The 72089-nt window shown below is 45.9% G+C and overlaps 2 protein-coding genes across 2 annotated transcripts; one reads left to right on the forward strand and one right to left on the reverse strand.

The window, feature by feature from the left end:
• Window positions 1-6467: 6467 nt before the first annotated feature.
• On the reverse strand, window positions 6468-22561 carry pctp (phosphatidylcholine transfer protein). The gene is made up of 6 exons (XM_068003790.1): window positions 22411-22561; window positions 21588-21705; window positions 16499-16578; window positions 12428-12593; window positions 10008-10075; window positions 6468-8684 (listed from the first exon to the last, which is right to left on the reverse strand). Exons 1-6 carry the CDS (start codon window positions 22525-22527, stop codon window positions 8604-8606), a joined length of 630 nt encoding a protein of 209 aa, XP_067859891.1. The 5' UTR covers window positions 22528-22561; the 3' UTR covers window positions 6468-8603.
• A 10641-nt stretch (window positions 22562-33202) lies between these two features.
• Window positions 33203-38711, forward strand: tmem100a (transmembrane protein 100a). Its single transcript, XM_068003791.1, has 2 exons — window positions 33203-33502; window positions 35150-38711. Exon 2 carries the CDS (start codon window positions 35261-35263, stop codon window positions 35654-35656), a length of 396 nt encoding a protein of 131 aa, XP_067859892.1. The 5' UTR covers window positions 33203-33502; window positions 35150-35260; the 3' UTR covers window positions 35657-38711.
• Window positions 38712-72089: the final 33378 nt, after the last annotated feature.

A 72089-nucleotide genomic window follows, 5' to 3' on the forward strand; every position in this document is an offset into this window, starting at 1 on the left:
GACATGCCCAAACATTCACAGCATGGTTTTAAACTTCGACATTGATAAGCAGCTGAAGTGATGTTTCAGGGTGAGCACAGACAGTTCCATCTATTTTATTTGTGGTTAGCTCTGTCACTTGAATCTTGCTGGATTCCACTCTCTGTGCCTGTCTTTTGATAGTGTTTGATACAAGAAACCATACCATTGCTTCCCCTCCATTATCCAGCTCTATAGGACAGCCATTGTATGGTTTAAATCCTACCTGTCCAAACACAGCCAGAACATAAGAACAACATAAGAAATAGGAGCAGGAGTAGGCAATCCAGCCCCTCGAGCCTGCTCCATAAGAACATAAGAACCAGGAGCACAGCAGTAATGGCATCTCTTCCCACCTTGTCTATCCTTGGCACCCTGCTCTTCATGATCTGCACAGCGCTTCTCAGAGCCATTATCCAAAGGCATGGAATCAACATCCTAATGCATGCTGTACACACTGTAGGGGATGGTGGTGTGTGTCAGCTTCACCTCTGATTTCTGAGCGGTTCGAATCGCTCCCACTCCCTGGGTTCTAGACCTTGGACTTATTTGGGGGTTGTGACAAAAGTGCAGCAGACAACTGGTTTTGGTGCAAGAAACTTTGATCTTTATTCAAGAGAGGAAATACAAAACAACAATCTTAATACTCTAATAAAATGGGGAACACTTTGGTACACACGAGGGAAATTACAGTAGAAAGATACCTCACCCCTCCCAATCCCACTTTGCTAGCTAAGTTGGGCTCTAAAGGACCAGAGAAAATGCTCACCAAACGAATCCTTGACAATTGAGCTGGTTCGCGATTTTGGGGTTCGCTGTATGTGTTGGTTGGTGACTGCCATACCCTGGACGCGGGAGAGGACTTCAACTGCATAGCTGGTCAGTCTTCACGAGTCCGCTGATGCGGTAGGGTGCGTCTTGGATCTATCAGGTGAATACCCACTTTTCTTCGTAAAGTGATAGGATTTAGAGTCTTTTGAGTTGAAAACTCACCCAGGGGTAAGTCAGGAATCGATCGTAGAGTGGAAACTTTGCGGATCTTCGGTTTTCTCCCGAGTTGGTTTTCTTTGGTCGCGGTGGCCCAAGATTGCTCGGTTGGTTGCTTCGTAAGGCCCTGGTGCCGCGAGGTATCCGATGGTCACTGCGGCTGTTGCTTTGGTTTCTTCTTGTGTGTCGGCCTGCTTCTAGAGCTGCTGACCTTCTCTGTTGAACTTCTTTCTGTTGCCCCCTCGCCTTGTTGAACTGTTGTCTCCCAAGCTGTCGAACTCCTGGCTGAACTGAACTTCGAGAAAATGGGCCTTCAATTATACTAATTGAAGCCTCCTTATCTGCATGCCAAATCTGACCCGGTTTATTGTAAGATTTTGGCTGGCTCGTTAAGAGTAACTTGTTTATGAAATGTGTGAAGTGGTTTCAGGATGGTTTCATGAGTTGTTGAGCTCTTGCTTGATTGTAGTCATTGTGCTCAGGTTTCGAGTTTCCTGACTGGGCCTGAGATTTCTATGGAGTGGGCTGATTGGATTTGTTTTATGCATGTTTTGGATGGGTCCTGTAATTTGGGTGGGGACTGCTCTTCAGTGGGTCTATTGTCTGAATGTAAATGTTTAGTAGGGGCTGAGTGAGGTCACACAGTTCCCCAGACAGTTTGATTAACTCCAATACTCAAACCGTCTATTACAGAGGTTGATCCCAACTCCTGTTGCAGCCTTTTTTTCCCTCACAAGCCCAAATATGCCTTTTTAAAATACCAAATCTTGGTTTTTGACCTTGAATCACCCTCTGTTAGGCCCAATATTTCATCACCCTGAAATGGTTAGAAAAGAGTCCAAAGTCCTTTTCTTTAGGGTGTTTCTCCGAGTTTTGGGGATCTGTGAATTTTGAGAATCTTACAACACCCAGTTCTACCCTTGACCACCTCTATGATCAAACCGCCTGCGAAAAGAGCAAAGTTTTCATTTTTGCCCCTACCATAAAATCAGCTCCCTCTTCACTGACTCCATTCTGTCTCCCAAGCTGAGCCAGACTGTGCAAAACCTTGGTATCCTGTTCAACCTGAAGCTGAGATTCAGGTCACACATCCTACCCATCACTAAGACTACTTCCTTCCGCCTCCACCCCTAAGTCATTGAAACCCTAAGTCTCATTTTTGTCCACTCTAGACTTGATTTCTCCAATGTCCTCCTTTCTCATCTTCATTCCTCCATCATCCATAAACTCCAACTTGTCCAAAACTCAGTCACCCATATCCTTTGCCTCCCTCCCTAAGTCCTGCTTGCCCATTTCCCCCATCTTTGTTGACCTTTATTGGCCCTCAGTCCTCCAACACATTGAAGTTTTGAAATCAATAGATTTTTGCTCGCCAAGGGTATTAGGGGATATAGTGCCAAGGCGGGTGGATGGAGTTAGGATACAGATCAGCCATAATCTCATTGAATGGCGGAACAGAATTGAAGTGCTGAATGGCCTACTCCTGTTCCTATGTACATTGAATTTAAAATGTGTCTTCAAATCCTTCCACAGTCTCAGCCCACCCATCTCCACAACCTCTTCCAACCTTATCTCACCTCTCATACCCTTCAGTGCTCTGACTCCAGCTATCAGCCATGGCTTGGTGGGTTGCACTCTCGCCTCCAAATCAGAAGGTTGTGGGTTCAGGTCCCACTCCAGAGACTTGAGCACAAAATCTAAGCTAACACTCCAGTGCAGTACTAGGGGAATGCTGTCTTTTGGATGAGATGTTAAACCAAGGCCCTATCTTCTCAGGTGGGCATAAAAGATCCCACGGCCATTATTCAAAGAAAAGCAAGGGAGCTCTCCCCAGGGTCCTGACCAATACTTACCCTTCAACCAACATCATTAAAGACAGATTATTTGGTCATTATCATTGCTGTTTGTGGGATCTTGCTGTGCGCAAATTGGCTGCCACATTTCCCTGCATTACAACAGTGACTACATTTCAAAAGTACTTAATTGGCTGTAAAGTGCTTTGGGTCGTCCTGAGGCTGTGAAAAGTGCGATAGAAATGCAAGTTCTTTCTTTCTTGGACTCTGGCCTTTACTGCATCCTATGCCCCTTGGCCCAATCATCGGTTACAGCAGTTTGGTCCTACTCTCTGGCATTCCCTACCTAAACTCCTTCCCTTCTCCACCTTTAAACCCTTGTCAATGCCCAACTTTTCAGCCAAACTTTCAGTCGCCTCTCCCAGCTCTCCCGCCATGGCCCAGACATCTGTTCCTTCTATTTTTTTTCTTCTTCTCCTCCTTTCCCCTAAAATACACCTACAGATATTCCCAACAGTTGAGGTGCTACACAAATGTAAGTTGTTTGCATAGAATTCCATAGAGTTTACAATATGGAAAAAGGCCATTTGGCCCAACCAGTCCGTGTCGGTGTTTACCCTACATGTGAGCAAATAATTCTAATCATGTTTACCTGCCCTGTTCCCATATCCCTTCATCCATCTATCCAATCTAATCATGAATGTTGACATAGTTTCTGCCTCAACCACTAACCCTGGAAGTGAATTCCACAGCCTCTCTGTGTGAAGACATTTCTCCTGATCGCCATTCTAAATTTCTTGCATTTAATCCTGTACCTCTGACCCCCCAACTACTGGAAACCGTCTGATTCTGTCTACTCTGTCCCATCCTTTCAGAATTCTAAACACTTCTATCATTATCGCCCTGTAATCTGTGCTGTTCTAATGAAAACTGCCCCAATTTTTCCAAGTCTTTTACATATTTGTATTTCCTCGCACCAGGCAGCATCCTGGTGAATCTGCACTGCACTCTCTGTAAAGCCTCAACATCCTTCCTATAGTGTGGAGCCCAATACAGCACACTGTGCTCTAACTGCGGTATCAATTTCCTCTTGGCTTTTATATTCTATACCTCGTGATAAGACCTAGAATCCCATTAGCTTTTTTTTTTAAAAAAAGAAAAACTTGATTAACCTGAGGTATTGCCTTAATCTCCTGTGAACCTGTCCCCCTAAATCCCTCTGCGCCCCCACAGCACCACACCTACGACCATTCACAGTATCATTACTGCTGCTTTTTTTAAAAACCAAAATGCATCACCTCACACTTACTGACATTGAAATCCTCTGCCACTTTTTAGCTCTTTTCTCATCTCATCAATATCCCTTTATAGCTTCCTGTCTTATAATCAAATTTCGACATGACATAGACCCAACGTATTGGGACGATCAATGTGTGAACGTTGGGACCCAGAAAAATTGAGAACATCTCAGGCTCCTGAGACATATCTCATTGGGCCCTGGCACTTTTGTCTTCCTTTAGCCTAAGTAACCTACCTAAATTTTTCCTTTTATCCATCAGAATATCGCTCATCGCACACTCAACCACCCCAGGATTCACCTCCTCTCTCATATCCTTCTCTATAGTAAAGACTGACATGAAAGCATTAAATACCTGTTATTTGTTGATCTACAAATTGACAATCCTCTCCTCTCAGGGGTCCCACCTAAAATACTTTCCTGCTCCTTTTGATGGGTTTTGACATCTTTTCCCCCACATACTCCTTATTTTCTCATATTCTCCTTTAGTTTTTTGATTATTCTTCATCTTTACAGGCCCTCCTCTTTAATTTTAATTGGTTCCTAACCTGTTTATCTATGGCATCCTAAAACTACTAGCAGATTCCTTCTTTTTTTGAATTAAATATACTTATTCTATACCTTTGATTTTTAAAAAAAATCTTCCCACTGTTGCTCCAGTCCTGTGTGCTAATTCCTCCTTGCACCTCATCTTTCTACCCCTTCCTCCTCCTCTGATAAAACCAAGAATTTACTCGTAGCTCCGCCTGGTCACTCCCTTTATTTGCGTGGATCCTCCCTCCTTCTTTTCCTTAGTTAATGTAATATATTTCATCTTTGTAGCTTTCAAAGAGGAGGCTAATTTACCCCAGGGCTGTCTGTTGCTCAGTTTTTCTTTCAGTTCTATTTTTAAGGCTTTCTGGTTTGTCTGTTTGAAGCGAGTGGTCCGGGTTTCTTGGAGTATCTGTTCTCAGTGCTTTTGCCTCATTAGTGGATTTAGAATTTCACCAAAACTGAAACAGGTGAATTGGACATAGAAAGGATGCAGATGGCAGGCAGGTGACTTACTGGGACTTGAGCCTCGTCTCAGTGGTAGCACTCTCGCCTGAATCAGGAGATTATGGGTTCAAGAGACTTGGGCACAAAATCTAGGCTGACACTTCAGTACAGCATTGAGGGAGTGCTGATGTCGGAGGAGCTGTTTTTCAGATGAGACATTAAACCGAGGCCCTGTCTGCCCTCTCAGCTGGGCGGAAAAGATCCCATGGCACCGTTCAAAGAAGAGCAAGGAAGTTCTCCCGGTGTCCTGGCCAACATTTATCACTCAACCAACACCACCAAAAACAGATTATCTGATCATTATGACATTGCTGTTTGTGGGATCTTGCTGTGTGCAAATTAGCTGCCACGTTTCCTACATTACAACAGTGATTACACTTCAAAAGTAATTAATTGGCTGTGAAGTGCTTTGGGACGTCCTGAGGTCATGAAAGACGCTATATAATTGTAGGTCTTTCTCAAAAGGCTCGCGGGCAATAGCTTGGTCACCTCAAGTCTCAAATCCTGGAAAAAAAGCAGCTTTGGTCAAATGACGGGAAGGGACAGCGGGGGAAAAACCTCATAGGAAAACTGTATCTGTTCAAGGCAGCGATGCACTGGTATCACATTACTGACGGCTGAAGCAGTTCTGCTTACCGAGGGCGCGCGAGAAAAGGATGCTCAACTCCTCCAGTCTGCCACGTCATTCAGGTTGATGCACAATACCCACTTGTGCCCAGGCCCCATCTCCCTTCTGCCCAGGCCCCTGCACACTTAGTTGAAACACTAACCTACATTGGGGCTCCCGGTCCGCGATTTAAAAATTCTCATCCTTGTGTTCAAATCCCTCCATGGCCTCATCCCTCCCTATCTCTGTAACCTCCTCCAGCTCCACAACCCTCAGAGATCTCTGCGCTCCTCCAATTCTGGCCTCTTGTACATCCCCGATTTTAATTGCTCCACCACTGGTGGCCGTGTCTTCAGCCATCTAGGCCCTAAGCTCTAGAATTCTCTCCCTAAACCCCTCTCTCCTCCTTTAAGTCGCTCCTTAAAACCTACCTTTTTGACCAAGCTCTCGGTCACCTGTCCTAATATCTCATGTGGCTTGGTGTCAAATTTTGTCTGTTAAAGCTCCTTTGAAGCACCTTGGAACATATTTATTATGTTAAAGTCGCTATATAAATGCAAGTTGTTGAAACAGAAATTCTGATTTTGTTTAAACACTCCAACTAAGTCAAAGGTCACAGTGTCGGACACCAGCTTCCTAGATCGAGGTGGTCCACCTCCTGGTGAAACTAGGGAGACATTCCTCATTCAAAACTCCCCTCAGACACACAGCAAAGGGACAGGTAGAATTTTTATTCAACTATTTATTTTCAAGTTTCAGGAAGACAAATACAATGCATGATTGGGAACAAAGGGACAGATCCAGCACAAAGCACTAATGTCTCAAATAAAAGCTAGGAAGTTAGAAATTAATGGAACAAAGTGCTAAAGGCAAGGAAAGGAACTACACATACATCTTGGTTGGGTGGTGGGGGTTTAAAAGGGAGAAAAAATGAGGCCCAGGGAAAGCAACAAGGTCAAGACCTTGGTGTGAGCAACCTAGAAACAATTTGAACAGCCATGGCTCAGGACAGCACTCACTGCTGAAGGAAAGAGCAGGAGAGGGCTTTACACAAGGTGTAATCATGGGGTGGACAAAAGGATAATAAAAACGTGAAAGGGAATGGATGGGATTGTTAAGGCTTGAGGATGTAGAAGGGGCTAGGATTAAAGCAGGCAGAAAGATCCCATGAGATGTAGAAAGATCAGCAAACATTCTGCCTACCTTGTAAACTGCTCCCAAAGTGGGCAGTGATCTGGGTACAGAGGGAAACATCTCAGGCCCACCAAGGGACAGCCAAAGATGAGCACATTTGTTCCATTCCTAGCCAGGTACGGGTCAGTCAAGAGTACTCGCAGCCAAGGGTCCAATTGCTAAGGCAAGACAGTAATGGGGGAGTGCACAGTCTTGGTGCACGGCCCTGGATAGTCCAGAGGATGGAGATAACACTTTCTGACCATTGAGGTGAGAAAGTGGAAGTACCCCACTGTTAGCAGCTGCCATAAAAGCTAGTGCTCAGGAAGGGCCATTCGGGGAATGTGAAAAAGTGCTGGTGTGGGAGTGTCAAACATGTGCCATGCACGATGTTAAAAGGACATCCAGAGACATGCCCCATCTGATAGGGAGGTAGATATTTAGTGATTACATCATTCACATGGATGGCTAGAATCATGCCAAAAATGTGATATTCATAATTTCACAAAAAAAGTGGGCGCAATAGTCCATTAGGGCCTGACCTTGTTTATATATGAAAGGCACTGCAGCATTGTCCCAGTACTCATTAATGGAACTAGATACTGTACATAGGCAGTGAGGAGTTAAGGCCCCTCCCTGAACCACGTGAGTGGATTAAAGGAAGTCAAGGAAATAATGGTTGCTGCAGGAACATGTAATTTGACGCAGGTTATTACAACTTGTAGAAAAGTAAAGGTTCTCAGTAGTATATTGCTGTGATTTACGCAGTTATAAGCTATCATTCCACATTAAATTGGACAGCAGCCTGTCCTGCTCTGACTCAAGACCAGCGAATATCAGGATAAAGTTGCTTTCCAGAGACAGAATGTAAACATTACCCGTGGAGCTGTGCATTAATGTTTTATTACCGACCCTCATCGCTGCTAAGGGCAATTAAGATTTCTCCGACCAGAGTGCCACACTTGTCCTCAGTTATCCACACGTGGGGTTCTCATGCACACTCAGCCAATCCCTGAGTGATATAGTCAGGGAAAATGGGGGGGGGGGGGGGGGGGGGAAGGGAGGGGGGGTGCAGGAAGGGATGAGAGAAAGGAGAACAGACAAAGTATGCAGACTAAGATCCAGGAGAGAGTCAGCAATATTTATAAATATTTCATCCCCTTTCCCTTCATTTAAGGTCTCCCTACATTGCACAGCCCACCCAAGAGGACAGCTAGTGAGCTGCCTCCCAGGTTTGGGCTAATGGTAAACTTATGTTCAGGTACTAGGAGACAGGAAAGGGAAGTCCGAGTGAGAATAAAGTTATCATGCCAATTTTCTCCCCTCTCCGATCAAGGAAACCTTTGATCCACGCCTGGCATTTATTCTCATCCCACCCCAATGAGAGCATCATGTGGGTAACATGGAGGGTGGAGAATTCTAGCCTCCTTAGGAAAGTGCAGTTTCTCCCTGCGTTATGCTTGATTAACAGGTTGGCCATTTGATAACGTTAGCTGTCACTCATTCAGTGATGGTGGCACCAAGAACTGGTTAGTTAGGGATGCAAGCAGCACGGTGCGGTATACAGCGCAGGCAAGAGTGTGACAGTTATTGATGAGGTATTGATTTCTCAAAAAAAAGTACGGCTCCAGCCACAATTTTCAAATATCAAAGTAAAAAGAAGCAAAGTAGTATCAGTAGTACGGAGACTCTATTTCGCAGCTTTCTTGCGGTACTCAGGGTAGTTTGCACAAGCTTTCTGCATGTCTTTCAGAAAGGAAGGCACTCCGGTCTGTGTAAAGACACAATTGCGTTAATGACCTGAAACCAATTTTCAGAAGTTTAAATATTCAAAAAATTATTACAGCTCTGAATAGCAGCCATTCCACGTGAACAGTGGAGCAGAACGTCACACCAGCCATAGTGCAGTCCCTCGGTCTACATACGGTCCGCGCGGCGGCTGACGGAACGCGAACGGTCCGCGCGGCGGCTGACGGAACGCGAACGGTCCGCGCGGCGGCTGACGGAACGCGAACGGTCCGCGCGGCGGCTGACGGAACGCGAACGGTCCGCGCGGCGGCTGACGGAACGCGAACGGTCCGCGCGGCGGCTGACGGAACGCGAACGGTCCGCGCGGCGGCTGACGGAACGCGAACGGTCCGCGCGGCGGCTGACGGAACGCGAACGGTCCGCGCGGCGGCTGACGGAACGCGAACGGTCCGCGCGGCGGCTGACGGAACGCGAACGGTCCGCGCGGCGGCTGACGGAACGCGAACGGTCCGCGCGGCGGCTGACGGAACGCGAACGGTCCGCGCGGCGGCTGACGGAACGCGAACGGTCCGCGCGGCGGCTGACGGAACGCGAACGGTCCGCGCGGCGGCTGACGGAACGCGAACGGTCCGCGCGGCGGCTGACGGCAAGCAGATCCTCCCCCTCCTCCGCAAGTACATGCTAAACACGGAGAATATTAAAGATAAAAAGAGGCAGAGAGACGGTTTGTGTGAGACCTATAAACAAGCCTGTCTGGATGCCACCTGCCTCAAGGACTAGGAGGGGTTGAAGAGGATCTCCCACAGCCGGTCAGAGTGCTTGCTGCACACCTTCCTTAACAAAACGAACGTGGCTCCACAGGTGATCCCTTTATTTTACCTCCTCTTTTTTCTCCTGGAGGTACTGAATCCTCCTTGGTAATGGCTGTCACTCGCTCTCATCTTGCTGAAGTGGCCATCCTTCATGTCTGAGCCTAGACAGTGATTCCACCATTATGGACACCACAGTCAGGTCCGGTCCAGGTCAGCAGCGGTCACTGGACAGCAATCAGGAGGGGTATCACAAGGCTGATTTATACTCTCCCTGATCCACTGCCACTCTGACTGAGTGGAACTATTCCAGCTGAGGGAACTGAACCTCCATTCTCTCCCCCATTTGCCATAAACAGAAGGAGCTGGCTGATGACTCCGACACATGCTTAATATTCTAGCACAAAAGGTGCAGCAGATTTTTCAGCTCCCTCTGCTTTACCTTGTACACTGACATGAGCTGGAAACATTAAATCCTTGCATTGTGACACACTGATAGCCGCCTATAAAATAACTCAAAGCAAACACTGGCTCACCTTTGCTGCCCAGTTAATGAGGAAGGTTGGGATTTTACCCCCTGGGTTATCGAAGTAATGCAGAAACACTGAAAGAATAAAACAGCTGCTGTAAACAGGACTGCAGGCCATTTCTTTTACAAACTATCTTTATCAAGTAATTTAGAATGATAAAATTACCGCCAAATATACAGAGAGGGCGAGGCTAGCCGAGATCAAACTTTACCCTGGGTCCTGTTCTTACCCAGCATCAACCCCTGGTTCATTTCCCTCTCCCCAGTTCAGAGCTTCTCAGGCCAACTGTAGTGCAACTACTCCCAGCCCGACAGATCAGCGAACTCAGCGTAGACCGAGGGTCAAAGCAAAGACCTACTGGTCTGGTCGGCTCAGCCCCTCACTGCCTTTTACCAACTAAGCTATCAAGGGCACCGTATGATGCCCCTAAGGCATCACCTCTAATTCCTTCCACCAATGCCACAAGTGACAGACCTGTACCCACCAGTACTGTGCCCCAGTATTATAGTGACAGATCTGTACCCACCAGTACGGTACCACAGTATTATACAGTGACAGACCTGTATCCAGCAGTGCTATCCACATGATATCAAGAAACGGCTGAGTGCACTGGATACAGCAAAGGCTATGAGCCGCAACAACATCCCGGCTGTTGTGCTGAAGACTTGTGCTCCACAGCCAGCCGCACCTCGAGCCAAGCTGTTCCAGTACAGCCACAACACCGGCATCTACTCAATAATGTGGAAAATTGCCCAGGTATGTCCTGTCCACAAAAAGCAGGACAAATCCAATCCGGCCAATTACCGCCCGATTAGTCTACTCGCAATCATCAGCAAAGTGATGGAAGGTGTCGTCGACAGTGCTATCAAGCGGCACTTACTCACCAATAACCTGCTCACCGATGCTCAGTTTGGGTTCTGCCAGGACCACTCGGCTCCAGACCTCATTACAGCCTTGGTCCAAACATGGACAAAAGAGCTGAATTCCAGAGGTGAGGTGAGAGTGACTGCCCTTGACATCAAGGCAGCATTTGACCGAGTGTGGCACCAAGGAGCCCTAGTAAAATTGAAGTCAATGGGAATCAGGGGGAAAACTCTCCAGTGGCTGGATTCATACCTAGCACAAAGGAAGATGGTAGTGGTTGCTGGAGGCCAATCATCTCAGCCCCAGGACATTGCTGCAGGAGCTCCTCAGGGCAGTGTCCTTGGCCCAACCATCTTCAGCTGCTTCATCAATGACCTTCCCTCCATCATAAGGTCAGAAATGGGGATGTTTGCTGATGATTGCACAGTGTTCAGTTCCATTCGCAACCCCTCAGATAATGAAGCAGTCCATGCCCGCATGCAGCAAGACCTGGACAACATCCAGGCTTGGGCTGATAAGTGGCAAGTAACATTCATGCCAGACCAGTGCCAGGCAATGTCCATCTCCAACAAGAGAGAATCTAACCACCTCCCCTTGACATTCAATGGCATTACCATCGCCGAATCCTCCACCATCAACATCCTGGGGATCACCATTGACCAGAAACTTAACTGGACCAGCCATATAAATACTGTGGCTACAAGAGCAGGTCAGAGGCTGGTTATTCTGCGGCGAGTGACTCACCTCCTGACTCCCCAAAGCCTTTCCACCATCTACAAGGTACAAGTCAGGAGTGTGATGGAATACTGTCCACTTGCCTGGATGAGTGCAGCTCCAACAACACAAGAAGCTCGACACCATGCAGGACAAAGCAGCCCGCTTGATTGGCACCCCATCCACCACCCTAAACATTCACTCCCATCACCACCGCGCACCACGGCTGCAGTGTGTACCATCCACAGGATGCACTGCAGCAACTCGCCAAGGCTTCTTCGACAACATCTCCCAAACCCACTACCTCTACCACCTAGAAGGACAACAGCAGCAGGCACATGGGAACACCACCTGCATGTTCCCCTCCAAGTCACAACCATCCCGACTTGGAAATATATCGCCGTTCCTTCATCGTCGCTGGGTCAAAATCCTAGAATTCCCTACCTAACAGCTCTGTGGGAGAACCTTCACCACACGGACTGCAGCGGTTCAAGGCGGCGGCTCATCACCACCTTCTCAAGGGCAACTAGGGATGGGCAATACATGTTGGCCTTGCCAGCGATGCCCACATCCCATGAACAAATAATAAAAAAAGTACTACACCCCAGTCTTACACTGCCAGACCAGTACCCACCAGTACTGTACCCATGTTATACATTGACAGACCTGTATCCACCAGTACTTCACCATAGTGTTACACAGCCCCAAAGGCTCTGTCCATCCACAAACTAACCTGGAAGGCCAGATCTATCTTTGTATTTCACAGTTCAGATGGACATAATATGAGAATTTCACACGTCCCATTACGGGTTTTTGAACGCTGTAAGATGAATATCTGGGATAGATACCTTTGGTGCCTTGTTTACCATCACCCTCGAGAACCAGGGTTTGATGATAGTCCTCCACTCTGATGATGCCAGATTTTGCTGGTAAACCAGTCACACATTTTGCCACAATCACCCAAATCTTTCGTCCATCGACATCCAAGTCGTGACACTCGCGAGCGTAAACGTACTGAGGATGAAGTTAGGGAAAAACCACTCATCCTCACCAATCTACCTGTTGCAGATGCATCTGTCCATGCTAGTATTGGTAGGAGTGACCACTGCACGGTCCTTGCGGAGACTAAGTCCCGTCTTCACACTGAGGACACCATCCAACGGGTTGTGTGGCACGACCACCGTGCTAAATGGGATAGATTCAGAACAATCTAGCAGCTCAAAACTGGGCATCCATGAGGTGCTGTGGGCCATAAACAGCAGCAGAATTGTATTCCAGCACAATCTGTAACCTCATGGCCTGGCATATTCCTCACTACCATTACCAACAAGCCAGGGGACCAGCCCTGGTTCAATGAGGAGTGCAGAAGAGCATGCCTGGAGCAGCACCAGGCGTACCTAAAAATGAGATGCCAACCTGGTGAAGCTGACAATATGCATGCTAAACAGAGGAAGCAACATGCTATAGACGGAGCTAAGCGATTCCATGACGAATCCTGCCACATCCAATCGTGAATGGTGGTCGACAATTAAACAACTAACAGGAGGAGAAGGCTCTGCAAACATCCCCATCCTCAATGATGGCGGAGTCCAGCACGTGAGTGCAAAAGACAAGGCTGAAGCGTTTGCAACCATCTTCAGCCAGAAGTGCCAAGTGGATGATCCATCTCGGCCTCCTCCCGATATCCCCACCATCACAGAAACCAGTCTTCAGCCAATTCGATTCACTCCACGTGATATCAAGAAACAGCTGAGTGCACTGGATACAGCAAAGGCTATGGGCCCCGATAACATCCCGGCTGTAGTGCTGAAGACTTGTGCTCCAGAACTAGCCGCGCCTCTAGCCAAACTGTTCCAGCACAGCCACAACATTGGCATCTACCTGACAATGTGGAAAATTGCCCAGGTATATCCTGTCCACAAGGAGCAAAACAAATCCAATCCAGCCAATTACCGCCCCATCAGTCCACTCTCAATCATCAGAAAAGTGATGGAAGGTGTCGTTGACAGTGTTATCAAGCGGCACTTACTCACCAATACTGTGTTTGGGTTCCGCCAGGACCACTCGGCTCCAGACCTCATTACAGTCTTGGTCCAAACATGGACAAAAGAGATGAATTCCATAGGTGAGGTGAGAGTGACTGCCCTTGACATCAAGGCAGCATTTGACCGAGTGTGGCACCAAGGAGCCCTAGTAAAATTGAAGTCAATGGGAATCAGGGGGAAAACTCTCCAGTGGCTGGAGTCATACCTAGCACAAAGGAAGATGGTAGTGGTTGTTGGAGGCAAATCATCTCAGCCCCAGGACATTGCTGCAGGAGTTCCTCAGGGCAGAGTCCTAGACCCAACCATCTTCAGCTGCTTCATCAATGACCTTCCTTCCATAAGGTCAAAAATGGGGATGTTCGCTGATGATTGCACAGTGTTCAGTTCCATTCGCAACCCCTTCCTAACAGCACTGTGGGAGAACCTTCACCACACGGGCTGCAGCGGTTCAAGGCGGCGGCTCACCACCACCTTCTCAAGGGCAATTAGGGATGGGCAATAAATGCTGGTCTTGCCAGTGATACCCACATCCCATGAACAAATAAAAAAAGCATGTTTTGTTGATTCACAGAGTGTGGGCGTCACTGGCAAGACCGCATTACTTAGTTAACAACTCCATTATCGTTGTATCACGGGACTGCCAGGATGTTAGAAGGACCTTGGTCTTTTTTTGTCCATTCCTGACGGTTTGATAAAACTGAGTGGTCTGCTAGGCCACTTCAGAGGGCAGTGAAGAGCCAACCATGGGACGGGAGTCACATATAGGCCCAGACCGGGTAAGGACGGCAGGTTTCCTTCCCTAAAGGGACATTAGTGAACCAATTGGGCTTTTACGATAATCCGACAGCTTCACGGTCATTGTCATTCCCAGATATTAACTGATTTTTATTCTCAAACTGCCATGGTGGGATTTGAGCTCACGTTCTCTGGATTATTAGTCCAGGCCTCTGGATTACTAGCCCAGAAACAATCACTACACTTCCATACCCCTCTGGATTACCAGGCTGGTTGCTGGGAACTGAGTGAGAACAGGCCAAAGGTAGCTCCTTCTTCCCTCTGTGGGCGCACCTGGCCTCCACTCAGTGACGTGGCTGGCACGGCACAGGGAAACTGCAGACAGGCAACTTTGTGGCAACACCTGCCCCACCCCTCACTCCTACCTCAGGTTAGACCTGTGGCGTGCTGAGGAGAGCACGGGACCTGCCACTCCCCAAACCAGGAGTCCTGCGAGGGGCCTCTGAGTCACTGAGTGAAGCCGGCAGACCAAGGCTACATGTTCAACCCCCAGGGAGGCTGTCAGAAATCAGACCATGTCCTTGGGCATTTTTCCTGTGGAAGGCTATGGAGTGTACCTGACAGGAGGCTGGCGAGCACCAGGGGACATGTCTAACATGGAGACATTGGTTTTAAGAGCTTCACCTGTTTCAATGTCAACACACTGTCAGCAGCAAAGCAACCGCATTGAAGTGTCACTAAAATCGGCTAAGCATAGAATCTTACAGCACAGGAGACCATTCGGCCCATCGTGCCTGTGCCGGCTCTTTGAAAGAGCCATTCAATTAGTCCCACTCCCCCCCCCGCTCTTTCCCCGTAGCCCTACAAATTTTCCCTTTAAGTATTTATCCAATTCCCTTTTGAAAGTTACTATTGAATCTGCTTCCACCGCCCTTTAAGGCAGCACATTCCAGGTAGGAAGAACGAGGAGAGGCAATATAAACTCTCGTATGACTCTAAAAGGGGTACAGGAACAAAGAGATCTGGGGGTATATGTGCACAAATCGTTGAAGGTGGCAGGGCAGGTTGACAAAGTGGTTAAAAAAGCATACGGGATCCAGGCTTTATAAATAGAGGCATAGAGTACAAAAGTATGGAAATCATGATGAACCATCATAAAACACTGGTTAGGCCACAACTGGAGTATTGTGTCCAGTTCTGGGCACCGCACTTCAGGAAAGATGCGAAGAGATTTACTAGAATGATTCCTAGGATGAGGGAATTTAGTTACGTGGATAGACTGGAGAAGCTGGGGTTGTTTTCCTTGGAACAGAGACGATTGCAAGGAGATTTGATAGAGGTATTCAAAATCATGAAGGGTCTAGACAAAGTAGGTAGAGAGAAACTGTTACCATTGGCGGAAGGATAAAGGACCAGAGGACACAGATTTAAGGCGATTGGCAAAAGAACCAATGGTGACATGAGGAAAAACTTTTTTTACACAGCAAGTGGTTGGGATCTGGAATGCACTGCCCGAGGGGGTGGTGGAGGCAGATTCAATCATGGCCTTCAAAAGGGAACTGGATAAGTACTTGAAAGGAAAAGATTTGCAGGGCTACAGGGAAAGGGCGGGGAAGTGGGACTAGCTGGATTGCTCTTGCATAGAGCCGGCGCGGACTCGATGGGCCAAATGGCCTCCTTCTGTGCTGTAACCTCTCTATGATTCTATGATCATCGTAACTCGCTGCTTAAAAAAATGATTTTGCTTTTTCTGCCAAGTACTTTAGCTAATGGCTGAGGGATATCACAATTACTTGGCATCGCTTCCAAGACTGATACACAACAACAAAGCCAGCTGAGCAACAAACCACATCATGAATTAGTGAGATGTACTGGGATATAATGGATCCCAATATCTTCACTGCATTCAAGCATTTATCACAGGACTTCAGAAGGTGACTGAGGTCACAGTCAAACAGTGCTGAATAAAACTTCAACATTTCACTGGCAGAAACCGCTTTCTCAAAACAACTGAGAAAACAATAACCTTTTAAATCCAAGGAAATCTGAATTCCCCCACGCACTACCCCTCCACCCCCTGGGCTCCTTTGCACTTCAGTTAGAAAAACAAACAGGACACTCAAACACTGGGAAGGATACATCTCGGTTGGACAAAAGGAATGGGTATTTGACTTCCCAGTAAATCACTTTCTGCCCATCGCACTCTTGCTCGTACAGCTCTGTGGAGTAAAAGAAAGAAAAGATTTAATGAGTGAACCAATTCATCAGCTTCCCCGAGCAGCAGCATGTGGCTACAATGTTCATCCGTGCTTCTGACTATTTAACTCCCACCCCTCCACTCCCAACACTCCGGAAGGGTCTCACATTCCAGGGTGTGGGTGCGCAGCAGCAGCTGTCCTCCCAGTAATCTCCCAAACGGCCATTATACACAGCAGGCCATTTAACTGACAGGAGAATCACAGTTCAGTCCCATTCTGTTCCTAACCAACATCTACACAGAACAACAAGCCCGGCTGATTTTTCCCGCTTAATTTGACCCAGGACATAAAGCAATCCCAGTACCCCCACCATACCCCTGAAATCAGCCAGCACACAGAGCAGGGTGGAACCTGAGAACTCCCTGGCCTGTGAGGGAGAAGGCCACAACTTAAAAATAACTAAATCCCTTTATAACATACATCATAACATTACATACAAAGACCAATTCTACAATCTGCTCCCCACTTAAGTGCAGTTTGGAACAAACAAGGAATTACTTTAGGGAAGGGCTGCATTATTTAGAAAACAGAAAATCAGAAAACACTGAGAATGGATTCTCCTACTAAAATACAAAGACATTTAATTAAAGTACACTAATCCCCCTTGAGTGGAAGGCCTCACATGGTCAGTGAAGGGCAACCACATTCAGAGCATAATTACCACAACAATGCCCCAAACAATCCCGGGGCAGGTACAGCACGGGTTAGATACAGAGTAAAGCTCCCTCTACACTGTCCCATCAAACAATCCCGGGGCAGGTACAGCACGGGTTAGATACAGAGTAAAGCTCCCTCTACACTGTCCCATCAAACAATCCCGGGGCAGGTACAGCACAGGTTAGATACAGAGTAAAGCTCCCTCTACACCGTCCCATAAACACTCCCAGGGCAGGTGCAGTAAGGGTTAGATACAGAGTAAAGCTCCCTCTACACTGTCCCATCAAACACTCCCGGGACAGGTGCAGTAAGGGTTAGATAGAGAGGTAATATTCTTTACTCTGCTCTAATCATGTACTTTAATCCCAAAATCAGTAGAGTACTCCCATTGCACTTGTTTGATATTCTATGTGTAGCATCCTTTGACTGCCAATTTAGTGGGACATTACGAGCAGCTTTGATCTATGGGAATTCACCCTTTGGGAAGTGATCAGAGTGATCCATTGGCTGAGGCTGGATTCAAACCCATGTCTCTAAGATGAACAGGTGCTGTGATAAAAATTAGTTTGCTAAAGTTGAGTTATGTCTAAGTTTATGAAAGGGTTTTATAGGGTAGAAGATGTTTCCACTTGTGGGAAAGTCCAAAACTAGAGGTCATAAATATAAGATAGTCACTAATAAATAGGGAATTCAAGAGGAACTTCTTTACCCAGAGAGTGGTTGAAAAATGGAACTTGCTACCACAAGAAGTAGTTGAGGCAAATAGCATTTAATGAGAAACTAGATAAGTAACTGAGGGAGTAAGGAATAGAAGGTTATGCTGATAGGGTTAGATGAAGAGGGGTGGAAGGAGGCTCGTGTGGAGCATAAACACCAGCACAAACCAATTGGGCTGAATGGTCTGTTTCTGTGCTGTACATTGTATATAAAAGTATTGTTTAGGAAGTTCACACATTACACATGACCCAATCTACTGTACTCAAACTAACACAAAACATCTCAGCTACTCTAGTGACAACCAGACAAGAGGTTAGGCAGAAATTAACAATACCTGAAGGTGGTGTCCGGGGAGAGCCCACACTGCAAACAGCCCAGACAAATAAATTAAACACAGAAAACAAACACAGAGGAATCAAGAGAAGGTGTACAGTAAACAGTAAGGAGGTTTTCTAGTCCAATAAATACTTTTTCAATCACTAATATAGTTCATTTTTATCAAACTTCAGTTCCTAAAATTTGATCATGGGAAGGGGAGCAATGCTGGGAGGAGATCGTCACACACTAGATCGGGATCTGGAAGGGTCTCAAAAAATCCTTTGTATCTAATTAAATATCACATCAAAGGATAGACAAGTTAACTTGTCTAAACTTGACTTTGTATTGCATCTGATCAATTCTCAGTGACACCTCAAAGCACTTTTTATTAAAAATTGATCTCGGGATGTGGACAATGCTGGCAATCCCTAGCTGCGCTGGGAAGCTTGAACCATTGCAGTCTTGGGGCATTCCCGTGATGGTTTTAGGTAGGGAATTCCAGGATATTGATCCAACAAGGATGAAGCAGCAGCAATCCAAGTCAGGATGATGTGTGATGTCCCCACGATATCGCTGCTCTTGTCCTTCTATGAAATAGAGGTCACAGGGAAGGGAGGTGTAGTCAAAGTAACCTTGGTGAGTTACTAAAGTGCATCCTGTAGACCGTACACACTATAGTCATGGAGTGCCAGTGATGGAGGAGTGAATACAGAGCCTGGTGGTTGGGACACTAATCAAACAAACTGCTCTATCCTGGATGGTACTGAGCTTCTCGAGTGTTGTTGTGATTGCTGAGTAAAGCTTCTTCTACAGCTCCTTATTTACTCTTGTCAATTCCCTTCATTATTTCAAAACACTTCAATCAGATCCTTAACTTCATCTCCGGGGAAACAGATCCCAAGTTTACCCATTCTCTGATTATAACTCAGCCCTTTCACTCCAGGTACTGTCTGGTGAATTGCTGCCGGATACCCTCCAATGCCAGTAGATTCATCCCAAGGTGGTTTGTCCAAAACTGAACTCAATATTCCATACGAGATCTATATAACTGCAATAGTACATCTGGGTGCATGCGTGAGTGTACCTGCAAGGGAGCTTTTAATTAGACCTAGACCCCTAAATCCTTTTGTTCTTCTATTCGACCTCCCAATGCTTCCCCACTTAGATTGCATTCCTATCTGCCATACCGGTAATTTGATCAGTTGGGGAGGGGAAGAAAGTAACTGATTCACAGATACATTGGGCCAGCGGAGAGGGCCACCAGCTGAAGTTAGAATGGGGGACATGGCTGCAGCAGGTCAAAGTCAGCAATTATAAAGGCGTGTGGGCAGCTAAGATGAAGGCTGCTAATGTGAACACAAAGCACTACACCTTGTACAGCCCCTCAAACATCTCTCCAGGTTACCAGAGACCAGAACATTCAAAAACAGTTAACAGGCAGAAAATCGCAGCGCTGTCTGACACAGATCACACAGGGTGGAACTTCCCAGCAACTTCCTGGGCTGGTTGTTTTAAAACACAAATAGTCCATCATGTAAAAAAAGACATGTTAACCACACACACACGCAGAGTCTTTAACATCACACAGAGCAAGTGGAAAGAAAACAATCGTGTAAAGACTGCCTGACCTGTACTTCAGCAAAGCTCACAGATGTAGGGCAGCTGTTTAAACAAAGAACTGCATCAAAACATTTCAGCCAGGAATTTCCTTAGAGAAGCTCCCGCTCCGTCGCACTACCGACAAAGTTACGATGAAGAAACAGGACCAGCTCCGAGGAACCCGGCCTTTGAAAGTACCAAGCAATACTTAATAACTTACATACTTTATCAACGAAAATCAGTGACTTCACACAGATAACAATGTAGGCACACACCTCACGCGCACACACCAATCACTCCTGTACCCCTCTACACTAATTCACGCACACACACCAATCACTCCTGTACCCCTCTACACTAATTCACCAACACACACACTCCTGTACCCCTCTACACTAATTCACGCACACACACCAATCACACCTGTACCCCTCTACACTAATTCACCAACACACACACTCCTGTACCCCTCTACACTAATTCACGCACACACACCAATCACACCTGTACCCCTCTACACTAATTCACGCACACACACCAATCACACCTGTACCCCTCTACACTAATTCACGCACACACCAATCACACCTGTACCCCTCCACACTAATTCACGCACACACACGCACCTGTACCCCTCCACACTAATTCACCAACACACACGCACCTGTACCCCTCGACACTAATTCACCAACACACACACACCTGTACCCCTCTACACTAATTCACCAACACACACACACCTGTACCCCTCTACACTAATTCACCAACACACACACACACACCTGTACCCCTCTACACTAATTCACCAACACACACACACACCTGTACCCCTCTACACTAATTCACCAACACACACACACACACCTGTACCCCTCTACACTAATTCACCAACACACACACACACCTGTACCCCTCTACACTAATTCACCAACACACACACACCTGTACCCCTCTACACTAATTCACCAACACACACACACCTGTACCCCTCTACACTAATTCACCAACACACACACACCTGTACCCCTCTACACTAATTCACCAACACACACACACCTGTACCCCTCTACACTAATTCACCAACACACACACACCTGTACCCCTCTACACTAATTCACCAACACACACACACACATACACCTGTACCCCTCTACACTAATTCTAAAGCTTCATTTGTTTCTTTCCCTTCCTCATTTTTCTCCTCTCCTGAAGGTGCTGACTCCTTGCTTGGGTACAGTTTTGCAGTCACTGGCAGCTCTGGTACCTTGTTCACACGTGAGCCTAGACTGTGATTGTTTCTGTGCTATTCAAGCATAGAGGCATCACAGCCTAACCCAATTCTGTGTTCACCCTATTTCTATATATTCCAGCAGGGATTAATCAATAGCAATCAGGAGCAGAAACACTGATATTTTTTCCCCTTTCCTAGTCCAGGAACACCAAGGCCAATTGCAATTCCCTTTTCATTGCCCCAACTGAGATCAGATAACTCAGCACAAACAAAGGAACAAATGTAGAGGATCCCAGGTCGATGTGGCTCAGTACTACACTAGGTATCTAATGTTTTGAAGATGAGCTGTTAGAAAGGGACCTCTATTCTACATTAATCTCTTCAGTTCAAACAAGCAGGTCAAGCTGTCTTTGAAACACCACCAATACAGTAGCCACTGTGAACTAACCTTTCACGTAACTATCCCACTGCTTCCTATACTCCAGGTCCATGTACACATCCACATACAACTCCGGAGCGCAATCTGCAAACGTTCCGTAGATCTTATATTCATAAAGGCACGATTCCTGCAAAATATAGAACAGTTTGAAAAGGACTGTGCAGATCCCACCGAACCAGGTGCCGGCATCGGAAACCCCTCGCCCCGGACCAGGCACCGGGCGGCCCTCACCCCGGACCAGGCACCGGGCGGCCCTCACCCCGGACCAGGCACTGGTACCGTGGAAATCCCACAGGATGAGAAATCAGCACCAGCTTTAGATAACGTCAAGTCATATCAAGTCCAGTAACTGAACCACAGGATGTCGGAGAGCTTTATGTTAACCGTTAGAAAATCTACATCAGTGATATCTCTGGGAAATGAACACCTGATAAACCCACAGTGATCACATATGCTTCATATGGATGTCACTGCACAGCCAAATGGGCATCCGTAGTTACATCCACTATGATAAATCTGACCATCTGCTATTCGATTCTCTCTGTAAAACATTTCGAGCAACCTGTAACCCTGGCAGGAGAACCGGCCATCCTCTCCCAGTCTCGGTGGGCATTCAGTGACCCTTCTGCTTGCTGGGTCCTGATCTGAAATGGTTGCTAAATGATTGTCCACAGAACTCAACTGATACCAAATTAAAAACTGGCTGCATTGGAGTGATATGCGGCTCCTGTGGTTCCGCTCCCCGCAGTGGTGAGGGCCCGAGGCCTGCTCCCGGTTCCCAGGGCCGGGCTCTCCCCGCCCCGCATTTCCTGCGCTCTGTCCCCGGCCGCACCTGGTGGTAGAGGCGGTAAATGCGGATGCCCGTGATCTCCAGGAAGAATTGCCAGTCGCCACCCAGCACAGGCTCGTCCAGCTCCCGCCAGGCCGACTCCAGGCAGCACAGCGCCATGGCAACGGCACGGGACCGCACGTCACCGGCCGGGGTCATATGAGAGGAGCTAGCCCCGCCCCAACCCTCACCTGACCTGGATCCACACCTGGCCCTACCCACACCCACACCTGGCCCTACCCATACCCACACCTGGCCCTATCCATACCCACACCTGGCCCTACCCACACCCACACCTGGCCCTACCCATACCCACACCTGGCCTGGATCCACACCTGGCCCTACCCATACCCACACCTGGCCTGGATCCACACCTGGCCCTACCCATACCCACACCTGGCCTGGATCCACACCTGGCCCTACCCATACCCACACCTGGCCTGGATCCACACCTGGCCCTACCCATACCCACACCTGGCCTGGATCCACACCTGGCCCTACCCATACCCACACCTGGCCTGGATCCACACCTGGCCCTACCCATACCCACACCTGGCCTGGATCCACACCTGGCCCTACCCATACCCACACCTGGCCTGGATCCACACCTGGCCCTACCCATACCCACACCTGGCCTGGATCCACACCTGGCCCTACCCATACCCACACCTGGCCTGGATCCACACCTGACCCTATCCATACCCACACCCACACCTGACCCTATCCATACCCACACCCACACCTGGCCTGGATCCACACCTGGCCCTACCCATACCCACACCTGGCCTGGATCCACACCTGGCCCTACCCATACCACACCTGGCCTTGAAAAAAACAAGTCAGCTTGGAAGACACGGCAAATATGTAAGGGCAAGGCTGGATGGCATCTATTTTAATGCAAGGAGTCTTGCGAATAAGGTGGATGAACTGAAGGTGTTGATAAACACATGGGAGTATGATATTGTTGCTGTCACAGAGACATGGTTGAGGGAGGGGCAAGACTGGCAGCTCAATATTCCGGGGTACAGAATCTTCAGGCGAGACAGAGGGGGAGGTATAAGAGGAGGGGGGGTCGCAATATTAATTAAAGAATCAATTACTGCCATAAGGAGGGATGATATATTAGCAGGTTCCTCTAATGAGGCCATATGGGTGGAGCTTAAAAACAAAAAGGGGGCAAGCACTTTGATGGGAGTGTACTATAGGCCCCCAAACAGTCAGGGGGAGATAGAGGAACAGATATGTAGGCAAATCTCGGAAAATTGTGCAAATAATAGGGTAATAATAGTGAGGGATTTCAACTTCCCCAATATTAACTGGGATACTCAGAGTGTAAAAGGCTTAGAGGGTACAAAATTCTTAACGTGCATCCAGGAGAGCTTTTTGAGCCAGCATGTAGAAAGTCCTACAAGAGAGGGGGCGGTACTGGACCTAATTCTAGGGAATGTGGCCGGCCAAGTGGAAGAAGTGCTAGTAGGTGAGCACTTTGGTGACAGTGACCATAATTCGGTGAGATTTAAGGTGGTCATGGAAAAGGACAAGGAGGGGCCGGAAATAAAGGTTCTAAATTGGGGGAAGGCCGATTTTAATAGGATAAGGCAGGATCTGGCCAAAATGGACTGGGATCAGCTGCTTGTAGGAAAATCCGCATCGGAGCAATGGGAGTCTTTCAGAAGGGAGATTGAGACCATACAATGGCAACATGTTCCCGTAAAGGTCAAGGGTGGTTCCAAGAACTCCAGGGAACCTTGGATGTCAGGGGATATACGAGAATGGATTAGGGAAAAAAGGAGGGCTTTTGGCAGATACAAAAGGCTAAAGACGGAGGAAGCCCGAGAGGAGTACAAAAAGTGCAGGGGGATACTTAAAAAAGAAATTAGGAGATCAAGGAGGGGCCATGAAATAACACTGGCGAGCAAAATAAAGGAAAATCCTAAGATGTTTTATAAGTATATTAAGGGTAAGAGGATGACTCGGGAAAAAATAGGGCCCATTAGGGACAAAAATGGCAATCTGTGTGTGGAGCCGGCAGATGTAGGAGGGGTTCTAAATGAATTTTTTGCATCTGTTTTCACTATGGAGAAGGACGATGTAGACATAGAAATACGGCAGGGGGACTGTGATATACTCGAACATATTAACATCGAGCGGGAGGAGGTATTGGCGGTTTTAGCAGGCCTAAAAATGGATAAATCCCCAGGCCCGGACGAAATGTATCCCAGGCTACTGTGTGAGGCAAAGGAGGAGATTGCGGGGGCTCTAACACATATATTCAGAACCTCTCTGGCCACAGGGGATGTGCCAGAGGACTGGAGAACCGCTAATGTAGTACCTTTATTCAAGAAGGGGAGTAGGGAAAAACCGGGGAACTACAGGCCAGTCAGCCTAACATCAGTGGTAGGAAAATTATTGGAAAAAATTCTGAAGGACAAAATTAGTCTCCACTTGGAGAAGCAAGGATTAATCAGGGATAGTCAACATGGCTTTGTCAAGGGAAGATCATGTCTGACTAATTTGATTGAATTTTTTGAGGGGGTGACTAGGCGTGTGGATGAGGGTAACGCAGTGGATGTGGTATATATGGATTTCAGTAAAGCCTTCGATAAAGTCCCGCACAGGAGACTGGTCAAGAAGGTACGAGCCCATGGAATCCAGGGTGCCTTGGCACTTTGGATACAAAACTGGCTTAATGGCAGAAGGCAGAGGGTGATGGTCGAAGGTTGTTTTTGTGACTGGAAGCCTGTGGCCAGTGGGGTACCACAGGGATCGGTGCTGGGTCCCTTGCTATTTGTGGTCTACATTAACGACTTGGATATGAATGTAAAAGGTATGATCAGTAAGTTCGCTGATGATACAAAAATTGGTAGGGTAGTAAATAGCGAGGAGGATAGCCTCAGTCTGCAGGACGATATAGATGGGTTGGTCAGATGGGCGGAACAGTGGCAAATGGAATTTAACCCGGAAAAGTGCGAGGTGATGCACTTTGGAGGGACTAACAAGGCAAGGGAATACACAATGAATGGGAGGACCCTAGGCAAGACAGAGGGTCAGAGGGATCTTGGTGTGCAAGTTCACAGATCCCTGAAGGCGGCGAAACAGGTAGATAAGGTGGTAAAGAAGGCATATGGGATACTTGCCTTTATTAGCCGAGGCATAGAATATAAGAGCAAGGAGGTTATGATGGAGCTGTATAAAACACTGGTTAGGCCACAGCTGGAGTACTGTGTGCAGTTCTGGTCGCCACACTACAGGAAGGATGTGATCGCTTTGGAGAGGGTGCAGAGGAGATTCACCAGGATGTTACCAGGGCTGGAGCGCTTCAGCTATGAAGAGAGACTGGGAAGATTGGGTTTGTTTTCCTTGGAGCAGAGGAGGCTGAGGGGGGACATAATTGAGGTGTACAAAATTATGAGGGGCACAGATAGGATGGATACTAAGGAGCTTTTTCCCTTCGTTGAGGGTTCTATAACAAGGGGGCATAGATTCAAGGTAAAAGGCGGGAGGTTTAGAGGGGATTTGAGAAAGAACTTTTTCACCCAGAGGGTGGTTGGAGTCTGGAACTCACTGCCTGAAAGGGTTGTGGAGGCAGGAACCCTCACAACATTCAAGAAGCATTTGGATGAGCACTTGAAATGCCATAGCATACAAGGCTACGGACCAAATGCTGGAATATGGGATTAGATTAGACAGGGCTTGATGGCCGGCGCGGACACGATGGGCCGAAGGGCCTCTATCCATGCTGGATAACTCCATGACTCTCTATGACTCTATGACTCTATGACTGTATGGATCCACACCTGACCCTACCCATACCCACACCTGGCCTGGATCCACACCTGACCCTACCGATACCCACACCCACACCTGGCCTGGATCCACACCTGGCCCTACCCACACCCACACCTGGCCTGGATCCACACCTGACCCTACCCATACCCACACCTGGCCTGGATCCACACCTGGCCCTACCCATACCCACACCTGGCCTGGATCCACACCTGACCCTACCCATACCCACACCTGGCCTGGATCCACACCTGGCCCTACCCATACCCACACCTGGCCTGGATCCACACCTGACCCTACCCATACCCACACCTGGCCTGGATCTACACCTGACCCTACCCATACCCACACCTGGCCTGGATCCACACCTGACCCTACCCATACCCACACCTGACCTGGATCCACACCTGACCCTACCCATACCCACACCTGGCCTGGATCCACATCTGACCCTACCCATACCATCACCTACACTTGGCCTAGATCCACACCTGACCCTACCCATACCCACACCTGGCCTAGATCCACACCTGACCCTACCCATACCCACACCTGGCCTGGATCTACACCTGACCCTACCCATACCCACACCTGGCCTGGATCCACACCTGACCCTACCCATACCCACACCTGGCCTGGATCCACACCTGGCCCTACCCATACCCACACCTGGCCTGGATCCACACCTGACCCTACCCATACCCACACCTGGCCTGGATCCACACCTGACCCTACCCATACCCACACCTGGCCTGGATCCACACCTGACCCTACCCATACCCACACCCACACCAGGCCTGGATCCACACCTGGCCCTACCCACACCCACACCTGACCTGGATCCACACCTGACCCTACCCATACCCACACCTGGCCTAGATCCACACCTGACCCTACCCATACCCACACCTGACCTGGATCTACACCTGACCCTACCCATACCCACACCTGGCCTAGATCCACACCTGACCCCACCCCTACCCACACCTGATCTTGATCCACACCTGACCCCACCCCTTCCCTGGCCTGGATCCACACCTGACCCCGCCCCCACCCACACCTGACCTGGATCCACACCTGGCCCCACCCCTACCCACACCTGGCCTGGATCCACACCTGACCACACTCCTACCCACACCTGGCCTGGATCCACACCTGGCCCCACCCCTACCCACACCTGACCTGGGTCCACACCTGCCAATGGCAAACCCCCCCCACCACATGTCCAGGCAAAGGTGAGGGCAGTGCCCATCACACACAATCCAGACCCACGGAGAAAGGCCTGGAGGCACCAACCCTGCAATCAAGAATCAATTGGATGGTGCAGTGGGAGGTCTGGAGGGTCACTCTGGGATGGATGGGTTAAGATAAGCCAAGTGGCCTTCCTCATCCGTAATTATCTTGTGACATAAATACAAACAGGTTCACTCACACATATCAACAAAACAGCACCTGAATTACACAACAACATCTTGCATTTATGCAGCGCCTTTAACACAGTGAAACGTCCCAAGGCATCCCACAGGAGCAATTATCTCACAATATTTGACACTGAGCCACATCAGGAGATATTAGGACAGGTGACCAAAAGCTTGGTCAAAGAGATAGGTTTTAAGGAGCGACTTAAAGTAGGAGAGAGAGGTAGAGAGGTTTAGGGAGGGAATTCCAGAGCTTAGGGCCCAGGCAGCTGAAGGCCAATGGTGGAGTGATGAAAATCGGGGATGGACAAGAGGCCAGAATTGGAGGAGTGCAGTGATCTCAGAGGGTTGTAGGGCTGGACGAGGTTACAAAGATAGGGAGGGGCGAGGCCATGACGGCATTTGAGATGAGAATTTCAAAATCGAGGCATTGCTGGACTGGGAGCCAATGTAGGTCAGCGAGCACAGGGGTGATGGATGAACAGGACTTGGTGCGAGTTAGGATATGGGCAGCAGAGTTTTGAATGAGCATAAGTTTATGGAGGGTGGCAGATGGGAGGTCGGCCAGAAGAGCATTGGAACGTTTAACACAAATGGGTCTAGTTTGGACACATATAGATACAAACAGCACCAATTGTGAACATATAAACACAACAGGTTCAATCACAATCATACACAAACAGCTCTAATTGCACACATACAATAGGTCTGATCACAAACATATAAACACAAATAGATCGAACACAAACAGGTCTAATCAAATACAAGTGGATCTAATTGCACACAAATTAACATAAAGAGTTCCGATCACAGGTACACAAACACAAACCAGGTCTGGCTGTATTATATGTACAAAGCAGGTTGGATCGTTCGGATCCAATTGTGCATATTTAAATACAAACTGGCTCCAATTGCAGAAAACAGGTTTGATCACACAAATCACACTTAATATACTCAAAACAGGCCCAATGACACTTTCCAAACTCAAAACAGGTCCAATCATACACACACAAATAAGTCTGATCAAATATGTTTAAACCAATATCAGCCCAATTCTACTTTATAAACATGATGTGGAGATGCCGGTGATGGACTGGGGTTGACAATTGTAAACAATTTTACAACACCAAGTTATAGTCCAGCAATTTTATTTTAAATTCACAAGCTTTCGGAGGCTACCTCCTTCCTCAGGTGAACGATGTGGAAACTTACTTTATAAACACAACACGGATCTGATCATACACGCAAACATACAAAACGGGTGAAATCACACATGTACATACACCTGGCCAGTTATCAACTGATCAGTCTCATTTTTGAGCAGGAAATTTGCAAAATGTAAACCAGACGCTCACAGTCTATTTTCCTTCCAATAGCAGTCCAGTGTTTCAATTTCTGTCTGTGTCTCATGATGTGGCAGCATTCAGGTATTTATTCCCCACCAGTTTTGTTGCCTGTCCAGTAATCAATCCTTTTTTATATTTTGAATTATAAAGTGATCAGAGCATGGAAGTTTCCATGAATTATGATGCATAACCTGTGAATGTCATCACTATAACCACATATAGTGTCACATCTCTGACTGGTGTTGGGGACAGTTTGAGTCCCCTGATTAATCGAAGCTTCAAAGCAATGGAGAGTCCCATTTCCTTTCCCCATATATCTCATGTTAGTTAGAATCATGTTGTGAATTCACAGGGAATATGATTAATTCAGCAATTTGTGTTTGGAGGAAAGGTTAAGGAAGTTGGGTTTGTTTTGTTTGGATAAGAGGAGACTTCGAGGTGAGTAATTGAAGTTTTCAAGATTGTGTACAGGATTAACAAAACTGATCCAGGCAAACTGTTCCCTGTGGTGAATGGTCGAATCCCAAAGGATACAGGTTATAAATGGAGACATTGGGAGTAAGAAGGGAAGCCGGGGGGGAACTTCTCCCCCAAAGGGTTATTTAGTTGTGGAATTAGTTATCACAGAAAGACATTGCAGAGGAGAGTATAAATAGGGTCAAGAGACAATTAGATGTGTTTCAGAGACAGAACAGATGGCAGGATATGGGGAGAAAATGGGTAGGTGGGGTTAATCTTTCAAAAAGGAATGGATTTATTGGGGCTTATGGTCTTTTCCTGTTCCTAGAAATGATTGTGTTTTTATAGATGTGATTGATTTAAACTCTCCTGGTGGTTGAGCATCTTTAAGGGTTAAACAGGAGAGAACCCACAAAGAGGAGATGTATGTTACAACTAGTGTCCCAAAAGTTGGCTGCTCTGATAACTCACAGTCCTGAATGAGTTATGCTCAGTACTACAAGTGGAATTTAGCTGGTATCCTGGGACTCCTCACTTATTCTATTTATACCACATGTTAGGTAAGTAATTGCATCTTAAATTATAATTAGTTAAATGTAAACAGTAATTTAATATGATATATGTTATTATACTGATTCGTGGATTGTGGAGGGTGGCTCCAATACATTTCTGTGAATCATTTTTCTTACTCTGTGTGTGTGTGTGGCTGAGTTTGAGTTTGACTGCGTATATGTGTGTGTATTTGTGTATATGTGTGTGACAGCGTGAGTCTAAGTGTTTTTTTTTGGGTTTTTTTCGTTCACGGGATGTGGGCGTCGCTGGCAAGGCCGGCATTTATTGCCCATCCCTAATTGCCCTCGAGAAGGTGGTGGTGAGCCGCCTTCTTGAACCGCTGCAGTCCGTGTGGTAACGGTTCTCCCACAGTGCTGTTAGGAAGGGAGTTCTTATTATGACTTTTCGTAGCGAGATTTTACAACTGAGTGGCTTGCTAGGCCATTTCAGAGGGCAATTAAGAATCAACCACATTGCTGTGGGTCTGGAGTCACATATAGGCCAGACCGGGTAAGGGCAGCAGGCTTCCTTCCCTAAAGGACATTAGTGAACCAGATGGGTTTTTACGACAATCCGGTAGTTTCATGGCCATCATTACTGATACTAGTATTTTAATTCCAGATTTTTTTATTTAATTAATTGAATTTAATTAATTAATTGAATTTAAATTCGCCAGCTGCCGTGGCGGGATTTGAACTCATGACTCTGGATTTTAGTCCAGGCCTCTGGATTACTAGCCCAGTAACATAACCACTATGCTACCGTACCCCATGAGTGTGCATATGAGTCTATATGAGTGTAGGAGTGTGAGTGTGTGCATATGTATGTCTGAACATGTGTGGGTGTGTGTAAGTGCATTTGTGAGTGTTCATGACTATGTGTGTCTGACTGAATGTAAGTGAATGCATGAGTGCACATATGTGATTGGGGTGTGAGTCTGTGTGTCCGTGCACCTGTGACTGTGAATATCTGCAGTTGAGTCTGTGTGTATGTGTGTTTGTGAGTCTATGTCTGCATGTGAGTGTGTATATAAATGTTTGTGTGACTGTATGTGAATAAGTGTGTGTAAGTCAGTGTGTATTTCAGTGTGTGCATGAGTGTGATTCTGGGGCCAAGTATATTTGTGTAAATGTGAGTGTGTATGTATGTGTGCAAATGCATATGTATATGTGTGTGTTTGAGTGTGAATGGCTGTGTGTGAATGAATGTATGAGTCTGTGTAACGATATGAGTGTGAGTCCCAATGTCTCCATTATGGGTATGACCACAAGAATCTGTTTCAGCATGCATATGTGTATGTGTTAATATGTTTATGAGTGTGCATGTGTGAGTTCGTGTGTGGGGAGTATGTGAGTGTGTGTGAATGACTGTGTGTGTGTGTGTCTGAATATCTTTGAGTTTGAATGTGTGTGTCTGTATATGAATCTGTGTGTGTGTGCGTGCTTGACTGTGTACGTCTTTGTGTATGAGTATATGTGAATTGGATTGTTTGTGCTTTTGTGTGTATGAGAGTGTGTGTCCATGTGTTAGAGTGTTTAAGTGATACAGTATGTGTGTGACTGTAGGTCTGTATATCTGCGTGTGAGACTGTGTGTGGGTGTGTGTGATTGTGTATCTACATGTGAGACTTTGTGACTGTGTGTGTGTGACTGTGTGATTGTGTGTGAGATTATGAGTGTGTATGTGTGTGACATTATGAGTGTATGTGTGACTGTATGAGATTATGAGTAACTGTGTGTGAGATTATGAGTGCGCATGTGTGTGACTGTGAGACTCTGTGTGTGCAACTGTGTGTGAGATTGAGTGTGTATGATTGTGTCTGAGACTGTATACATGTGTTTGTGACTGTGAGTGAGTGTATGTGACTGTGTGTGAGATTGTGTGTGTGACTGTGTGTGAGATTGTGTGTGGATGTGTGTGTGAGTGTACATGTGTGTGACTGTGTGAGATTGAGTGTGTGTGACTGTATGAGATTGTGTGTGTGTGACTTCTAATAGTAGGGTGTGTGAGAGATTGAGTGTGTGTGACTGTATGAGATTGTGTGTGTGTGACTTCTAATAGTAGGGTGTGTATGAGATTGAGTGTGTGTGACTGTATGAGATTGTGTGTGTGTGACTTCTAATAGTAGGGTGTGTATGAGATTGAGTGTGTGTGACTGTATGAGATTGTGTGTGTGTGTGTGACTTCTAATAGTAGGGTGTGTGTGTGAGATTGAGTGTGTGTGACTGTATGAGATTGTGTGTGTGTGTGTGACTTCTAATAGTAGGGTGTGTGTGAGATTGAGTGTGTGTGACTGTATGAGATTGTGTGTGTGTGTGTGACTTCTAATAGTAGGGTGTGTGTGAGATTGAGTGTGTGTGACTGTATGAGATTGTGTGTGTGTGTGTGACTTCTAATAGTAGGGTGTGTGTGAGATTGAGTGTGTGTGACTGTATGAGATTGTGTGTGTGTGTGTGACTTCTAATAGTAGGGTGTGTGTGAGATTGAGTGTGTGTGACTGTATGAGATTGTGTGTGTGTGTGTGTGTGACTTCTAATAGTAGGGTGTGTGTGAGATTGAGTGTGTGTGACTGTATGAGATTGTGTGTGTGTGTGTGTGTGTGTGACTTCTAATAGTAGGGTGTGTGTGAGATTGAGTGTGTGTGACTGTATGAGATTGTGTGTGTGTGTGACTTCTAATAGTAGGGTCTGTGGCTGGGACTGGCAATGGCTTCTGTTGAGCAGGAGGGTGAGATGGTAATACACCCTCTCCGCATCTCTCGCTCTCTCTCTCTCCCACACACACACAATCCCTCTTCACTCCGCATATATCTTTAAACACAGATTTAATCCAAAGAAAAACTGATGAAAGGAAAGTTGTGAAGGCAATCCCTTTAACGGACAGTAACACTCAGAATTAACCCTAGACCCCTGATCTTTTCCCTTTTAACAGGAGATGGGGGAGGGGGGCTATGCGTTTGCACGGAGATCAGCAATCATCGCTGCTATTAATATTCTAACATCATAGAATCAATCATAGAAAGTTACGGCACAGAAGGATGCCAATCTATTAGAATCTAATAAATTATTCATATCATTACACATATTTGCTGAGATTGTCTTCTTTGATGTTGCTGAGATGTTTTTGTTTGATATATAATATTTTAATTAAGTGTCAATAACAGCATGATAAGGATAGGCTGGTGTGTGCCAAGAGTGAGCGCCAGGAGTGTGGGATCAGTGCAAGCAGAGAGAGAGAGGGAGAGCCCGATCTGTAGGCAGCCTCCTCCGGGCAGATCGCTTTACTGTCACTGTGCTGGGACCGAGCACAGCAGAGGCTGAGAGAGCGGGGACCAGAGACCAGAGAGTAGAGAACACAGCCGCTATTCTGCTTTCCCTCTGCCCAGTACTGAGAGGAGACTCCCTCCTGCTAAATGTACCTAAACAGCGAGTCCGAGCCCGGCTCCCAACTCATGTCTCAGCCCCACAGTACGGAACGTTTGACGATTGCAAGGAGCTGGAAGATTCAGAGTAGCGCCTTGGAGCAGCATTAAATGTGAGTGAGTGAATGAGTGGATGAGTGGACTGACACTGGGCGCTGTGTCTGTGGTGAGTGAATGAGTGGATTGACACTGGGCGCTGTGTCTGTGTAGCCAGCTAACCCCGAGCACAGACTCCGAGCTGCTGTCAGTACAGGAGATCTTCACTGCAGCAAGTTGTAATGACCTGGAATGCACTGCCTGAAAAGGCGGTGGAAGCAGATTCAATATTAACTTTCAAAAGAGAATTGGATAAATACTTTAAAAATAAAAAGTTGCGGGGTTATGGGGAGTGGGACTAATTGAATAACTCTTTCAAAGAGCAGGCACAGGCACGATGGACCGAATGGCCTCCTTCTGTGTTGTGTGATTCGATGAATTAGAGCTTTAAAACAGATTGGTTTAATTGTGAACAACCCTGGTACCCTGGTGTTAATACTGTAGCTATTGTGTTATGGATGATTCATTGTTATTATAATTGTGCATATTAATATGATTGATGTGACTATTAATATTCCACTTTCCCATTATTTTACCTTTCCATGTTGTATAATATGCTACTTATTATGGTGCTTGTTCCCTATGTTTTAGTTCAGGATTTGTTTTTTTTGCTCTCTCTCTGTCTGCCCAAACACTCACTGCCCTCTCCCTCTCTGCCCAAACACTCACTGCCCTCTCCCTCTCTGCCCAAACACTCACTGCCCTCTCTCTCTGATCACACACTCACTGCCCTCTCCCTCTCTGATCACACACTCACTGCCCTCTCCCTCTCTGCCCAAACACTCACTGCCCTCTCCCTCTCTGCCCAAACACTCACTGCCCTCTCCCTCTCTGCCCAAACACTCACTGCCCTCTCTCTCTGTCTGCCCACACTCACTGCCCTCTCTCTCTGTCTGCCCACACTCACTGCCCTCTCCCTCTCTGCCCAAACACTCACTGCTCTCCCTCTCTGCCCAAACACTCACTGCCCTCTCCCTCTCTGCCCAAACACTCACTGCCCTCTCCCTCTCTGCCCAAACACTCACTGCCCTCTCCCTCTCTGCCCAAACACTCACTGCCCTCTCCCTCTCTGCCCAAACACTCACTGCCCTCTCCCTCTCTGCCCAAACACTCACTGCCCTCTCCCTCTCTGCCCAAACACTCACTGCCCTCTCCCTCTCTGCCCAAACACTCACTGCCCTCTCCCTCTCTGCCCAAACACTCACTGCCCTCTCCCTCTCTGCCCAAACACTCACTGCCCTCTCTCTCTGATCACACACTCACTGCCCTCCCTTTCAACCCAAACACTCACTGCCCTCTCTCTCTGCCCAAACACTCACTGCACTCTCTCTCTGCCCACACACTCACTGCCCACACACTTACTGCCCTGTCTCTCTCTGACCACACACTCACTGCCCTCTCCCTCTCTGCCCAAACACTCACTGCACTCTCTCTCTGCCCACACACTCACTGACCACACACTCACTGCCCTGTCTCTCTCTGCCCACACACTCACTGCCCTGTCTCTCTCTGCCCACACACTCACTGCCCTGTCTCTCTCTGACCACACACTCACTGCCCTCTCTCTCTGACCACACACTCACTGCCCTGTCTCTCTCTGACCACACACTCACTGCCCTCTCTCTCGCTGACCACACACTCACTGCCCTCTCTCTGTCTGAAAGTACCTAGATCCTGGGATGTGCTGACTGGATGTTATGGAGGACTGAAAATAGCAAAGAACTCATTTGGAAAATTAAAGGGGAAGAGGAGGGAGCAGTCCTGGAAGGTGCAGGATGATTGAGGAACCGGTGAAGGAGATCCCAGGGCTCACGGTTCTTCCCAGTATCCAAGAGAAGGGCTCCGATTGCCCGGATCCTGCGGTTGCTCAGCTCCTGACCAGCCAGGGCCAGCTGGCGGCAGCTACAGGTGGAGCTGAACTCTCCTGCTCCCGGTGCACCGTCCCCTTCGGCCTGGTCATCCTGATTGCTGGCGTGGTGGTCACAGCCGTCGCCTATAGCTTCAACTCGCATGGTTCAATCATCTCAGTCTTTGGGCTGGTCCTGCTTGCCTCGGGTCTTCTCCTGGTGATCTCCAGCGCCGCCTGCTGGAAAGTGAGACAATGCAGAAAGCGAGCCAAAAGGAGAGAGAGCCAGACTGCACTGATGGCCAACAGGGGGCTGTTCGTCTAGGAAACACTCTACATCCAAACAAGGAGACCAAATCACTTCATCTGGGACCTAAATCCAGCAACCTGTCTACATGCATCCAACTCATGGAGGTTTGCAATGAAAATGCTGGGTGGATTGTCCGACAGCTTTGATGGGGCCAGTTTACAATATCACTTCAAACTTTTAACAGTTCATCTACTCACAACATTAAGTAACACAAGACAAACTCTCCATTATCTCTTTATCTGGAGTCATCCATGTGACTAGCTGAGGCCAACTTGAGAGTGGATCGATATGGAGATGCTCTCAGTACTAACGATCGAAATGACTCAACCAACACTTTGGATCTAACTGTATGAGTCCCAGTGTGTCCGGGACAGCAGCCAGTCCAGAGATGAAGACTGCACTAACTGTGGTATTAAAAATCATTTTAGTACTAATTTATTGACGCACCTATTCTCGGGTATATGCTGGTCCCTGTCATACCGTTATCTGGGTTGCACCTTGTCAAGAAAATGTTTAAACAGGGAAATGTCCTTCTACCTCCTAGCTTGCATGCAGTCTGCTATCTCTCCAGCTGCCCTTCCTGCCTGTGTTCATTCCTTTTCCCTGACTGTTTTCTCCTACTCTCCCTTTCCAATGTTGATGCTGTCCTACATTCTGAAAACCCTGTGTTCCACCCATCAATAGTTGGGTCTGTTGATGCCCCATGTTCACTAAATGAACCTGTGTTGGTCATTATCTTTATAACAACTTAAATTAACAAAATATCATCTATTCTTGGAACAGGTGTGGGATGATAATATCACACGCACCCTCTCCATCCATTCTGAGGGATATTTTGATGAATTCTCACTGCCAGGACCTTGTTTCAATAATCAGTGCAATGAAGGTAACAGGAATTAAGTCTTTATGAATTCGTAGGAAAATCAGAAAAAGATCATTTAAAAGAAATAATTATGAGGTCACTAAGGAATCACTAGGAATGGAGGCTTTTAACTTGTCAACTTAACTGATTGCCTGCTCTCCTCCTCCTCCTCTGCCTCTCCTCCCCTCCCTTGCTCATCCCCACCCCACCTTACCTTCTTTCCCTCTCCTCCTTCTCATTTCCTCTCCTTCCCCTTCTTTTCCTCCCCTCTTTTTCCTCCACTCCCCTCTTCTCCCTTCCCCTTCTCCAAAGTTCTCATTGTCCAGCTACTTGAGTTGATTTTTATGACACCAGGTCAGCTTCAGTTGGGATGCGCTAACTGCACGCGAATGTTAATGAATGTCTTTCTGGCTTTCATGGTGTGCTCGGCCTGGCACTTTGATAATTCTATACAGCTTCCGTTTGAACGGTACATGATCTCATCAAATAAAACTTCTATTTCACTGCCACTGGCCCTGCCTCATTTCCTGGGGAAACAGTTCTATTCTTTTCTGGGATAAAAGTAAAGGGATTCAACCTGGCACAGCAAAAACATGAATAATACAAGACAGGTGAGATAGAGAATAGATACAGGGGAGTACAGGACAGACAGAGGAGAATAAAGGACAGATAGAGAGGAGAAAAGGACAGATACGAGAGAGTGAAGGGCTGATATAGAAGAGTTCAGGACAGATTTGGGTGAGATACAGAACTGATACAGACGTGTACATAAGAGATACAGGAAAATACAAGATATAGGAGAGTAAAGAACAGATATAGGTGAAATATAGAACAGATACACAAGCATACACATGAGGTACAGGAAAGAACAAGACAGATGCAGAATGGTACATGACAGATACAGGAATGTACAGAAGAGTACAACACAGATACAGGTGAGATACAGATATACGCACATATGCAAGATACAGAATAGATCCAGACATGTAGAGGAATTATATAGGAGCATACACTGGAGTTACAGGAGAGTAAAAGACAGATATCAGAGAGTCCAGGACTGACAAAAGATAGTCCAGAACAAATATAGGAGCATATTCTTTCAAACTAACTCCAAACCCACTCCACAACCTCTCCCCCTCTCCAAACCCACTCCACAACCTCTCCCCCTCTCCAAATCCACTCCACTACCTCTCCCCCTCTCCAAACCCACTCCACAACCTCTCCCCCTCTCCAAACCCACTCCACAACCTCTCCCCCTCTCCAAACCCACTCCACAACCTCTCCCCCTCTCCAAACCCACTCCACAACCTCTCCCCCTCTCCAAACCCACTCCACAACCTCTCCCCCTCTCCAAACCCACTCCACAACCTCTCCCCCTCTCCAAACCCACTCCACAACCTCTCCAAATCCACTCCACTACCTCTCCCCCTCTCCAAACCCACTCCACAACCTCTCCCCCTCTCCAAATCCACTCCACAACCTCTCCCCCTCTCCAAACCCACTCCACAACCTCTCCCCCTCTCCAAACCCACTCCACAAGATCTCCCCCTCTCCAAATCCACTCCACTACCTCTCCCCCTCTCCAAACCCACTCCACAACCTCTCCCCCTCTCCAAACCCACTCCACAACCTCTCCCCCTCTCCAAACCTACTCCACAACCTCACCCCCTCTCCAAACCTACTCCACAACCTCACCCCCTCTCCAAACCCACTCCACTACCTCTCCCTCTCTCCAAACCCACTCCACTACCTATCCCCCCCTCCAAACCCTCTCCACTGCCTCTCCCCTCCTCCAAACCCTCTCCACTACCTCTCCCCCCCTCCAAACCCACTCCACAACCTCGTCCCATCTCCAAACCCACTCCACTACCTCTCCCCATCTCCAAACCCTCTCCACTACCACTCCCCCCTCCAAATCCACTCCACAACCTCTCCCCATCTCCAAACCCACTCCGCTAACTCTCCCCCCTCCAAACCCTCTCTACTACCTCTCCCCCTCTCCACCACCTCTCCCCCTCTCCAAACCCACTCCACTACCTCATCCCCTTCTCCAAACCCACTCCACTTCCTCTCCCCTCTCCAAATCCACTCTACTACCTCTCCCCATCTCCAAACCCACTCCATTACTACTCCCCCTCTCCAAACTCTCTTCAGTGGGAGAGTTACAATACATGAGGATGGGCCTTGATGAATTACATAGAACTACATAGAATGTACAGCACAAAAACAGGCCATTCTGCCCTTCAGGTCCGTGCCGGTATTTATGTTCCACATGAGCGTCCTCCCTTCCTCTTCATCTAAACCCATCAACATATCCTTCTATTTCTTTCTCCCTCATGTGTTTATCTAGCTTCCCGTTAAATGCATCTATCTTAGTCGCCTCAACTACACCTGTGGTAGCGAGTTCCACATTCTAACCACTCTATGGGTAAAGAAGTTTCTCCTATTGGATTTATTAGTGACTATCTTATATTTATGGCCCCTAGTTCTGGTCTCCCCGCAAGTGGAAACATCTTTTCTACCTCTAACCTATTAAACCCTTTCATAATCTTAAAGACCTCTATCAGGTCACCCCTCAGTCCTCTCTTTTCTAGAGAAAAGAGCCCCAGCCTGTTCAATCTTTCCTGATAGGTGTAACATCTCAGTTCTGGTATCATCCTAGTAAATCTTTTTCACACCTTCTCCAATGCCTCTATATCCTTGTTATAATATGGAGACCAGAACTGTTCACAATACTCCAAGTGTTGCCTAGGTTCTATACAAGTTCAACATAATTTCTCTGCTTTTCACTTCTATCCCTCTAGAAATGAACTCCAGTGTTTGGTTTGCTTTTTTTATGGCCTTATTAACCTGCGTCGCTACTTTAATGATTTGTGTATCTGTACCCCCAGATCCCTCTGCTCCTCTACTCCAATTAGACTCTTATTTTCCAAGGAGTATGTGGCCCCCTTATTCTTCCTACCACAATGTACCACCTCACACTTACCTATATTGAAATTCATTTGCCAATTACACGCCCATTCTGCAAGTTTATTAATGTCTTCCTGTATTTTGTTGCAGTCCTCCTCAGTATTAACTATATCCCCAATTTGCTGTAGTCCGCAAGTTTTGAAATTGTACTTCTGATTCTCGAGTCCAATTCATTTATGTAAATGGTGAACAACAGTGGTCCCAGCACTGATCCCTGTGGAACACCACTTCCCACCTTTTGCCAGTCTGAGTAACTACCTTTAACCCCTACTCTCTGTTTTCTGTTTTGTAGCCAGCTTGCTATCCATTCTGCTACCTGTCCCCTGACTCCACATGCTCTGACCTTAGTCATGGGTCTACTATGCGGTACCTTATCGAAGGCCTTTTGAAAATCCAAATACTGCATTACCCTTATCTATCCTTTCTGTTATTTCTTCAAAGAATTCAATAAGGTTGGTCAAGCATGACCTTCCCTTTTGAAATCCATGCTGACTATTCTTTATTATATTTTCGTATAATTATTAATTCACATTGCCGTTGTGCCGTCTAAACACCATAGGTTATAAGGTAAATTCCCCCATCCCATCCTCTCGCACTCCCAGAAGGAGCCTTGTTTGACAGATGTGCAGGTCAGAAAACTTCAGCTATAGGCCTGGAAGTTTCTCTCTGGGCGGAACCCGGAAGTTAGATCTGGAAATGTGCCCAATGTCACGCCCATTTTGCCAATGTCAAGTTAAGACCAAATATCCTCCCAATATCATTAGAATACACCCAACCTTAAAATGGGCATAAATCAGCGTAAACAATCAGAGCCCAAGTAAAACGCTGAACCCAAACCTTATATTTCTTTTTTTAAGTATGAGAATTAATTTTTAAACTTATTTAACCACCATTCATGCATATCAGGCACAGCATATTTAAGAATCTGCAATCGGGAAAGCTTTTCAATTGTTAATGTGATTTATATTGATGCCATAAAAATGCATTAAAAGAAACAGAAAATACAGAGGAAGTCTCAGTGAGGATAAATGAAAAAGAAAACACTCAAAAAACTGCAATTAAACACCAGAAGAATGACTTTCTTTCCTGCTGCGCCTGAAAATCTGGTTGCAATGTTGAGACCCCCAAACAAGCGCAATTGGAGGATACTCACATTTGAGAGTTGGAGGTGTGGCCAGTTTTGTGGACAGTGATTCGCTTGGATGGGGGGTTTGCTGGACCGACGCGGATTGAGGAGACGCAGGCATATTGTAGTTATGCCAGGAACTCACTTACGCCCAAAATTCAGTGACCATATCAGCCACGTCATTGGTTTGCGCCCAGATTACACGATTTTTGGGCCCAAATACGGAGGAAACTCCAGGCCGTAGTGCTGTTGCCTTCTCTTAGATCAGCACTCACAAGGAGCGAGGCTTTCCGCAGAGTTCGGGATCACTGAGTCAACCCTTATTTACTTTGTCACACTTGCTATAACTTGCAGATGCATTTATAAAGGCTAATGTGTTGTTATTGATCCTACTATCAGTGTAGGCTGTAGCATAGGCTGATGAGTTGTCCCTCAATGCTGATCGATACAGAGTGACAGGCTGCTGCTTGGGTGGACACATCTGTTACCTGGAAGTACCAGGCAGTGCCAGTCACTCAAGTGTCATTGGTGTGCTGATGCCTAGGGCCCCAACAGCCCCGAGTGGAACAGTTACTAGAATCATAGAAGTTTACAACATGGAAACAGGCCCTTCGGCCCAACATGTCCATTTCGCCCAGTTTATACCACTAAGCTAGTCCCAATTGCCTGCACTTGGCCCATATCCCTCTATACCCATCTTGCCCATGTAACTGTCCAAACGCTTTTTAAAAGACAAAATTGTACCCGCCTCTACTACTGCCTCTGGCAGCTCGTTCCAGACACTCACCACCCTTTGAGTGAAAAAATTGCCCCTCTGGACCCTTTTGTATCTCTCCCCTCTCACCTTAAATCTATGCCCCCTCGTTATAGACTCCCCTAGCTTTGGGAAAAGATTTTGACTATCGACCTTATCTATGCCCCTCATTATTTTATAGACTTCTATAAGATCACCCCTAAACCTCCTACTCTCCAGGGAAAAAAGTCTCAGTCTATCCAACCTCTCCCTATAAGTCAAACCATCAAGTCCCGGTAGCATCCTAGTAAATCTTTTCTGCACTCTTTCTAGTTTAATAATATCCTTTCTATAATAGGGTGACCAGAACTGTACACAGTATTCCAAGTGTGGCCTTACTAATGTCTTGTACAACTTCAACAAGACATCCCAACTCCTGTATTCAATGTTCTGACCAATGAAACCAAGCATGCTAAATGCCTTCTTCACCACCCTATCCACCTGTGACTCCACTTTCAAGGAGCTATGAACCTGTACTCCTAGATCTCTTTGTTCTATAACTCTCCCCAACGCCCTACCATTAACGGAGTAGGTCCTGGCCCTATTTCTGGATGAGGCAGCGAGACCTTATTCCAAACATACCCCGGGAAGGGGATGCTTTCAACATCACCATTACCCGTCTACCTCGCACACTGGGTGCAAATTAAACTTTCGTTCCCTGAACGTCTGTGTCCTGTAATATTTTGTGTTGTTATGTCCTGGGGTGTTATTGCAAGACTCTGAGCAGCCTGTTGCTGCTGTAAGACCATGGTATCTGTGAATTTCTCATCTTCATTCAGATTCCATCCCCTCTTCAACCGAATGTGACTCTCTCTGTGTATTTGTTAGGAATGAAAGGATCTCACGGACATGACAGCTCTTGTCTGTCGGTCAATGTGTCTCGGCCTGCGATGGAGAGTAACTGTCTTTCACCCAAATGCAGAGGTGACTGACTGATCAATACTGCATTGCCAGAAGGTCACATTTGATTTTAGGCAGCACTGATTTCAGGATAGGCCAAAATTAAACCTTTTGTGTTCAATCCATCCGTAGACTTTTTAATTGTGTTTCTACAGTTGAATGAATTTAAGAAGGACACAATTAGATTAGCAACGTGAACCAATCACACAGGAATGTAGCTGTTGAACAGCTCAGAATTGCTCATTGGAGCCTCCAGGTTTATTTAAAATGGATTAGCACTTCTGTTACAACAGCGGAGAGAGGAATTTGAAACCCCTGCGTTAAATGATTGGAAAGTAACATCGGAACCAGTCATTTCGAGCCTTATGATTTTATAGCAAGTGAGAGAGTCAGTTTGGTAAAATATGAACTATTTATGTTAACAGGGAAGCCCATTAAAACGGATAGTACAAATGGAGTGAAGAAATAACTAATTGCATTTTTGAAGGAGGGAATTGAAGGATACTCTACCGCAGAGGGCTGTAGATGCTCAGTCATTGAGTATATTCAAGGCCAAGATTGATAGATTTTTGGACTCTAAGGGAATTAAGGGATATGGGGATCGGGTGGGAAAGTGGAGTTGAGGTCGAAGATCAGCCATGATCTTATTGAATGCAGAGCAGGCTCGAGGGACCGAATGGCCTACTCCTGCACCTATTTCTTATGTTCTTATGATACAGTGAGTAGGTGAGGTTGACGGATATGGTGAGAAGATGGGTACCTGGCCATAACACTTCATATCTTAAGACCTCTATCAGGTCACCCCTTAACCATCCCAGTTCCAGTTAAAAATGTGCCTTAACATCTCAAATCTCATCATAACTGAAACCCCTCATCCCTGGTAATGTACTATGAATCTTCAACTATGCACCTTCTCCATTGCTTTTATTTCCTTCCCATAATGAGGTGCTCAAAACTGCATACGATACCTTTAATTATGGCCTAACTAAGGTCTTGCACAACTTCAACATTGCCTCCTTGCTTTTGCCTTCCATGTCTATAGGTACAAAATTAAGGATTCCCTTTACCTTTTTTTATGGCCTTATCTGTTTGTGCTGTAACCCTTAATAACCTGTGTATCTTCACATCAAGGTCCCTCTGTTCCTCTACTCCATGTAAAATGTTACCATTTAAGGTGCATTTCCTTTCCCTAAATGTATTACTTCTGACCTCCTCCAAACTAAATGTCCTTAGCTATCTAAGTTCCTCTCTAATTGCTCTGTCTGTGCTGTAGTTGCTGAATCTTCCCACTAACTCAGGTGTTCTCCAGGGCTCTGTCCTCCATCCCACTCTGTTCCCTCTTCCTATCAAGGACTTCCTCCACTCATCATCCTACCTAATTAACATGTTGATAGAAAACATAAGCAAGCAACAAATAAACAGCACTTATATTATGGCCCTGCTAATATGCAGTCCCCTCGAGCACTGCATTGTACTGGGGGCCTGCACTAGGTCTTGATCTCCTGTACTGCCAGTATTTTATACCACTGTGGAGTTTTTTTAAAGATACTGTTAATTATGTTTTCCTTTCTGTGGCATTTCCTACCACATGCACATCCCTGACTGAGAGGTCGCACAGACAACCTACTCCCAGCCTCTACCAATGTATGGTGACAACCAGACAATAGGAGATGCACGAAGTACTGTATGGAATAAGTTAGCAGTGAGCCATTGAAGTAGATAATATAATTGGAAAGATAGGGGATTGAGGAGAAAGGTAGTTGGGCTTAGGATCTACAACAACAACTTGTATCTATATATCACTCTGACCTAGAAGGAGGTCTCGGAAGGATTTACAGAGGGGAGGGGGACATTGAGCAGGACGTAAGGAATTTGGTGAGAGACCAAAGATCAAGTTGAAGAGATGGGCTATTACAACAACTTGCATTTATATAGCGCCTTTGACGTAGCAAAACATTCCAAGGCGCTTCACAGGAGCATAATCTGACAGCAGGGAGAAAGATAGCGAGGTGGAAATGTTTAGGAAGAGAGTTACACAGGACAGGAACATGGTGGCTGAGGGAAGAGGAGAAAAGGGAAGGGAGGAAGGAACGAACTAACTTGCATTCATACAGCACCATTCTCAGAACATCCCAAAGCGCTTTACCATCGATGAAGTACTTTTGAAGTGTAGTCACTGTTGTAATGTAGGATATGGACAGAGCAGGAGATTAATAGCATCTGAAGTCAAAGAAAGTGAGTCTGTGCTCTAAAATGCATGAGTTGCAGCGATCTCCCAAACTGGGAGAGGGGGGGGGGCAAGGCTGTGGAGGGATTCCAACAAAAGGTCTAGGATCTTGAAGTCAATTTGCTGGGACATGGGGAGCCAGTAAGGACGGGCTTGTTTGGGTCTACTGGCCCCTTCCTGTCCCTAAAGAAATCTTATGAGAAAAGTCCTGAAGCAGCAATATATCTCCTAGCAATATGTTGGAAAATGAATAACAATACAATAACTGTGAGAAAGCACAGCTTTAAAGGCTAGAAGGTGACAGGGCTACTCTCTTCCCGGTCAAATTGAGGAGAAGACAGAGCAGAGAGTCAGCAAATTAATTGGCAAGAATCACTGATTAGAATGGATGTAAAGAATCTTACAACACCAGGTTATAGTCCAACAATTTTATTTGAAAATCACAAGCTTTTGGAGGCTTTCTCCTTCGTCAGGTGAATGTGGAAATCCTTGAACGTTTCACATTTATATTCAGAGAACGATACCTGGTGATTACAGATAATCTTTCCAACTGCCCGTTGTCAAGGCAATCAAAGTGTTCAGACAGAGAGGTGTTACCGACAGGACCACCGAATATACAAACGGCCAGAACACAAAACAGAGAGAGAGGGAGAAACATCCGAAAGGAAGAGAAAGACAGAAAATGACCCGTTGTATTAAAAACAGATAACTTTTATTCACTGGTGGGGTTACGTGTAGCGTGACATGAACCCAAGATCCCGGTTGAGGCCGTCCTCATGGGTGCGGAACTTGGCTATCAATTTCTGCTCGACGATTTTGCGTTGTCGTGTGTCTCGAAGGCCGCCTTGGAGAACGCTTACCCGAAGATCGGTGGCTGAATGTCCTTGACTGCTGAAGTGTTCCCCGACTGGGAGGGAACCCTCCTGTCTGGCAATTGTTGCGCAGTGTCCGTTCATCCGTTGTCGCAGTGTCTGCATGGTCTCGCCAATGTACCATGCTCCGGGGCATCCTTTCCTGCAACGTATGAGGTAGACAACGTTGGCCGAGTCACAGGAGTATGAACCATGTACCTGGTGGGTGGTGTCCTCTCGTGTGATGGTGGTATCTGTGTCAATGATCTGGCATGTCTTGCAGAGGTTGCCGTGGCAGGGTTGTGTGGTGTCGTGGACGCTGTTCTCCTGAAAGCTGGGTAATTTGCTGCAAACGATGGTCTGTTTGAGGTTGGGTGGCTGTTTAAAGGCGAGTAGTGGAGGTGTGGGGATGGCCTTAGCGAGGTGTTCGTAGTCATCGATGACATGTTGAAGGCTGCGGAGAACATGGCGTAGTTTCTCCGCTCCGGGGAAGTACTGTGACTCAACACCAACAACAGCCAATCTCCAGACGCCATCTTACAACTCATCCGCTTCATCCTGGATCACAATGTCTTCACCTTCGATAACCAGTTCTTTACCCAAACACACGGAACAGCCATGGGGACCAAATTCGCACCCCAATACGCCAACATTTTCATGCACAAGTTCGAGCAGGATTTCTTCACTGCACAGGACCTCCAACCAACGCTAAACACCAGATACATCGACGCCATTTTCTTTCTATGGACCCACGGCGAAGAATCACTAAAGAGACTACACGATAACATCAACAAGTTCCATCCCACCATCAAGCTCACCATGGACTACTCCTCAGAATCGGTTTCTTTCTTGGACACACGAATCTCCATCAAAGACGGACACCTCAGCACCTCACTCTACCGCAAGCCCACGGACAACCTCACGATGCTCCACTTTTCCAGCTTCCACCCTAACCACGTCAAAGAGGCCATCCCCTATGGACAGGCCCTGCGAATACACAGGATCTGCTCAGACAAGGAGGAACGCGATGGACACCTATAGACGCTGAAAGACGCCCTCGTAAGAACGGGATATGATGCTCGACTCGTCGATCGACAGTTCCGACGGGCCACAGCGAAAAATCGCATAGACCTCCGCAGAAGACTAACACGGGACACAACCAACAGAGTACCCTTCGTCGTCCAGTATTTCCCCAGAGCGGAGAAACTACGCCATGTTCTCCGCAGCCTTCAACACGTCATCGATGACGACGAACACCTCGCTAAGGCCATCCCCACACCTCCACTACTCGCCTTCAAACAGCCACCCAGCAAATGACCCAGCTTTCAGGAGAACAGCGTCCACGACACCACACAACCCTGCCAAGGCAACCTCTGCAAGACATGCCAGATCATCGACACAGATACCACCATCACACGAGAGGACACCACCCACCAGGTACATGGTTCACACTCCTGTGACTCGGCCAACGTTGTCTACCTCATACGTTGCAGGAAAGGATGCCCCGGAGCATGGTACATTGGCGAGACCATGCAGACACTGCGACAATGGATGAACGGACACCGCGCAACAATCGCCAGACAGGAGGGTTCCCTCCCAGTCGGGGAACACTTCAGCAGTCAAGGACATTCAGCCACCGATCTTCGGGTAAGTGTTCTCCAAGGCGACCTTCGAGACACACGACAACGCAAAATCGTCGAGCAGAAATTGATAGCCAAGTTCCGCACCCATGAGGACGGCCTCAACCGGGATCTTGGGTTCATGTCACGCTACACGTAACCCCACCAGTGAATAAAAGTTATCTGTTTTTAATACAACGGGTCATTTTCTGTCTTTCTCTTCCTTTCGGATGTTTCTCCCTCTCTCTCTGTTTTGTGTTCTGGCCGTTTGTATATTTGGTGGTCCTGTCGGTAACACCTCTCTGTCTGAACACTTTGATTGCCTTGACAACGGGCAGTTGGAAAGATTATCTGTAATCACCAGGTATTGTTCTCTGAATATAAATGCGAAACGTTCAAGGATTTTCACATTCACCTGACGAAGGAGAAAGCCTCCGAAAGCTTGTGATTTTCAAATAAAATTGTTGGACTATAACCTGGTGTTGTAAGATTCCTTACATTTGTCAACCCCAGTCCATCACCGGCATCTCCACATCATGATTAGAATGGAGAAAGTGTGACCAGCAGCCCTCTTGGTGATTATCCTACTAACTGAGTCCTCAGGAATCCTGTAGCAACAATGAGGTGCTCTGCCTGGTACACGACACACATACCAATCAGCATGAATGAAACCTAAAGGGCAGAAATGATGAGTCCAGACCGGCGGAGCTCTCTCACTAGCAAACAAAAGATTTGCTGCAAGGCCCAACTCCAAGCACCGCAGGGCCCGTGGAATTGGAAATTAATCAGTTCATTCATTTATCGTAAGAACATAAGATATAGGAGCAGGAGTAGGCTATATGATTCCTCGAGCCTACTCCGCCATTCAATAAGATCATAGCTCATCTTCTATCTCAACTCCACTTTCCCGCCCTATTCCTATATCCCTTGATTCTCTTAGTGTCCAAATATCTATCGATCTGTCTTGAATATACTCAACAACTGCGCATCCACAACCCTCTGAGGTGTTACTTGTATCCATCCGATTTATATCAATTAGTGTTAATTGTATTCAGGTAGTATGTATCAATTGGGGCTCTCCTGTATCCACATATAAGAGAGCAAATCTAGGGTGTGGTGTGTGTAATATGGAGCTCAGTGAATAAAGGCTTGGAAGTAACTGAAGACCAGGCTCTAGTATTCTATCCTTCACCACTGGGTTATCTAGCTTATAGCTTGAGGTAGAGAATTCCAAAGATTCACAACCCTCTGAAGGAAGAAATTTTTCCTCATCTCGGTCCTAAATAGCTGACCTCTTATCTTGAGACTATAATCCCTAGTTCTAGGCTCTCCAGCCAGCGGAAACAGCATCTCAGTATCCACCCTGTCAGGCCCTCTAAGAATTTTATACGTTTCAATGAGATCACCTCTCATTCTTCTAAACTCCAGAGAATATAGGCGCATTTTACTCAATCTCTTCTCATAGGACAACTCTCATATCCCAGGAATCAATCTAGTAAACCCTTCGTTGCACCGCCTCTAAGGCTAGTATATCCTTCCTTAGGTAAGGAGACCAAAACTGTACACAGTACTCCAGGTACTCAGGTACACCAGAGCCCTATATAATTACAGCAAGATCTCCTTACTCTTATACTCCAACCCCCTTGCATTAAAGGCTAACATACCATTTGCCTTCCTAATCGCTTGCTGTACCTGCATGTTAACGTTCTCTGATTCATGTACAAGGATACCCAAATCCCTCTAAACACCAACATTTCTTAGTCTCTCGCCTTTTAAAAAATATTCTGCTTTTCTATTCTTCCTACCAAAGTGGATAATTTCACATTCCTCCACATTATACTCCATCTGCCACCTTCTCACCCACTCACTTAACCTGTCTATATCCCATTGCAGACTCTGTGCATCCTCCTTACTTTTCCACCTAGTTTTGTATCATCAGCAAACTTGGATACATTACACTATCAGTTGACATAGTCTGAGTTGGCTGATGGTCAAAAGTCACAACCAATGTTCATAACAAAATAAAGAACTTGCATTTATCTATTGCCTTTCATGGGCTCAGGAATCGTTCTCAGCCAATTAAGTAATTTTTTTGAAGTGTTGTATTGTAAGGAAACACAGTGGCCAATTTGTGCACAGCAAGGTCCCACAAACAGCAATGAGATAAATCACCAGATAATCTGTTTTAGGTGTTGGTTGAGGGATAAACGCTAGCCAGGACACTGGGAGAACTCTTCTCCTCTTCTTCAAATAATGCTGTGGAATCTTTTATGTCCACCTGACAGGGCAGACGGGATCTTATTTTAACATCTCATCTGACAGTCCAACATTTCCTCAGTACTGCACTGAAGTATCATCTTAGCTTATGTGCTCAAGTTATGGAGTAAGGATTGAACCCACAACCTTCTGACTCGTGGGCTCAAATTTAATTCAATAACATGGGTTGAAATTAATGAACACTTAGAGAGGCATGGGCTAATCAGGGACAATCAGCATGGATTTGTAAAAGGCAGGTCATGCTTGACTAATTTCATTCAGTGCACAGATAAAAGGAATGTGGTTGGTGTTGCATATATGGATTTTCAGAAGGCATTGGATAAGATGCCACATAAGAGACTTTTTGCAAAAACGAAGGCACGTGATATTTATTAGAATGTAGCCACATGGATAGAAAAGGGATAGAATGGAGAGCGTAAAGCTAAATAGATGTTTTCTGATTGGTGGGATATGAGTAGTGATGTGCCCCAAGGATTTTTGCTGGGATGCTGGTGTTGTCCATTTATATAAAATGATTTGGGTTTGATGATGATATTAGGGGTCATGGCAAACTACGAGAAAAAAATACAGGAAATTCCGGGCAATACACAAGTTAGCAAAATAGGCAGATAGGTGGCAGATGCAGATTAGTGCAGAGGAATGTGAAGTTGTAAATTTACGGAAAAAGAAAAGTGAAAGGAAGTATACTGTAAATGATAATATTCTTAATAGGGTGGAGGAACAGAGAGATCATGGAATTCAGATATATAGATCTAGGGATTCAGATACATAGATTTTTAAAGATGGGAGTGCAGATAGAAAAGACCACAAAAATCAAATGGGATTCTGAGTTTTATATATAGGGGTACTGAATGTAAAGCAAGTAATACCAGACATTAGTTCGGCCACATATGGAGTATTTTGTGTAGTTCTGGATGCTCCGTTAAAGGATGAATAGTACAGCCATGGAAAGGGCACAGCAGGATTCACTAGTCTTCTACTGAAAACTCCACTGATTCCCATAACTCCCTGGATTATGCTTCTTACCATCCTGCTTTCTGTGAAGACGTAAAGCCTTTTTCTCAGTTCCATCTGTTGCATTTGCTCTGATGACTCCAATTTCCACATTAGAACATCTGAAATGTCCTCCTTTTTCCTCAGCTGATCTCTACCCTCCACAATGGTCAACCAAACCCTTGACCATGTTCAGCCCAATTCCCAGACCTCTCTCTCACCCTTCTCCCTTCCTCTCGCAACAAAAGGGTCCCCCTTGTCCTCACCTTCCAACTCACTGTCCTCATTTACCACAGCAATTTCCACCACCTACAGTATATTTCCCACACATCTTGCTGTCCCCTCCTTCCTCTACCTTCCACAGGGCCTATTCCCTCTGGAATACCCTGGTTCACTTCTATTACTCCCATCTGCCCTTCCCCTGGCACCTTCCTGTACAACCACAGCAGATGCAACACTTCATTTCCCTCAACAACAACAACTTGCATTTATATAGCACCTTTAACATAGTAAAACATCCCACGGCAATTCACAGGAGCAATTATCAATCAAAGAGATATTAGGACAGGTGACCAGAAGCTTGGTCAAAGAGGTAGGTTTTAAAAAGCATCTGAAAGGAGCAGAGAGAGGTAGAGTGGCAGGGAGGTTTAGGGAGGGAATTTCAGAGCTTAGGGCCTAGGCAGCTGAAGGCACAGCCGCCAATGGTGCAGCAATGAAAATCGGGGATGCGCAAAAGGCCAGAATTAGAGGAGCCCAATTCTACTGGTCCTTCCATTTCAGTCAGCAATACTGTTTTTATTGCTCGTGCTGCCGTCTCATCTATGTTGGGCAGACCAAGTGCAGGTTAGGTGACTGCTTTGCTGAACACATCTCTTCTGTCTGCAAGTATGGTCCTGAACACCATGTGACTCCCTCAATGGCCTGTTGGGACGAGGGCAGCTACAAAATGTTTTTGGGAAGGGAAGGACAAGGCATTCCCCCCAGGTTGGGAACCTTTGGGCAGACTTTCTAGCCTCCTCAGGGCAGGGTGGGGAAGCACGATGCACCCCTACCCTGTCAAAGGTATTTAAATCGCAGGATCATGGGATTTTTTACATCCACCTAAGAGGGCAGACGGGGCCCCAGTTTAACATGTAATCTGAAAGACAGCACCTCTGTCTGGGCAGCACTCTCTCAGTACTGCACTGGGAGTGTCCGCCTAGACTATGTATTCAAGTCTCTGGAGTGGGGTTTGAACCCACGACCTTCTGACTCAAGAGGCTAGAGTGCTACCCACTGAGCCACGGCTGACACCTGAGGCCAAAATCTGTTAGTATTGGCCCCTTGCAAATGAGATGCCCTCCCCCTGACCCCGCATACTCCCGCAGGGTCAGTGCTGGAGGGAGCGCTGGGTGTGATCGCAGCTTGAGGATTTTCAGGCCCCTGACAATGTGCAATGCCTCGCCCATGTGCCACCTGAGACTGTGTACTTTGAGGGTTTAGACTGAAAGACCTGCTTATCCAACCTTGGAGGGCATGGCAGACAAGTCCAATCTTGTCCTCACCCAATACCCAGACACACATATTTTCCAGCAAGAGTCACTGGACAGTGATCAGGGGCAACACCACCAAAAACAGATCAACTGGTCGTTCATCTCAATCCTGTTGGAATTCAATGTAGAGCAAATGGAATTCAATGTAGACAAATGTGAGGTCATCCACTTTGGATCAAAAAAGGATAAAACAGGGTACTTTCTAAATGGTAAAAAGTTAAAAACAGTGGATGTCCAAAGGGACTTAGGGGTTCAGGTACATAGATCATTGAAGTGTCATGAACAGGTGCAGAAAGTAATCAAGAAGGCAAATGGAATGCTGGCCTTTATATCGAGAGGTCTAGAGTACAAGGGGGCAGAAGTTATGCTGCAGCTATACAAAACCCTGGTTAGACCGCACCTGGAGTACTGTGAGCAGTTCTGGGCACCGCACCTTCGGAAGGACGTATTGGCCTTGGAGGGAGTGCAGCGTAGGTTTACTAGAATGATACCCGGACTTCAAGGGTTAAGTTACGAGGAGAGATTACACAAATTGGGGTTGTATTCTCTGGAGTTTCGAAGGTTAAGGGGTGATCTGATCGAAGTTTATAAGATATTAAGGGGAACAGATAGGGTGGATAGAGAGAAACTATTTCCGCTGGTAGGGATTTTAGGAGTGGGGGCACAGTCTAAAAATTAGAGCCAGACCTTTCAGGAGTGAGATTAGAAAACATTTCTACACACAAAGGGTTGTAGAAGTTTGGAACTCTCTTCTGCAAAGGGCAATTGATATTAGCTCAATTGCTAAATTTAAATCTGAGATAGATAGCTTTTTGGCAACCAAAGGTATTAAGGGATATGGGCCAAAGGCAGGTATATGGAGTTAGATCAAAGATCAGCCATGATCTTATCAAATGGCGGAGCAGGCACGAGGGGCTGAATGGCCTAGTCCTGTTCCTATGTTCCTATGTGAGAACTTCAGGGGCACAAAATGGCTGCTGTGGTTGTCTACATAACAACAGTAACTGCAATTCAAATAGTTCATTGCAATCAAAGTGTTTAAGATGTTTCTGAGAGATGCAATAAAGTCCTACACAAATAAATGCAAGTCCTCTTAATAATGACAAGCCCGGTATAATACTGTATCTAAAGGCTGCTCTGGGAGGTCAGTCAGATTTATACAATTCAAACCAAGGTTAAGGGTTAATCCATGGGGACAGTATGGGTTGCCACATAAAATTCCTCTGAGGAAGTTCGCATTCTGCTTTTGTTTTTGCTATCTTTAAAACTTCCCACAGATCCGCCCTCAGTGGGAGTCTACTTGGAGTTATTTTAGTGATAATATGGCGCAATCAGTTTAAATCTGGAGGGCGCGTCCTCGAGTGATTGCGAACTGTTGGACAGTGTTGTATATGAGTGTCTGAGAGACAGAGACAAGGCACAGGGGGAGACAGAGAATGACACGGTCAGATTAAGACAGGACAGAGAGATTGAGTGAGAGAGAGACTGAAAGGGCAGGGCACAGGAACTGAGAGAAAGGTGCAAGGAAAGACTGTGAGAGAGAGTGAGTGAGAGAACGAGAGACAGAGAGTGAAGGGGCAGGGCACAGGGAAAGACTGAGAGTGAGTGAGAGAGCGAGAGACTGAAGGGGTAGCGCACAGGAACTGAGAGACAGGGCGCAGGGAAAGACTGTGAGAGAGAGAGAGAGAGAGAACATAAGAACATAAGAAATAGGAGCAGGAGTAGGCCATCTGGCCCCTCGAGCCTGCTCCGCCATTCAACAAGATCATGGCTGATCTTCTACCTCAACGCCATTTTCCTGCACTATCCCCATATCCCTTGATGCCTTTAATATCTAGAAATCTATCGATCTCTGTTTTGAATATACTCAATGAAAGAGCCTCCACAGCCCTCTGGGGTAGAGAATTCCAAAGATTCACCACCCTCTGAGTGAAGAAATTTCTCCTCATCTCAGTCCTAAATAGCCTACCCCTTATTCTGAGACTGTGACCCCTGGTTCTAGACTCCCCAGCCAGAGGAAACATCCTCCCTACATCTACCCTGTCAAGTCCTGTAAGAATTTTGTATGTTTCAATGAGATCACCTTTCATTCTTCCAAACTCTAGAGAATACAGGCCTAGTCTACTCAATCTCTCTTCATACGATAATCCTGCCATCCCAGGAATCAGTCCGGTGAACCTTCATTGCACTCCCTCTATGGCAAGTATATCCTTTCTTAGGTAAGGAGACCAAAATTGTACACAATACTCCAGGTGCAGTCTCACCAAGGCCCTATATAATTGCAGTGAGACATCTTTACTCCTGTACTCAAATCCTCTTGTAATAAAGATCAACATACCATTTGCCTTCCTAATTACTTGCTGCACCTGCATGTTAGCTTTCAGTGACTCATGTAGAAGGACACCCAGGTCCCTTTGAACATCAACATTTCCCAATCTGTCACCATTTTAAAAATACTCTGCATTTCTGTCTTTCCTACCAAAGTGGATAACTTCACATTTTTACACGTTATATTTCATCTGCCATGTTCTTACCCACTCACTTAGCTTGTCTATATCTCATTGAAGGCTCTTTGCATCCTCTTCACAACTCACATTCCCACCTAGTTTTGTTCACCAGCAAACTTTGAAATATTACATTTGGTTCCCTCATCCAAATCATTGATATAGATTGAGAATAGCTGGGGCCCAAGCACTGATCCCTGCGGTACCCCACCAGTCACATTCTGCCAACCTGAAAAAGACCCGTTTATTCCTACTCTCTGTTTTCTGTCTGTTAACCAATTCTCAATCCATGCCAGTGTATTACCCCCAATTCCATGTGCTCTAACTTTGTTCACCAACCTCCTGTGTGGGACCTTATCAAAAGCCTTCTGAAAATCCAAATACACCACATCCACTGGCTCCCCCCTATCTATTCTACTAGTTTCATCCTCAAAAAACTCCAATAGGTTTTTCAAACATGATTTCCCTTTCATAAATCCATGCTGACTCTGCCAAATCCTATTATTATTTTCCAAGTGTCCTGTTATCACATCCTTTATAATAGATTCTAGCATTTTCCCTACTACTGATATCAGGCTAACAGGTCTTTTGTACATTGTTTTCTTTCTCCCTCCTTTCTTAAATAGTGGAGTTACATTTGCTACCCTCCAATCTGCCATGAACCGTTCCAGAATCCATAGAATTTTAGAAGATGACAACCAATGCATCCACTATCTCTCAGCCACCTCTTTCAAAACCCTGGGATGTAGATCATCAGGTCCTTGGGATTTATCCACTTTCAGTCCCATTAACTTCTCTGGTACTATTTTTTACTAATACTAATTTCTTTCAGTTACTCATTCTCGCCAGACCCTTGGTTCCCTAGTATTTCTGGGAGGTATTTTGTTTCTTCTTCCGTGAAGACAGATACAAAGTATTTGTTTAATTTCTCTGCCATTTCCTTATTCCCCATTATAAGTTCTCCCGTCTCTGTCTGTAAGGGACCCACTTTTGCCTTTGCCAGTCTTTTCCTTTTTACATACCTATAGAAGCTTTTACAGTCCGTTTCTTTGTTTCTCGCTAGTTTACTCTCATATTCTATTTTCCCTTTCTTTACCAATTTCTTGTTCCTCCTTTGTTGAATTCTAAAATGTTCCCAATCCTCAGGCTTACTGCTTTTTCTGGCGACTTTATATGCCTCTTCCTTTGATTTAATACTATCTTTAATTTCTCCTGTTAGCCACGGTTGGACCACTTTTCCTGTTGGGTTTTTGTGCCTTAAAGGAATATATATTTGTTGCAAATTATGTATTAATTCTTTAAATGCTAGCCATTGCCTGTCTACCATCATACCTTTTAATGTAGTTCCCCAATCAACAATAGCCCACTTGCGCCTCATACCTTCATAGTTTCCTTTGTTTAGATTTAAGACCCTAGTTTCGGATTGAACTACACTTTCAAACTTAATGAAGTATTCTATCATATTATGGTCACTCTTCCGTAAGGGCTCCTTTACAACAAGATTATTAATTAACCCTTTCTCATTGCACAATACTAGATCTAAAATAGCCTGTTCCCTAGTTGGTTCCTCAACATACTGATCTAGAAAACCATCTCGAGAGGCAGAGACAGAAGGGGCAGGGCACAAGGACTGAAAGACAGGGCACGGAAAAAGACTGTGAGAGAGAATGAGTGAGAGAGAAAAAGAATGAGAGAGAGACAGAGACTGAAGGGGCAGAGCACAACGAAGGGCAGTGCGAGAGAGAGATAAAAAATGATAGACAGGGCATAGAGAGTGAGAATACGAGGAACAGAGACAGAATGATAGTGAGAAACTCTATCAGTGAAGTGAGAGCAACAACTACAGAGATATAAGAGGGTGATAATTCAGCCAAATGTCAAAAGCAGGAGTTGGCAAATTTGCTGATGATTATGGGGCTATTTTAGGCCCCCAGAAACTTTGGGTGATCACAAAATGTTCATTTATTCCATCTGATACAAAATGTAACAGTAAACTGAGTAATGGGATAAGTGTAAGCAGACTAAAAAATGAGGGTGGTCAGAAATGAATACATCATCCTTAAAATGAGGGGGGTGTTGGATTAGAGAGGGTGAGAATGACTCTTAATTGGAAACAAGGACTGAGAAGGGACATTATCTATGTTGATAAATGTGGACAGGGATTTGGATAAGGTGTTAGCGAATTTAAACAGTGGACACAGAACAGACTTGAGATTAAGAAGTAAATTTCCTCCCATCAGAATCAGTTGATTACTTCCTTTAAAAAACTTGCTGAAGCAATACGTGGTCCTGAATGGGATTATGTGCATCGAGGCATAGACAGACCCTGAGACCAAAATTTCTCTTGTGAGCTAAAATTAAAGAATGCCTATTTTCCTCTGAATTACTCACTGTTAACAATGTCACATATTATAGAAATTGTAGATCTTGAAGCTGCATTTTCCTGTGATTTTATCAGTGGTTGTTAATTATAGAGAAAAACAGATAGGCTCCCGATTTCCATTAAAAGAGGATTCTGGGGCCAAGAGTAACAATAGAGAAAGAGAATCAGATAGACCCAGTTCATATTAATTATTAATATCAGACAGAGGTTCAGTGTCTAACGCACAGTCCCAGAGTGTGAAAGGACAGTGTCTGACCTACTGTCCCACTCAGTCCCAGAGTGAGGGTTGAGGGAGAAATGCTAACTAGGAGACAGGGAGAACTCCCAGCTCTTCTTCAAATAGTACCATGGGATCCCTTAACCAGAACAAGAAAATGGTGCTTTGGTTTTACGTCTCACCCAAATGCAGCACTCCCTCATTACTACACTGAAATGTCAGCCTAGAATATGCCTAAATCTCACAGTGGGTTTTGAACCTACAACCTTCTGAGTCAGAGGCAAGAGTGCTATCACCAAGCTGAGGCAAGCTAACACCGTTCAGTATTATTTGTTAGTAAGTGTTGTGCTGCATAACATCAGACAATATGTCGAAGGCTGATTGAATTGTGAATGCAGTGGCCCCTGTGGACAGACTAATCATACTGGTTGGGGCCTTGTCACGGCTTGGCAGCCCACTGTTCTCACGGATTTTCAATGTGTCACGGGGGAACAGGCGCAGCCATGAGTGGCTTGTTTCTCCTCCATGTGCTCTCAGCCTGCCATCTGACGTAGTATCTGAAATTAAATCCAATTACTATCACAAAGGAGAGAAGGAAATGAAAAGGTGTTGGACCTTTCCGAAGACGTGACTGTGTATGAGAAAGCCACTGATTACATTCATTACTTGGGTTCTGATGCGTAGCACGAGTCTCTCTGACTTGGCCACTCTTGGGCTTCGACCCTTCCAGGTATTGAAATGTTTGCAGAAGTTTCCCATACAGCTCAGGCGAGAGGCCCACAGAACTCAAATTCTCGGATAATTCAATCCCTGAGGAGATTTACAGGAGGCCTTAATGACCTTCTGACAGTCTGTGCTGGAGGTCCCGCCCCCTCAGAGCACCGCTTCGTTTAACTAATCCATTCAGCAGATGGACTCAATCCACGTCACCACTGCTGAATTTCCATATGTATTTCTCCCCCTTCTGCCAACATTTTATATCCATTTTTCTCCTCTTCCCCCACGTTACATATCAATCCCAACCAGATAATGGGCAGATATCTGGCAACAGGGCCCTCTGGCGTCAGCCACAAGAACGTACATGAGTGCGTAACTTTTCCCTGCCAGGGTTTCTTCACGCCCTCGTCCAACCCCAGACGGGGAAGCACGTTGACTCCTCTTGGCATCTCCCAACCCCCCACAACCCATCCCCCAAATAACATGGCAAAGGCCAAGAACCAACCAATCGGGAAACCCAAGTTCAAATGCAGGGCCGGACACTCCACAAACCTGGCTGATCGAAGTTGATACAATCAACTGCTTTTGGCCTCCGTCTCCCCCATCAATGCAATACCGTGTTACCTGGCCAGAAGGCAAACAGATGACATGTTGCCAACTGTTTGTCTATGCCACTCTGGGAAGCTGATGGGACAGTATAGAGGGAGATTTACTCTTTATCTAACCCGTGCTGTACCTGCCCTGGGAGTGTTTGATGGGACAGTGTAGAGGGAGCTTTACTCTGTATCTAACCCGTGCTGTACCTGCCCTGAGAGTGTTTGGTGGAACAGTGTAGGGGGAACTTTACTCTGTATCAAACCCGTGCTGCACCTGCCCTGGGAGTGTTTGATGGAACAGTGTAGAGGGAGCTTTACTCTGTATCTAACCAGTGCTGTCCCTGCCCTGGGTGTGTATGATAGGAACACAGGAACAGGAGGAGGCCATTTAGCCCCTTGAGCCTGTTCCGCCATTCAAAGAGATCATGGCTGATCTGTGACCTAACTCCATACACCCACCTTAGCCCCATATCCCTTAATACCTTTGGTTAACAAAAATTGATCAATCTCAGATTTAAAATTAACAATTGAACTAACAGCAACTGTCATTTGCGGAAGAGAATTCCAAACTTTTACCATCCTTTGCGAGAGAAAAGACAAGGAAGTAGTACAGGAAAGTGATGGGGGTAATGATAAACACAGTGTGTCAGGAAGGGACAGAGTGTACAAACATAAGAGTGCACTAGCAAATGGGGCCGGGGTAGGAAAGAATGGTAAAAAGACAAAATTAAAGGTTCTTTATCTGAATGCGCGCAGCATTCGTAATAAGATAGATGAATTGACGGCACAAATAGAAACAAATGGGTATGATCTCGTGGCCATTACAGAGACATGGTTGCAAGGTGACCAAGGTTGGGAGCTAAATATTCAGGGTTATTTAACATTTCGGAAGGACAGGAAAAAAGGTAAAGGTGGTGGGGTAGCTCTGTTAATAAAGGATGAAATTGGTATAATAGTGAGAAATGATCTTGGCTCAGAAGATCAAGATGTCGAATCAATTTGGGTGGAGGTAAGAAATAGCAAGGGAAAGAAATCACTGGTGGGAGTAGTATATAGGCCCCCCAACAATAGCTACACTGTCGGGCAAAATATAAATCAGGGAATAAGGGGGGCTTGTAGAAAAGGTAATGCAATAATCATGAGCGATTTTAACTTTCACATAGATTGGACAAAGCAAATTGACAAAAGTAGCCCTGAGGAGGAGTTCATAAAGTGTATTAGGGACTGTTTCTTCGACCAATATGTCGGGGAACCAACCAGGGAACAGGCCATTTTGGATCTAGTAATGGGTAACGAAACAGGATTAATGAATCATCTCAAAGTAAAGGATCCCTTGGGAAGCAGTGATCATAACATGATAGAATTTCACATCCAGTTTGAGAGCGAGGATCTTGGGTCTGAAATTACTGTATTAAACTTAAATAAGGGCAATTATAAAGGAAAGAGGGCGGAATTGGCTAAAGTGGACTGGGTAAACAGATTAGATGGTATGATGGTGGATAAGCAGTGGCAAACATTTAAAAAGATATTTTATGACTCACAACAAAAATATATCCTTGTGAGGAGGAAAGACTTCACAAAAAGGGTGAACCAACCATGGCTAACTAAGGAAGTCAAGGATGGTATCAGGTTAAAAGAAAAAACATACAACATGGCAAAGATTACTGGTAAGCCTGAAGATTGGGAAAACTTTAAAAACCAGCAAAGGATGACGAAAAGAATAATAAAGAGGGAGAAAATAAATTATGAGAGTAAACTAGCAAGAAATATAAAAACTGACAGTTAAAGCTTCAACAAGTATATAAAAAGGAAGAGGGTAGCTAAAGTAAACATTGGTCCCTTAGAGGATGAGACTGGGGAAATAATAATGGAAAACAAGGAAATGGCAGAGGAATTGAACAGATATTTTGTATCTGTCTTCACAGTAGGAGACACTAATAACATACCAATAATAGTAGAAAATCAAGGGGCAAAGGGGAGGGAGGAACTAAAAACAATCACTATCACTAGAGAAAAAGTACTAGGTGAACTAATGGGTCTAAAGGCTGAAATGTCCCCTGGACCTGATGGCTTGCATCCGAGGGTCTTAAAGGAAGTGGCTACAGAGATAGAGGATGCATTGGTAGTAATCTTCCAGAATTCACTAGATTCTGGAAAGGTCCCAACGGATTGGAAAACTGCAAACGTAACACCCCTATTCAAGAAGGGAGTGAGACAGAAAGCAGGTAACTATAGACCAGTTAGCTTAACATCTGTCATTGGGAAAATGCTAGAATCCATTATTAAGGAAGTAGTAGCAGGACATTTGGAGACTCATAATACAATCAAGGAGAGTCAACATGGTTTTATGAAAGGGAAATCGCGTATGACAAATTTATTAGAGTTCTTTGAGGAAGTAACGGGCAGGGTGGATAAAGGGGAAGCAATGGATGCAGTATATTTGGATTTCCAAAAGGCATTTGAAAGGTGCCACATAAAAGATTACTGCACAAGATAAGAGCTCATGGTGTTGGGGGTAATATACTGGCATGGATAGAGGATTGGCTAACAGAAAACAAAGAGTCGGGATAAAAGGGTCATTTTCAAAATGGCAATCTGTAACTAGTGGGGTGCCGCAGGGCTCAGTGCTGGGGCCTCAACTATTTACAATATATATCAATGACTTAGATGAAGGAACAGAATGTCTTGTGGCCAAATTTGCTGATGATACAAAGATAGGTGGAAAAGCAAGTTGCGATGAGAACACAAAGTGTCTGCAAAGGGATATTGACAGGTTAAGCGAATGGGCAAAAATTTGGCAAATGGAATATAATGTGGGAAAATGTAAAGTCATCCACTGTGGGAGGAAAAATAAAAAAGCAAAATATTATTTGAATGGAGAAATATTACAAAATGCTGCGGTACAGATGGATCTGGGTGTCTTCGTACATGAAACACAAAAAGTCAACATACATGTGCAGCAGGTAATCCGGAAGGCAAACGGAATATTGGCCTTTATTTCTAGGGGGATGGAGTATAAAAGCAGGGAAGTCATGCCAGAACTGTACAGGGTGCTGGTGAGACCACACCTGGACTACTGCGTACAGTTCTGGTGCTCTTATTTAAGGAAGGACATACTTGTATTGGAGGCAGTTCAGAGAAGGTTCACTAGGTTGATTCCGGGTATGGAAGGGCTGTCTTATGAGGAAATATTGAACATGTTGGGTCTATACTCATTAGAGTTTAGAAGAATGAGAGGAGATCTTATTGAAACATACAAGATTCTGAGGGAACTCGATAGGGTAGATGCTAAGAGGATGTCACCCCTCATGGGGCAATCTAAAACTAGGGAACATAGTCTCAGAATAAGGGGTCGCCTGTTTAAGACAGAAATGAGGAGGAATTTCTTCTCCCAGAATTCTTTATTGGGATTCTTTACCCCAAAAAGCTGTGGAGGCTGAGTCATTGAATACATTCAAGGCTGAGTTAGACTAATTTTTGATCAGCAAGGGAGTCAAAGGATATGGGGAAAGCGCAGGAAAGTGGAGTTGAGGTGAAAATCAGATCAGCCATGATCTCATTAAATGGCGGAGCAGGCTCGAGGGGCCGAATGGCCTACTCCTGCTCCTATCTCTTATGGTGTAGAAGTGTTTCCTAACTTCACCCCTGAAAGTCTTGGCTCTAATTTTTAGGCTCTGTCCCCTAGTCCTAGACTCCCCAACCAGCGGAAATAGTTTCTCTCTATCTACCTTAATATCTTGAAAACTTCGATCAAATCAACCCTTAATCTTCTAAATTCCAGTGAATACAACTCTAGTTTGTGTAATCTCGCCTTGTAATTTAATCCTTGGAGTCCAGTTATTATTCTAGTAAATCTTCGCTGCACTCCCTCTAAGGCCAATATATCCTTCCTAAGGTGCGGTGCCCAGAACTGAACACTGTACTCCAGGTGTGGTCTAACCAGGTCTTTGTTTAACTGTAGAATAACTTCTACCCTGTATTCTAATCCTCTAGATATAAAGGCCAGCATTCCATTAGCCTTTTTGATTATTTTCTGTACCTATCCATGACATTTTAATGATCTATGTACATAGACCCGTGAGTCTCTTTGGACCTCCACTGTTTTGAGCTTTTCACCATTTAGAAAGTACGCTGGTCCAAAGTAGATGACCTCACACTTGCCTACATTGAAATCCATTTGCCACAGTTTTGCCCATTCACTTAATCTATTAATATCGCTCTGTAATTTTACGCTTCCATCTACACTGCTTATAATGCTGCCTATCTTTGTGTCATCGGCAAACTTGGATATGTGGCTCTCTATCCCATCATCTAAGTGGTTAATAAATACAGTGAATAGTTGAGGCCCTAACACAGATGCCTGTGGGACAGCACAGAAGGAGGCCATTTGGCCCATCGTGCCTGTAGGTACCTTACAGCCACGTTGGGCCTTTGGTAGAACCCAATTAGTCCCATTCCCCTGCACTTTCCCCATAACCCTGTAAAATTTTTTCATTCAAGTATTATGATGGGGCAGTGTAGAGGGAGCTTTACTGTGTATCTAACCCATGCTGCAGGGGCCAATTTTGGATTATGGGGGTGGCGGGGGAAAGGCAGAAACACCAATCAGGGTTCCCACACAAGATCACCATTGTGCTCAGCTGTGAAGCTCTCCATAGATGAATGGGCTGTCATCACTCACCCTCTAAACTCATGTCTGAAGGTTGGCCATTTGTGTGAGGTATCAGAGGGAGACCAGCACCTGTTCAACCCATGCCCCAGCGAGGGTCAGCATCATCAGGAGAGGAGGGGGAAAAATGGAAGGCAAAGAAAAGTCTGATGGGATTGGACTGGGCGCGGGCAGTAATATTGTTGGTGCTGAACAGCAGGCTGTGTGAGAACTGTCACTGTGATAAACAGCAGCACAGGAAAAGGATTGTTGTGCGCAGATCAAAATCTGCATCTTGCTTTTGCAAGACCTGCAAGGCAGGCAGCTGCTGTCTGTTAACACTGGGATGGGCCTTCATGAAAGTTGCAGCAAATTTTATTGCTTCGTTTTCTCTGTCTCACCCTTCCTGGAAAACCTGGCATTGTCTACTTTTCCAGCCCATTCTGGGAACGAGATGGCGTGGGAATGAAAGCTCAGCTGCTTGTGTGTCTTATTGCACCATGGGTATAAATTGAGAAGTCAATGGTCTGAGCTATGCATGAGGGGAATAGTCACAATTGCATTCCTCTCTTGTCTCTCCATTTAATGGAGTTCTACCCTATCAGTGTTGCTCTGAATTTTGTTCTCTTGCCCCTGCCAAACTGCAAATCTCCCGTTATACTTGTTCTTCCTCCTAGGGTTGCCAACCCTCCAGGATTGTCCTGGAGTCTCCAGGAATGTCCTGGAGTCTCCAGGAATTGAAGATTAATCTCCAAGACACTGCTGCGAGCAAAGGGAACTGGGGGTACAGATACACCAATCACTAGAAGTAGCGACACAGGATGACAAGGTCATAAAAAAAGTAAAGCACTGGGGATCACTTCCAGAGGGATGGAATTGAAAAGCAGAGAAGCTATGTTAAACTTATATCGAACCTTGGTTAGACCACACTTGGAGCATTGTGAACAGTTCTGGTCTCCATATTGTGAAAGGATATAGAGGCACTGGAGAAGGTGCAGAAAAGATTTACTAGAATGATACCAGAACTGAGAGGTTATACCTATTACGAAAGATTGAGCAGGCTGGGGCTCTTTTCTCTGGAAAAGAGAGGGCTGAGGGGTGACCTGATAGAGGTCTTTAAGATTATGAAAGGTTTCGATAGGCTAGATGTAAAGAAGATGCTTCCACTTGCACTTACTCTTTTCAACTTTGCCAATATCCTGCATTCTGGGCCTCAGCCCTTCACCTTGGTTTCTTCATTAAAAACAGAACATCTTAAAAGGGGCAGTGTGTTCATGTAGAAACTGTTTGCAAACTTCTCTTTTTTAACCTGGGAGGGGGACAGTGTAGAGCCAGAAAAGCTCATGTCAAGGAATGTGATGATGTGTTTCCGTGAGATTTATATCATTGACTTGTGTGATAGCTCTCTCCCTCTGCTCCTGAAACCCTAATTCATGCCTTCGTCACCTCATCTCCTCCACCCTCCAATGTCCTTCCTTCTCTAAGTCCCATACACTCATCATCCCTGTCCTTGCCAAGCGTCACTGGCTCCCCATCTCCCAGTGCATCGACTTCAAGATCCTTGACCTTGTTCACAAATCCCCTCAGTGACCTTCTCCAATCGTATGTGCCATCCATCGCTCGCCATAAACTCTGCACATCCCTGTCCCCATCGGCTCCACCATCACAGGCTAATCTGTCAGCCTTCATCGCTGGCATCTTTAATTCTCGTCAAACCGCTCCACCATGTCACCCATCCTCTCTTCCTTCAAAGGTAGCTTTAAAACCCACCTCTTCAAAAGTACTTTCAGTTCGTTCCCTTCCCCTTCCCATCTCCTGCTTGCAAAAAGACAAAAGGTGTGGTGGACACTTTCTACTGAATATGGTGCCCCTTTAAGGAAGCAGTGTCAGCTCAGCGAGGAGCTGGCCGTTGGACTCAGAGCCTGTTCTGCTGTACCACAAGGGCTGGTGCAGGGGAAGCTCCTGCACAGACTGTAGAAATACAAATTTATTTGAACAAGCTTCCATTCTTTAAAAATTGCTTCCCTCCCTGGATGATGTAATTGCATCCCTCGTTGTGTTGTCACATTCTCCCCGTGTTTATTCGCTGAGTTAAATTGTCTCATCGCAGCACTCTCTTTTAAAAAGACACTTTTGGTAATTATAAGCTGTCCACATTCTTATGCATTTGCAATCGTGGTGCAATCATCTGATGTTTCACAATACTGTGAGTACAAACTTGGCTGGAAACGGCCCAACAGCAGGGAGTGAGCGTGAAATCCATTCACCTGTTGGACTGCAACTTGGGCAACTGCCAGACCCTGGAGCAAATAATAGGCTTGGAGCACACACACTGGGATGTATCAGGGGCCTGGACCCTCCCACTGCTAAACACAAACAACTCTCAGCCCTGCTCCAGGTCACTGCCGATGTACCCAGCTAGCTGTGGAATTTTACAAGTCAAGAATTCAGCCCCTGGTCCCAACAGAGAGGCCGAAATGAACAGGAAACAAATGTGATTAATTATGTTTGAGCTCATCAGGCTCCTGGGAAACAAACACAGGTGTAATCCGAAACCTCTCGGCCAATCGCAGGACGAAGGTCCAATGGGGGTGAGGGTTCAGTGACATCACGAAAAGTGACCCTGATGTATTTAAGAGGAAGCTAGATAAGCACATGAGGGAGAAAGGAATAGAAGGATATGTCGATAGGATGAGATGAAGTAGGGTGGGAGGAGGCTCGCGTGGAGCATAAACACCAGCATAGACCTGTTGGGCCAAATGGCCTGTTTCTGTGCTGTAAAATTCTATATAATTCTATGAAGACTTTTGTGCTTGTTCTCTAAAGGCTGAGATTATACTGCTGTCCAAAACTCACTGAAGTGACAGGCACAGTTCACAACTTTCCCTTAGTTTTCTTTCCTCCTGTTCTGGAGCACTGACTCTCACTGTGATCGCTGGTAGCCTTCAGTACCCCACTCAAGTGACTGTGTATATCCAGAGACTTGAGGCAATGCTGTCCTCATCCCATATCCACATTGCACACACTTTCCACCACCAGAGTGTTTGGGAATGGTCACCATCGCTGTCTCTCCCTCTCTAGCCTGGGGTTCCAGGTTCAATTTTAGGTTCCTACTGCTGACTGGCTCAGGACCTGCTGGAAAGGCAATGTCACTATCACTTGCAAGAACACTCATCTCTGGAATGTTTATACACCTTGATCTGGGAAATGACTGTAAACTGTGACAAACGTCCCTCTGTGATAATTAGTGACATAACAGCCCAACCTAGAGACACAGGAGCAAAAGAAATGTCAGGGATGAGAAAAGGCCATTCATTTATCAAGGGCCATCCTCGAGTATCGTAACTCTCCCTTCAAAGCCCCTCTCTCTGGTACATTAAATCCCCCACTATAACCTCCAGCTGCAGATTAATGCTTTCTCTTTATTTTCACTTGGCAGATCATTGTAAACATTTCTCACTTCCTGTATCTGTTACTTTTCACCAATTTAAATTTATACTCTGCTCTTTTCTGGATTAATGTTACTCTAGGTTCTTCATTTAATATTTCACATCCTTGATGACCTTCCCTTAACCACATTCTCTCTAAAGCTTAAGATTCTCTCTTTTACACCCGTGATCGGTCTTGTTCCTCTTCTCTGCACCCTCTCAAGTCCTTTTTTTGTGTTGTGGTAAACTGAGAGAATATTCAAATGCTGCCTGACCAGTGCTTTATAAACCTCAGCACAGTCTCTGTAGATCTATAAACTGCTGTTCTGGCTATATATCCCAGAATTCTATTTGCCTTTTTAATTGCTTCCCCACATTGAATGTGATGAAACTACCGGAACTCCCAGGTCTCTATCTGAGTCTGTCTGTGCTCATTCAATCTCAGTCAGCACTGCAGACAATGCTAATTAATGCCTCTCGATTACTTATTCCATTGAATACACCCATGATGACTTGTCCTGTTTAGGCAGATGTCAAAGGTGATATCATAACACAGTAGCGCCATATCCCTTTGACATAAATGTTCTCTGACCTGGTACAATTTTAAAGGGGGTGCAGGAATAGAGAGACCTGGGGGTGCACATACACAAATCTTTCAAGATGGCAGGACAAGTTGAGAAGGTTGTTAAAAAAGCATATGGGATCCTGGGCTTTATTAATAGAGGCATAGAGTGCAAAAGTAAGGAAGTTATGCCAAACCTTTATAAATCATTGGTTAGGCCTCAGCTGGAGTATTGTGTCCAGTTCTGGGCACCGTGCTTTCGGAAGGATGTCAAGGCCTTAGAGAGGGTGCAGAAGAAATTTACTAGAATGGTTCCAGGGATGAGGGACTTCAGTTATGTGGAGAAATTGAAGAAGCTGTGGTTGTTCTCCTTAGAACAGAGAAGGATAAGGGGAGATTTGATACAGATGTTCAAAATCATAAACATTTTTGATAGAGTAAATAAGGAGAAGCTGTTTCCAGTGGCAGAAGGGTCGGCAACCAGAGGACACAGATTTAAGGGGATTGGCAAAAGAGCCAGAGGCGACATGAGGATATATTTTTTTACACACGAGTTGTAATGATCTGGAATGCACTGCCTAAAAGAGTGGTGGAAGCAGATTCAATAGTGACTTTCAAAAGGAATTTAGATAAATACATGAAGGGAAAAAATTTACATAGCTATGGGGAAAGAGCAGGAGAATGGGACTAATTGGATAGCACTTTCAAAGAGACGGCACAGGCACAATGGGCTGAATGGCCTCCTCCTGTGCTGTGCCGACTATGATACTATGATACAGCCTTGGTGGGGGTGGGGGATGCTGAAGGGGAAAGGTTACGAGATTTTATCCCCCTCGTTGGCTCCTGAAGGCACTAACTCTTGCTTGGATACAGCTCCACAGACCCCATGTACCCTCCAGTTGCCATTCGCGTGTGAGCCTATGTGTTGACAGGCTATTTGACTGTGGCAGAGGGGAAGCCTGATTCTGCTGTAGATGACCTTTCTCCAAAAGAACATCTCCATCAAATATACTGGCAGTTCCCGGAATTTCTGAACACCTAACGTGACAGCCAGTTTACACTCAGGTTGATTATTTAATATTTAATCAAAATTTAACCAAAGAAATTTTGATTGAAATAGTACAGGGGCAATTAAATGTCCCATTGTGGCAGCAAGCCGAGCAATCGCTGGCTTACTTGCAAATGCTAATGAATACAAATGAATGTATGATAGCTGTGAAATGGGATCTAGAAGGACTGTTTGGATTGAAGGAACAGGATTGACCACACCATGGAAGACTGTATCTTCAAACGCTGCCTTCCTAGAAATACCTGAAGGCAAAGCCTCTTAGCCTGCTGTTCTGCTTCAATTTATTATTGTTACCTTTTACTTATCCACTCCATTATTTTCCTTCTGAGATCCATTTTTAAGCCAATCTGCTCCAAAATGATACCTGTGGCTCAGTTGTAGGTCTCTCAACTCTGAGACAGAAGGTCCACTCCAGAGACTTGAGCACATAATCCAGACTGACATTTCCTGTGCAGTACTGAGGGATTGCTGCACTGTTGGAGGTGCCGTCTTTCAGATGAGACGTTAAACTGACACTACATCTGCCCTCTCAGATGGATGTAAAAGATCCCACAGCACTTTTCAAAGAACAGCAGGGAAGTTCTCCCCGCTGTCCCTCAACCAACATCTCTAAAAAACAGATGATCTGGTCATTCATGCTGAGATTGCCTAGAAAGCAACAGTGACTGCACTTTGAAATAATTCACTGCTTGTGAAGAACATTGTGACATCCTGAGGATGTGAAAGAACATAAGAACATAAGAAATAGGAGCAGGAGTAGGCCACAACGCCCCTCGAGCCTGCTCCGCCATTCAATAAGATCATGGCTGATCTTTGACCACAACTCCACTTTCCTGCCCGATCCCCATATCCCTTGATTCTCCTAGAGTGCAGAAATCTGTCTATCTCAGCCTTCTATATTCAACAACTCAGCATCCACAACCCACTGGGGTAGAGAATTCCAAAGATTCACAACCCTCTGAGTGAAGAAATTCATCCTCATCTCAGTCTTAAATGGCCGACACCTTTTATTTTATCCGTTCATGGGATGTGCACGAGGCTGGCTAGGCCAGCATTTATTGCCCATCCCTAATTGCCCTTGAAAAGGTGGTGGTGAGCCGCCTTCTTGAACCGCTGCAGTCGTGTGGTGAAGGTTCTCCCACAGTGCTGATAGGAAGGGAGTTCCAGGATTTTGACCCAGTGATGATGAAGGAACGGCGATATATTTCCAAGTCGGGATGGTGTGTGACTTGGAGGGGAACGTGCAGGTGGTGTTGTTCCCAGGTGCATGCTGCCCTTGTCCTTGTCCTTCTAGGTGGTAGAGGTCGCGGGTTTGGGAGGTGCTGTCGAAGAAGCCTTGGCAAGTTGCTGCAGTGCATCATGTAGATGGTACACACTGCAGCCACGGTGCGCCAGTGGTGAAGGGGGTGAATGTTTAGGGTGGTGGATGAGTTGCCAATCAAGCGGGCTGCTTTGTCCTGGATGGTGTCAAGCTTCTTGGTGTTGTTGGAGCTGTACTCATCCAGGCAAGTGGAGAATATTCCATCACACTCCTAACTTGTGCCTTGTAGATGGTGGAAAGGCTTTGAAGAGTCAGGAGGTGAGTTACTCGCCGCAGAATACCCAGCCTCTGACTTGCTCTTGTAGTCACAGTATTTATGTGGCTGGTCCAGTTAAGTTTCTGGTCAATGGTGACCCCCAGGATGATGATGGTGGGGGATTCGGTGATGGTAATGCCGTTGAATGTTAAGGGGAGGTGGTTAGACTCTCTCTTGTTGGAGAAGGTCATTGCCTGGCACTTGTCTGGCACGAATGTTACTTGCCACTTATGAGCCCAAGCCTGGATGTTGTCCAGGTCTTGCTGCATGTGGGCACGGACTGCTTCATTATCTGAGGGGTTGCATTTGTAACTGAACACTGTGCAATCATCAGCGAACATCCCCATTTCTGACCTTATGAAGGAGGGAAGGTCATTGATGAAGCAGCTGAAGATGGTTGGGCCGAGGACACTGCCCTGAGGAAATCCTGCAGCAATGTCCTGGGGCTGAGATGATTGGCCGCCAATAACCACTACCATCTTCCTTTGTGCTAGAGATGACTCCAGCCAGTGAAGAGTTTTCCCCCCGATTCCCATTGACTTCAATTTTACGAGGGATCCTTGGTGCCACACTCGGTCAAATGCTGCCTTGATGTCAAGGGCAGTCACTCTCACCTCACCTCTGGAATTCAGCTCTTTTGTCCATGTTTGGACCAAGGCTGTAATGAGGTCTGGAGCCAAGTGGTCCTGGCGGAACCCAAACTGAGCATTGGTGAGCAGGTAATTGGTGAGTAAGTGCCGCTTGAGAGCACTGTTGACGACACCTTCCATCACTTTGCTGATGATTGAGAGTAGACTGATTGGTAATTGGCCGGATTGGATTTGTCCTGATTTTTGTGAACAGGACATACCTGGGCAATTTTCCACATTGTCGGGTAGATGCCAGTGTTGTAGCTGTACTGGAACAGTTTGGCTAGAGGCGCGGCTAGTTCTGGAGCACAAGTCTTCAGCACTATAGCAGGGATGTTGTTGGGGCCCATAGCCTTTGCTGAATCCAGTGCACTCAGACGTTTCTTGATATCATGTGGAGTGAATCGAATTGGCTGAAGACTGACTTCTGTGATGGTGGGGATATCGGAGGAGGCCGAGATGGATCTTCCATTTGGCGCTCCAGCCTTGTCTTTTGCACTCACGTGCTGGACTCTGCCATCATTGAGGATGGGGATGTTTACAGAGCCTCCCCCTCCCGTTAGTTGTTTAATTGTCCACCACCATTCACGACTGGATGTGGCAGGACTGCAGAGCTTTGATCTGATCCGTTGGTTATGGAATCTCTTAGCTCTGTCTGTAGCATGTTGCTTCCGCTGTTTAGCATGCATGTAGTCCTGAGTTGTAGCTTCACCAGGTTGGCACCTCATTTTGAGGTACGCCTGGTGCTGCTCCTGGCATGCTCTTCTACACTCCTCAGTGAACCAGGATTGATCCTCTGGCTTGTTGGCAATGGTAGAGTGAGGAATATGCCGGCCCATGAGGTTACAGATTGTGCTGGAATACAATTCTGCTGCTGCTGTTGGCCCACAGCGCCTCATGGATGCCCAGTTTTGAGCTGCTAGATCTGTTCTGAATCTATCCCATTTAGCCTTAGACTATGCCCCCTAGTTCGAGGATCTCCAGCCATGGGAAACAACCTCTCAGCATCTACCCTGTTAAGCCCCCTCGGAATCTTATATGTTTCAATGAGATCACCTCTCATTCTTCTAAACTCCAGAGAGTATCGGCCCATTCTACTCAGCCTCGCCTCATAGGACAACTCTCTCATCCCAGGGATTAATCTAGTGAACTTTCGCTGCACCGCCTCCAAGGCAAGTATATCCATCCTTAGATAAGGAGAACAAAACTGTACACAGTACTCCAGGTGAGGTCTCACCAAAGCCCTGTACAATTGTAAGATTTCCTTACTTTTGTACTCCAACCCCCTTGCAATAAAGTCCAACATGCCATTTGCTTTCCTAATTGCTTGCTGTACCTGCATGCTAACTTTTTGTGTTTCTTGTACGAGGACACCCAAGTCTCTCTGAACACCAACATTTAATAGTTTCTCACCATTTAAAAAATATTTTGTTTTTCTATTCTTCCTACCAAAGTGAATAACCTCACATTTCCCTACATTATACTCATCTGTCACCTTCTTGCCCATTCACTTAATGTGTCTATATTCCTTTGCAGACTCTTTGTGTCCTCCTCACAGCTTACTTTCCCACCTAGCTTTGTATCGTCAGCAAACTTGGATACTTTACACTCGGTCCCTTCATCTAAGTCATTAATAGAGATTGTAAATAGCTGAGGCCCAAGCACCGATCCTTGTGGCACCCCACTAGTTACAGCCTGCCAACCTGAAAATGACCCGTTTATCCCTACTCTCTGTTTTCTGTCCTTTAACCAATCCTCTATCCATGATAATATATTACCCCCAACCCCATGAGCCCTTATCTTGTGTAACAACCTTTTATGTGGCACCTTATTGAATGCCTTTTGAAAATCCAAATATGCTACATCCACTGGTTCCCCTTTATCTACCCTGCTAGTTACATCCTCAAAAAACTCTAATAAATTTGTCAAACATGATTTCCCTTTCATAAAACCATGTTGACTCTGCCC

The sequence above is a fragment of the Heptranchias perlo genome, chromosome 23 (assembly GCF_035084215.1).
Source record: "Heptranchias perlo isolate sHepPer1 chromosome 23, sHepPer1.hap1, whole genome shotgun sequence".
Taxonomy (NCBI): Eukaryota; Metazoa; Chordata; class Chondrichthyes; order Hexanchiformes; family Hexanchidae; genus Heptranchias; species Heptranchias perlo.

Coding starts and splice junctions, on each gene's coding strand:
- pctp (XM_068003790.1), bottom strand. CDS start 22,527: ATGGCGCTGTGCTGCCTGGAGTCGGCCTGGCGGGAGCTGGACGAGCCT. Junction 12,594..16,498: donor TCCTTTTGTCCAACCGAGAT/GTATCCTTCCCA, acceptor CTTCATCCTCAG/TACGTTTACGCTCGCGAGTG. Junction 8,685..10,007: donor TCATTAACTGGGCAGCAAAG/GTGAGCCAGTGT, acceptor GTCTTTACACAG/ACCGGAGTGCCTTCCTTTCT.
- tmem100a (XM_068003791.1), top strand. CDS start 35,261: ATGATTGAGGAACCGGTGAAGGAGATCCCAGGGCTCACGGTTCTTCCC.